The sequence below is a fragment of the Cornus florida genome, unplaced genomic scaffold (assembly GCF_030987335.1).
Source record: "Cornus florida cultivar Cherokee Brave unplaced genomic scaffold, ASM3098733v1 CherokeeBrave_3.0.0_Hap2_Chr08, whole genome shotgun sequence".
Taxonomy (NCBI): domain Eukaryota; kingdom Viridiplantae; phylum Streptophyta; class Magnoliopsida; order Cornales; family Cornaceae; genus Cornus; species Cornus florida.
In genome coordinates this window covers 37607614-37679702 of record NW_026775578.1, presented here as the reverse complement: position 1 = coordinate 37679702, position 72089 = coordinate 37607614, and the positions used below count along the sequence as shown (strand labels likewise).

General features: G+C 34.1%; 2 protein-coding genes and 2 pseudogenes across 2 annotated transcripts; all 4 read left to right on the top strand.

The window, feature by feature from the left end:
* Positions 1 to 27166: 27166 nt before the first annotated feature.
* LOC132270071 (TMV resistance protein N-like) lies at positions 27167 to 36106 on the top strand. The gene is made up of 4 exons (XM_059771279.1): positions 27167 to 27779; positions 32863 to 33952; positions 34058 to 34333; positions 34451 to 36106. Exons 1-4 carry the CDS (start codon positions 27268 to 27270, stop codon positions 36104 to 36106), a joined length of 3534 nt encoding a protein of 1177 aa, XP_059627262.1. The 5' UTR covers positions 27167 to 27267.
* Positions 36107 to 41517: 5411 nt separating this feature from the next.
* Positions 41518 to 49033, top strand: LOC132270070 (disease resistance protein Roq1-like; annotated as a pseudogene).
* Positions 49034 to 53239: 4206 nt separating this feature from the next.
* LOC132270068 (uncharacterized) lies at positions 53240 to 56313 on the top strand. Its single transcript, XM_059771278.1, has 3 exons — positions 53240 to 53270; positions 55315 to 55585; positions 55830 to 56313. Exons 1-3 carry the CDS (start codon positions 53240 to 53242, stop codon positions 56311 to 56313), a joined length of 786 nt encoding a protein of 261 aa, XP_059627261.1.
* A 5037-nt stretch (positions 56314 to 61350) lies between these two features.
* On the top strand, positions 61351 to 61909 carry LOC132270067 (TMV resistance protein N-like; annotated as a pseudogene).
* Positions 61910 to 72089: the final 10180 nt, after the last annotated feature.

Below are 72089 nucleotides of genomic sequence, written 5' to 3'. Positions count from 1 at the left end.
AAAAAGGGGGTGACGATTCAGTGCGGCGTGGTACATTGAAGTAGGGTGTGCTGTGGATCTTAGCCCTAGATGTGGCTTGATCAAAAGAAGATTGATCTGGTGCGGTGTTGTGTACTGGAGTTACTATAGGCGCGGATTTGGGCCGTTAATGGGGGATCAAATTAGCGGATTGATTCAGTGTGGGCGAGCTCACCGTAGCACATGACCTCAGCCAATACCAGCACACATGGAGGCTTGAATCCAGCACGTGCAAGTGCATGGTAAGCGCAAGGGCGCGTGTGGGAAACTATTGTTGGCCTAATTCGATACTAGAAATTGAAACGGTTATAACTCAATTATCTTAAATCGAAATTGGGTCTTTCTTGAGCTCAAATTTAAGAATTTTTCGTCCTCTTTCCAATGGTATCAATTTCATTCTCAGATTCCCATCATACTAGGTGATATATTTACGTTTCAGTAGACGGTGTTGGAATATTATTTAAACCGAGATAGATGTGATACCTCTGGATTTCCGAATGCGGGTTGGTCAGGCCCACGCTCGAATACCCAAGGATTTCAAAACAAATCGATAATAATCGAATACAGAGTACAAAATAGATAAATAACAATAAATAAATTACGGAAAGAAAACTAAAATGATAATCTATTAATTGAAACCTCAGAATAAAATTTCATCAAATAATAAATTATTCTGATACAAATAATCCTCCAAAGTAATACAACTTGGGAATTCATGCTATGTGGACCCCTAGAAAATCCCAGAGTGAAAAAGTCTGATCCCTAGTCAATCCAACAATAACTAGTAGTCCGTATGTATATATATATATACACACTAAGGGACTCTCACTGGACTACAAGACGGTCTTAACCTGACTAGTAGGCAACATGCAAAACTCATCTGAAGTCGGCATGAGTACCTAGACCTAACAGGGTACACCACTAACCATCATAGCCAGCTTTGCATCCCACTGCATATACGCTCCCTAACCATGATCCTGAGACTCAAGCTCATATTATGGCTCATAAGTATATATATATATACAATTTATCCTAATCCAGAACATAAAATAAACATCTAGTATGTCATCCAACTGATTCAGCTGACCTGACATGAGTATATGTAAAATTTAACATTTTAGTTAATCCATTATGTTATACATGAATAGGTAGGACTTAACGTTTTTAGTTAATCCGTCCCTAATATGCCACTGTCCCATACCGGTGCATATAATGCATATGATTCATATATAATACAACATCTAAAGTAATACATCAAATAAATCCATAGTTGATGCAATAATTTAAATACATCAAAAAAAAAAAAAAAAAAAAAACCCAGAATTAAGCTTAATAAGTCCAACAAAATACTTGACCATATAATTCTGCCAATGTATGATTAAAATCATATAACATCTATATTACTTGCCAAGTTATTTCTAAGCAATTAATTCCTCCCATCCATCCAAGAATTGATGAATAAATAAACTAATATATCAATTAAATCCAGAACTCAGCACACTCAACGTTAGACAAATACATGACTAAATTATACTGACAATCCATGATTTAAATCATTTAACATCCATTTAAATTGCTAGATTAATAGTACGAAATTTCATCCTTCGTTAATAATATAAAGATTTATTTAAAACATTATATTGTTCATATCCATGACAAATTAACATAAATTATACTTTCAAGAAAATAATTATGCCAATTTAAATCATTCCAACCATCCATTATAGCGTAGGTATGTTTTAAACCCTTCTGAAATCCAAAAAACTAAGCCGGAACACGCCCTAACCAACAATCCAGCAAATGAGCCGCCTCACTCACAAAGGGAGCCGCCTCCCTTATGCATGGGGCCGGCTCCCTCCTAAGGGAGCCACCTTCCCTAACCAAATAGAGCCGGCTCCCTCCTAAGGGAGCCGCCTCCCTCCAAGATGGAGCCGGTTCTCCCCCTGTTCTACACTGTTATCTCTATCTCCGACAATTGTGGAACATTCCGTTCTCCTCTATTATGGTCTCTAAAGTCCTGAACTAAGTCCTAGACAGTCCCAAATAATTGTATGAAGGTAATATGCATCATTAACATGAATCAAAATAGGTTTATAAGCAAGAAATTCAAGATTTAATCAAGAACACCACCAACAATAAAAATCAATTTTAATTCCATTCAAGCATGCATATATAGTTAATTTAATTTCTAATAAATCCTGGAGTTAACCTAGGCATGTATAGAACATGAATCTAAGGGAGAGAGTTAGAAGAAGAACTTGCCTCTAGGTTTTGAATTGAAACCTTAACTTCTTCTTCCTAGTTTTTTCGATGATCCTTGGCTGCTGTTAAAGCCTCCTACTGCTCTGGTTCTAACCCTCAAATAGCCTTCAACCTTCCTCTTTGGTCCGACCTAATTCTTTGGACAAAACCCTCTCTCTTGTCTCTCGGTTTCTCTTGTCTCCTCTCTGTTACTTTTTTTTCTCTTCTCTAGGTATAATACCACTTATGTATAAACCTAGCCTCCTCCTCTACAGACTTAAATATATATATATATATATGCAATACGATTTAACCCTAATCCTATACATACAACAAGTCGGCTTATAAAGAAAAAGAGAAATAAATAATACTACTGTATTGTTATACTAATACTACCTGTAATATTACGTATTTACATATAAATATAACCATTTATAAATTTAATATAATTATATATATTTATATAAATATATATATAACTGAATCCTCCTTATCATTATTAATTAAAATAATAATAATAATAACCACCAATATCCATGGGTCATAACCCCTACCCATGTAGGTCCATCCAAGTAGTCCATGTGACCCATGTAACTATCCAAATCCAACTCTTTTTTAAATTAAATTTAAAATTAAAATAAAACAATTAATCATTTAAAACTAACCAATAATTTACAAGAAACTTCACACCATTAAACAAGCAATTGTCACACTATCAATCAATTAAAACGCACAATTAAATCACATATTTCGCACATATTTCAAATAAATAATTAATCAAATAAACTCATAGCCACATAATCAAATAAAAACGTACAAGAAATAAATAATTAAATTCCAACTATATCCTTTTGAAAATTAGGAGATTACATTCTTCCCCCCTAACAAAAGGAATTTCGTCCTCGGAATTCACGAAACTCTAAATTATTTTCTTGTAAAATTTATTTCTGTTTTCATGTGGACTCAACTGCTATGTATAGACTCCACTGAATTCCAATGCATCCAACAATAAACAAGGTTTCTCTATTTAATAAATACAATAACCGTACTACAAAGTGGTTGTATATAACAACAACTTAATCTTAACCAATATTTATTCAAGGGTAACGATCAATATCTTCCAAGTTCCATAGAATATACGCACAAAATTCCTATGCATCCAGCGCTAACAAATTAGTAACGCTAATCTATAGGCTATTGCCTCCATTGATAAATATAATCCGTGAAAAAGTCAATTGAATACGTAAAAACCGACCTTCTGCCAAAAAGCACATTGCTTCCTATATGGAAGACATCCTAAGTAACCGTTTCCTGATAGAAACTTCTAGTGTACGAGTTTAACTATTTACAAAATCCTACTACCACCTCCAAACCGCGCGCAATCCATTACAAAGGAGTGTATTTCTCTCCGATGTATCCTTTAATGAAGTCAAGGTCAGATTGTACAACCCTTACTTTCATTTCAAACCAGTAGGTGAGAGGTCTGCACTATATAATTTACAAAACCCCAAACGTTGTCACACTAACCTCCTTGTGCCAACAATCTGACAGACAAAAATTGAAAAAGCAAAGTAAACACTTCCAATTATCTATGAAAACCTAGGATAGATGCCTCAAGCATATTATCCACGATCAAATAAAATGTCCTGATCAAATCCTCCGTCTAAAGATATGAAGCAAAGTTGTTGCTCCTATATCTTCAGAAAATTCCTTCGAAATAACATATTTAATCCACAATAATAGATATCCACATGCTATAACTCCATTATCAGTGCAATGTAGAACTAATATGAAACTCCAAAGTGAACACTACTCGAACAATGTCAAGAGAACCTTGTTAATCCACGACTCTTTAACCTATATGGAATCAAAATTGTAATTCAATGTCGATAATTTCTACCGACCATCCAGTCCTGATTAATCCTACTCCCATTGTGATATAGGAAGTGGCAAAAATCACCAATGATATCCGATTATCGATTTTCCACTTATCTAATAGGTGATACTCTTAGAGACAACTTACTTCTATACTTGGCTCATAACAGTCTCGGTGTCCACAATTTTGAAGTCAAGAAATCATCTAACCACAAATTTCTTCAGACCAGCATCCTCAGTTTTTTTCTTTTTGTCTAATGTTTCCCATAGCTCTTTAGCAATACTAATCGGACTATACATGCTATATAACATGTTGTCCAATCCATTGAAGATGTAGTTCTTCCATATGAAATCTCCTTATTTCCATGCATTAATAGCTCCTACTTTCGTTATGTCAATCTCACCCTCTTGTAGCACTAGGGCAGTCTCATTCAGAAACTTGCTCAAATTCAAAGTTGTAAGGTAAAACATTATTTTTTGTTGCCACCTTTTGAAATCTACCCCATTAAACTTTTCGGACTTCTCCCCATGACTGACAGGAATATTAAGCATAGTTGTATTGATACTTGCCATTCGTATGTTATAAATGAATATACATACCACAATTTAATTCACAGTAATATAATATGACAACAATAATATTTAAATAATAATACTATAGTAAACTAGGAAATAAAATGAAGATTTTGTCTAAAGATTGTTGTATAAATATATGTGTATGATATACAATAGTATCACTATTTAAATATAATAGAAAATTATAGTATATATAATTATTGTTATTAAACAATATATATATATAAAATATTATGATAATGGTTTAAATATTATACTGAACTAATATAATTATTTAGTAGTACAATAATAAGAATGCAATATATAAAGAACCTGTTAATAGGCTGAGGCTAGAATTTGATTCTGTATCCTTAAGACAGATTCGATTCGCTATGGTACTGATAGACTCTATAACGTCTGTCTCATAGGATACAACGACTTTTCTTTCTTTGGTGAAAACACTACAAACCGGAGAAATGGTTGAACCATCTCGGTTTAGTACTCTATCTTATAGACCAGACTCAAACCCACACACTAGAACTATGTGTATGCAAAGAAGGGAGAAGAAAGGAAGAGAGAAACACTCAGAACAAGAGAGAAGATTTTTCTGAGTTTTGGTGTGGATTGCAAATGACCCAAGGGGTACTTATAGGCAACGTGGTGTCTTTTCGTCAACATACACAACCATTTCCAATTGGTTGCAATGGTTGGTTAGTGTCTTTTCATCAACATACACAACCACTTCGCTGCATTGGTTGGTTTAAATAAAACGTCTTTTCATCATCATACACAACCACTCCTAATAAGTTGCAATGGTTGGTTTGAATAAAATTTGCACCTATTCAGATTGTAGGTATCTCATCATTTTAACCAACCGCACCTGTTCTGACGTATTCTTTTAAAATATGCATTGTTACTGTAATACTCCTAATTTTAAAAGGATAGTATCGGTATTTATTTATTTGTTTTAATTACATTTTAATTATTTAATTGCATTTTTTTATTATTTAATTGATTATTTAGCTAATTGCTTATATGTTTTATTGATTATTTGGCTAATTGTTTATGTGTTTAATTGATTTAAGTGTTACTTAATTTATTGGCTATTTATCTATGTATTATTTGTATTATTTATTTAATTAAATTGTGTGCGTAAATGATATGAATTAATTGTAATTTTATTTGGTAGATTAAATGTTTATTTTATTCTATTTTTAGTTTAAAAGGATGGATATGGATTGTAGTAATGGACTAACTAATTGGGTCACATGGACTACTTGGATAGGAGGTGTAATGGGTACGGATATTTACCTACGGATAGTTGTACATATATATATATATTAATAACTATAGCCAGTTCTTATATATATAGTTATAAAATATATAGTATATTTATATACGTATATCACGTACTGATTTAAATATTATATATATATTTTCTATTATGCTTTTAATTTTCCTTATTGTCAGACTTGTATTACAATTGGGATTATGGTTAAATTTCATAGCCTATATATATTCATTATAAGTCTGAGGAGGGGGCTGTGATATACTATATATACATGATATGTTATATACATAGAGAGAGTTTTACAGAGAGTTTTGAGAGGAAAACGTGAGGAGAGAAAGGAAGGCTCGGCCAAGGATTAAGGCTGGACCAAGGAGGAAGGAAGAGAGGCTGGCTTTTGGGTTGAACTAAGAGTGGCAGAGGGGTCTTGACGGTAGCCACAGAGTCGTCAAAATAAGACGAAGAAGAAGGTTTAAGATTTCAATTCAAAATCCTTAAAGGCAAGTTCTTCTCCTACTTTCTCCATTTGATTTGTGTTTTTATACATGCCTAGGAGATTCCAGGATACTTAAATAATATAATTAAACAATTAAGAATGTTTGAATCGGATTAGAACAGATGATTTTCTAGTTTTATTCACCTGTTCTTGTTTTGTTTATTATTGGATTTATGTTACATGATTTATTGTTTAAGTTTAATCTTTACATGTTAGGACATCTAAAATAAATTATTATGGGAGTATTGGACTTAGATCGAAGGTTGGAATTCTTATTAATGGAGGTTGGACGGAAAAACAGAGGAGTTATAGGAAGAAGTAGTCGCCTATATTGAAGGGCATAGTAGACTACGCATATTCAACTATATTGAAGGGCACGTTGAAGTACCAGTCGACTATGTATAGTAGACTATCTTGAAGGCATAAAAGACTACGTATAGTTGACTATGTTGAGGGCACAGTCGACTATGTTAAGGGTGGTTTTAGCTGTGATTTGGGTTTCTTGGTTATTTTGCCCAAAATGTTCATTGTTCCATTTATTTGCTTTAAATGATTTAAATGGACATATTAAATACCAAAATGCATAATTCACATTAATATGCTAAGGATTGGAACAATATAAAATTTTAATTAAATTTTCATGTTGTTAATGGTTAAGGAGGTTTTAATTGCTGATTAATTTAGCAATTTATATAGTAGTATATGATTTTAATCATGCATTGGCAGTATAATATAATCATGTACTATTTCTGATTTTATTATGCTAGGGATTAATCAGTATGAAATTCTAATTGAATTTGCATGTTGATAATGGAGGATTTAATTACTTAAAATTATTCTAGCAATTTAGGTGGAGGTTAAATGATTTTAATCATGTATTGGCTGCATAATGTGATCATAGATATAGCTGATTTTTATTATGCTTGTTCTGGAATTAATTGATGTTTTATTTTAATTATTTCATCAATTATTAGATTGTGTGGATGTGATGCACTAGTATGGAATGGTGACATCTTAGGGATGGATTAACTAATAAAAGTTTAGTCCTACCTACTTAGATATATAAGGGAATGGATTAATCATAGAGTTAAGTCCTCCGTATTTATGTCAGGCCACTGCATCAGATGGATGACATTTTTATCTTATACTTATACAGACTTTATATATATATATATGATTATGTTGCTATGATATGAGCTTGAGTCTCAGGATCATGGTTAGAGTGCGTATATTGCCTAGGATGGATAACTAGATATAGTAGACATCTGGGTGCCCTGGTAGGTCTAGGTACACATGCCCACTTTATGTGCAATTTTTATATTGCCTTCTATTCAAGTTGAGATAGACCTATAGTCCAGTGAGCGTCCTATAGTGTGTATATATATATATGGACTACTTAGCTATTGTTGAGTTGATAAGGATGTATACGTGTATCGGATCTCTGCTTGGACTGTAATAGAGTAGAACTTATTTGTGGGTCTGACCCACCATTATTTTTCAGGTGTTCGTTAAGAGTAAAAGTTGTTTGTGCTGAGCAGGGATCAGTTTACTTCATTCTTCCGATTCTACATGAGAGATTTATTTATTTTTCAGTTTTCTGTTATAGACAGTTATCGCTGTCACTTATTCAGTTGGGATTTTCAAGGGGTGCACATAGTATGGATTCCCGAGTTGTATTTATTTAGAGGATTGGATGTATCAAAATATTTTTATTATATAATGAAAATTTATTTTGAGAATTTTATTAATGGATCATCATTTTAGTTTCTTTCGGCAATTTATCTATTCTTAGTTATCATATTTGTATTCTGTGTTCGATTATTACCGATTTATTTTTGATATCCTCGGGTGTTCGGGTGTAGGCCTGGCCAACCCGCATTCGAAAATCCGGAGGTATCACCAACAGTCATGACCCAATGTTATAATCGAATAAGTTAAAAACACGTGGAAAACTCTGTATGTAACGTAATACCACCATATCAGTGCCTATGTAACAGTTGACATTCACGTTGCTGCAACTTGATATACATAGTTGTTAGACTAATGTGACTGTATTTTTTTTTTTTTTACCAACCTGTAATACCCCTAATTCTCAAAAGGATATAACTGGAATTTATTTTATATGCATTTTAATTGATTAATTGATTATTTGATTTGTGTGCATTGAAATTGTTATTTATTTTATTATTTGCGTAATTGATTAATTTTGAATTATTTATTTGTTTTACTTTAAATATTTAATTGTAATGGGTTATGTGTTTTAATTTAAATTAGTGTATTTGTGATTTAATTATTTCATTATTAGTGACTTAATTGACGTGTATTTTTGATAGCTTAGAGTATTTATGTGTGTTGTATTTATAATTATGTTTAGGGTTTAATTTATGTATAATGGGGTAGCCGACATATTAATGGACTGGGATTAGGATTAGGGTTTAGAAGGAACCTATATATATATAAGACAGTAGGGTCTACTAGGTTACAAACCCTATTTATGACATAGTATCTTGAGAGGAAAAACAGAGGAAAACTAGAGAAAAGAGAAACAGAGAGGTTTGGGGGGAAAATACAGAGAGCTTTTAGCTATAGACTGAAGGTGTGCCACAGAGGAAGGAAGAGGTTGATGGTGGAATAGAACTGGAGCAGTAGGAAGGTTGCCGGTAGTCGTCCGTTCGTCGGAAACTCCATAGACGGCGGTGAAGATTTCAAACCGGAATCTAAAGGCAAGTTTCATTCTATCTCTTTCCTGTAAACTTATGTTCTGTGCATGCTAAATAGTCTCCAGGAACCTAATTAACTTTTAAAATAGACTTGTATGCATATTAGATTAGGTTATAATCTGTGTTATGCTTATAAAACTGGAACTGTATTTTCTTACATAAACTGTTTTTGTTTTCAGTTTAGATTTTTGTCAATTAATTCATAATGGAATTGGAGAAGTTTCTAGGAGTATTTGGGCTTAAATTGAACCTTTAAAATCCTTAAGAAACTTAGAACAGACAGTTGGAATTTCCGCCGGAAGCGAAGACGAAGAACAGAGGAAGCAGAGAGTGGAAAAACGAAGGCTGGGAAAGTGGAGGTGGCTTCACACTTCAATGGAGGTGGCTCCATTGAAGTAGAGCCGGCTCCACAAGATGTTGAGGTGGCTCCAATATGGGTGGAGCCGGCTCAACCTAAAATTGGAGGCGGCTCCAATTTTATAAAGTGCCCAGAACGTGGATTTTTGTGATTTCAGGGCCCCAGGGTGTATTTAAACTTGGTTGGATGGATTTGAATGATGTAATTAAATAGGATTATACCCAAGAATGATTAATTATACCCAGGAATGATTAATTCATATTAGGAACTTGATCAACATGGGATTTAAAATTAAATTCACATGCGATTTACGGCTTGGAAGAAATTAAATTGCTTGTCGAGATGTTTAAGCAAATTTAATGGAGAGGTTTTAAAATGATGTATTTAATTTATTAAAAGACCTAGAATTATTGGTTGAGGCTATGGGAGTGGATGTCATGACTTTTAATTATTAATTAAGTATGCAGTCAAGGAGGGTGGAAGGGTTAATTTCTAGTGTGGTACTAGTAAATTAAACGGACTAAAATAAAAGTTGTTTTTGTGAGGTTATATAAATGAAATATATAATGTATGGAAATCCCATGGATGTTGTTTTCTGCTGTAGTCCTAGATATCATGAAACATGGATACTAAAGTGAATGCCGTCAGGGAGTATGGAAGTGGTAACTGCTAATTATTATGTTAGCAAACTAAATGCTTTTGAAATTTCATTTATTATGCGTAGCTTATACTTCTGAGTTTTTATTATACAATGCTTTGGATTTATAATGGAGGATCAGAGGGACATCATGAAATTTACATAATAGATTGCATGCTGTCAGGGATGGTAAAAGCTTAAATTGCTAAATATGTTTGAGCAGACTAAATGGAAGAGGATGAAAGAAGTTTAGGGATTTGGTATAATGTGTTCAATTTATATATTATGATTTTCATTATATTATTGGATGGATTTTAATTGATAAACGATTATAATTTCGGCTTTGTCAATTATATGGATACGGATGGTTTAAATTGTTCATTATTACTTTAACAATTTAAAAAGGAGGACTTATGATTATACTAGATGTGTAATAGAACCTTACATATATCAGATTTCTATTATATTTATTTCTAGATGGATTTGATGTCCAAATGTGTGTTCATCATTTATTGGATCATTTGCATTATATGTACCGGTATGGGACGGTGATATACGGAGAGACGGATTAAATCAAAACGCTAATTCCAACCCAATCATACATGCGGAATGGATTAACTAAAACAGTTAACTCCTACATGGATGCATGTCCTGTTAACTAAAATAGTTGAATGACATAATAAATGGTTACTTTATTTTTCAATCTTAGGAAGGAATTTATATATATATTTATGGTACCGTGGTACGAGCTTGAGTCTCCTGATCACAGTTAGGGTGCGTATATCACCTAGGATGGATAACTAGACATAGGTGTTGTTCCATGGTAGGTCTAGGTAGACATGACCACATTATATGTGATTTGCATGGTATCTCTACTCAGGCTGAGACAGACCTATTGGACTAGCGAACGTCCTATAGTGTGTACTTATATTTATATGGACTACTTTATCTATTGTTGAGCTATTTAGGATGTATCTGCTTATCGGGTTTATGTGCGGATTGTAGTAGATTGGAACTTGTATGTGGGCCTGACCCACTCCTATTTTTTAGGTGTTCGCCAGTACGAGGCTTAGAGCTTGATCGTGTTGATGCGGATACAGACACCCACTCTTCCGCTTACATAGGACTTCCTTTCTATTTTGGTTTTGGATTTTTAATTCTATAAATTTATTTAAGGATTTGGGATTAGGGGTCCACTAGGTGGATTCCCGAGTTGTACGGATGTTAATTATATTAATTTATTATTTAAGGTTGGAGGATTTTTATTTCAGTTTTCTTTCAGCGCATTATTCTTTTATTCTTAATTCAATTTTATTCTTGCTTGTTTACATATTAATTGTTTGGTATCTCACGGATCTGTGCCCGGACTTGATCGCCCGTGGCTCTAGAATCGAGGGGTATCACAGTTGGTATCAGAGCACTCCAGGTTCTAGTGTCCTTAGGAGTGTCTTTCGTTAGAAATCTTCCGCGTTGTGTCTCTTAAACAAACTTAGAGCCATATTAGGATTCATAGTACTCTTTTACGGTTCGTTAGGAGGAGGAACTGATGTCAATTATATTCTATAATTATGGAATGGTTGACACTAGAAGAAGGATGGGGTTCGAGGCGACAGCGAATCAGACCCGACGGAGTAGAGGAGTACGTTATCGAGTTCTTTATCAGAAGTAGAACTTGGAATTGAAGGTTTAGTTTCGGTTGGCGCTACTTTTAGAAGTATAAGCCAAGGAGGAATTTAGGAGTGTGTTTTATGTCACCGTATAAAGGGACCAACACGATTTCAGTTGTTCTCCTAAAGGAAACAACCGAGGAATAGGAGTCCGAAGAGGATTCTAGTGGAGGAGTTTTCAGCATACCCAAGAAAAAGGGTATTGAATTTTGATAATCAGGGATCGCATATTGATCACTCGTGTTCACTAACAGAAAAGTGACTGATGTTGGTGGAGTTGTTAGGGATCGACCTACATATAGTTAACCTTCCGTATTACCTTTAAACGAGGTAGTGAAAGAGAACTCTTCAGGAGTTTAGGATCAGATGGAGTTCTTATCAGAACGCAGCAAAGATTATATAGCATGTTCCAGGGAGTAGGGGGATTAGGTTGTGACGATCTAAGTTGCTTTATACAGATACATTAACGGGTTGCATTCCGTGTATAAGGAGGTTGACGCTTAAGCCTTTGGAATTTTCTGAGGCAAATGGATGTTGTTTTGAGCTATGGTTTGAGCTTGGATTTCGAGGTTGGATGATTACCTCTGGAACTGGAAAAGGAGATTGTGAACCAATAGCGTAAAGTTGATTTCTAAAAGAGATTTTCTTTGCTAGGAGGAACAATGTTTTACGTAGGGTTCTATTGTGTTTTATTGTATGTGCATTATGTGTTTCATTTTTCGTAAATTATTCAGGATTGGGAATGCGGTTTAGTTGGGGACATAAGTGTGTGATCAGCCAATTACCGTTTTGGAGGAATAGCGTTAGTTACGCTAGGATTTTGAGCTTGTGGTTATAGGAGTTGGTAAGTATACCTACCTTAAGCCAATCTAATAAACCTAGACATGCGTGGTTATGGTATGTTTTTAGGATGGGGTAAGTAGGCCAGTAGTTCGAGTCAAATGATATAAATTCATTTGATAAACTATAAAGCCACGATGATTTATCGGAGGAACTGACTTAGCTGAATATCTTTTCGGAAGTTTTATACAGGTGTTCCCAAGTCAGCAGGAGGATTTTGTACTGGTTTAAGTACTAATTAGAACGACATCGACTGAGGATAGTAGACGGATTAACTATTCATCGGTCTATCCTTAATCAAGAATTTGGCTCATAAGGGTGTGTCGTTAGGAAGAGTTACCGGAGTTGCATATTGAGGATGAAGCAAAGTCTCTTCATTGGCATAAACTGTTGACTAATTGGAGGCTGAAAAGATTCCAGATGCATTTGAAGTTAGACAAAATCGAAGGAGGATGTAAGGACTGAGGTTCATAACTCTTAGTTCTTAATAGGTCTTGGAGGAAACATGATGCTTCGTAAAAGGAAGCAGATGTTGGGACGGCAAGTAGGAAGAGGGACATAGTGAATTGTCTCACTGTCTGATATCTAGTAGGTAATCTAGAGGGACTGTCAGAAAACATTAGATCCTTGGGGCAATTCTCAGGCTAGAGCAGGACTAACAGAGTAGTTTCCACAGATCTAGATGAGAGATTACTGATTCTACGCAAGGGTTGGGATTCTGGTTAGGACATAGGTTGACTAATAAAATTATATCAGTTTCTTTTTGTTTATTTGGAATTGGTAAGATATCAGTTCATACAAATAGCATGGCTCACGAGACGGCTTAGATGGATAGATGTAGTGATTCACTCTTTGCATTAAGTTTCGTCTGGTGGAAGTTATTGGGAGGATGCTAATCTTATCAACCGATTTGGTAATTGAACCTTCGGTGATTAGTGCGAAATTAATTGAGTTTTAACATATGTGAACATAACACTTGCTATTACTAAGGAAATTGGAAGGGTCAACTTGGAGTGTTGGAGCTGACCCTGGTTAGCAAGATGGAAGATTGATACTTGGATGTCATTGGAGGTTTTAGCCACTTCCTATGTCAAAATGGGAGTAGGACTCGGAAGGAGTGGATGGTTGGTCGAAATTACCAACATTGGTTGGAATTTTAGTCCTTTATGGATTAAGTGTGGTGGATAGAGCAAGTTCGCTGGTGGATATTACTTATAGTACTATTTTACTTGAAAGTTTCTTATCAGTTCTACATTGCACTGATAACGGAGTCATAGCATGTGGTTACTCATTATAGTAGATAAAAGGTGCTATGTTACAGTAATTTTCTGAAGATGTTGGAGCAACAACTATGCTTCGCATTTCTAGACGGGAACTTTGATCAAACTATTATCGTTGATCATGGAGGATATGTTTCAGATATTTCTCTTAAGTGTGAATGGGAAATTGAAAGTGTTACTTCACTTTTTGGTTATTATCTGTGCTAGTATTGGCACAAGGAGGTTAGTGTGACCACGTTTGGGGTTTTGGATGCTATGTAGTGCAATTCTCTCACTTGTTGGTCTGAAATGGAAGCAAGGTTATATAATAAGACCTTGACTTTATTTAAAGGATACATCGGAGAGAAATGCTCTCTTTTATAAAGGACTGCGCGCGGTTTGGAGGCGGTAGTCGGATTTTATAAATAGTTGAACTCGTACAGTAGAGTTTTATCAGGAAATGGTTGGTTGGAATGTCTTCCGTGTAAGAAGCAATGTGCTGTTTGGAGGAAGGTCAGTTTTAAATATTAAATTGACTTTTCACAGTTTTGTTTCTCAGATTAGGCAGTAGCCTATAGTTTAGCGTTACTGATTTGTTAGGCGCTGTATGCCTAAGAATTTTGTGTGTATATTCTATGGCACTTGGAGGACTATGGATTGGTATCCAGGTATAAATATTGGGTAAGGATAATTTGTTGTGCAAAACAACCTATGTGTAGTTTGTGGTATTTCTTAACTAATGGAACCATAAATTTTTTTTAAAGGAATGAGAATTCAGTAGAGCCCATAAACAGAGGCAAAAGTCCACAACGGAATGGAAAGAAATTTAAAATAAAAGAATTCTGAATTTCGTGAATTCCGAGGATGGAATTCCTTTTGTTAGGGGGGAAGAATGTAATACCCCTAATTCTCAAAAGGATATAACTGGAATTTATTTATTTATTTTATATGCATTTTAATTGATTAATTGATTATTTGATTTGTGTGCATTTAAAATTGTTATTTATTTTACTATTTGCGTAATTGATTAATTGTGAATTATTTATTTGTTTTACTTTAATTATTTAATTGTAATGGGCTATGTGTTTTAATTTAAATTGGTGTATTTGTGATTTAATTATTTGATTATTAGTAACTTAATTGACGTGTATTTTTGGTAGCTTAGAGTATTTATGTGTGTTGTACTTATAATTATGTTTAGGGTTTAATTTATGTATAATGGGGTAGCCGACATTTTAATGGACTGGGATTAGGATTAGGGTTTAGAAGGAACCTATATATATATAAGACAGTAGGGTCTGCTAGGTTACAAACCCTATTCACGACATAGTATCTTGAGAGGAAAAACAGAGGAAAACTAGAGAAGAGAGAAACAGAGAGGTTTAGGGGGAAAATATAGAGAGCTTTTAGCTATAGACTGAAGGTGTGCCACAGAGGAAGGAAGAGGTTGATGGTGGAATAGAACTGGAGCAGTAGGAAGGTTGCCGGTAGTCGTCCGTTCGTCGGAAACTCTATAGACGGCGGTGAAGATTTCAAATCGGAATCTAAAGGCAAGTTTCATTCTATCTCTTTCCTATAAACTTGTGTTCTGTGCATGCTAAATAGTCTCCAGGAACCTAATTACCTTTTAAAACAGACTTGTATGCATATTAGATTAGGTTGTAATCTGTGTTATGCTTATAAAACTGGAACTGTATTTTCTTGCATAAACTGTTTTTGTTTTCAGTTTAGATTTTTGTCAATTAATTCATAATGGAATTGGAGAAGTTTCTAGGAGTATTTGGGCTTAAATTGAAGCTTAAAAATCCTTAAGAAGCTTAGAAGAGACAGTTGGAATTTCTGCCGGAAGCGAAGATGAAGAACAGAGGAAGCAGAGAGTGAAAAAACGGAGGCTGGGGAAGTGGAGGCGGCTCCACACTTCAATGGAGGCGGTTCCATTGAAGTGGAGCCGGCTCCACAAGATGTTGAGGTGGCTCCAATATGGGTGGAGCTGGCTCAACCTAAAATTGGAGGCGGCTCCAATTTTATAAAGTGCCCAGTATGTGGATTTTTGTGATTTCAGGGCCCCAAGGTGTGTTTAAACTTGGTTGGATGGATTTGAATGATGTAATTAAATAGGATTATATCCAAGAATGATTAATTATACCCAAGAATGATTAATTCATGTTAGAAACTTGATCAACATGGGATTTAAAATTAAATTCACATGCGATTTACGGCTTGGAAGAAATTAAATTGCTTGTCGAGATGTTTAAGCAAATTTGATGGAGAGGTTTTAAAATGATGTATTTAATTTATTAAAAGACCTAGAATTATTGGTTGAGGCTATGGGAGTGGATGTCATGACTTTTAATTATTAATTAAGTATGCAGTCAAGGAGGGTGGAAGGGTTAATTTCTAGTGTGGTACTAGTAAATTAAATGGACTAAAATAAATATTGTTTTTGTGAGGTTATATAAATGAAATATATAATGTATGGAAATCCCATGGATGTTGTTTTCTGCTGTAGTCCTAGATATCATGAAACATGGATACTAAAGTGAATGTTGTCAGGGAATATGGAAGTGATAACTGCTAATTACTATGTTAGCAAACTAAATGCTTTTGAAATTTCATTTATTATGCGTAGCTTATACTTCTGAGTATTCATTATACAATGCTCTGGATTTATAATGGAGGATCAGAGGGACATCATGAAATTTACATAATAGATTGCATGCTTTCAAGGATGGTAAAAGCTTAAATTGCTAAATATGTTTGAGCAGACTAAATGGAAGAGGATGAAAGAAGTTTGGGGATTTGGTATAATGTGTTCAATTTATATATTATGATTTTCATTATATTATTGGATGGATTTTAATTGATAAACGATTATAATTTCGGCTTTGTCAATTATATGGATACGGATGGTTTAAATTATTCATTATTACTTTAACAATTTAAAAAGGAGGACTTATGATTATACTAGATGTGTAATAGAACCTTACATATTTCAGATTTCTATTATATTTATTTCTGGTTGGATTTGATGTCCAAATGTGTGTTCATCATTTATTGGATCATTTGCATTATATGTACCGGTATGGGACGGTGACATACGGAGGGACGGATTAGATCAAAACGCTAATTCCAACCCAATCATACATACGGAATGGATTAACTAAAACAGTTAACTCCTACATGGATGCATGTCCTGTCAACTAAAACAGTTGAATGACATAATGGATGGTTACTTTATTTTTCAATCTTAGGAAGGAATTTATATATATATTTATGGTACCGTGGTACGAGCTTGAATCTCCTGATCACGATTAGGGTGCGTATATCGCCTAGGATGGATAACTAGACATAGGTGTTGTTCCCTGGTAGGTCTAGGTACACATGACCACATTATATGTGATTTGCATGGTATCTCTACTCATGCTGAGATAGACCTACTGGACTAGCGAACGTCCTATAGTGTGTACTTATATCTATATGGACTACTTTAGCTATTGTTGAGCTATTTAGGATGTATCTGTGTATCGAGTTTATGTACGGATTGTAGTAGATTGGAACTTGCATGTGGGCCTGACCCACTCCTATTTTTCAGGTGTTCGCCAATACGAGGCTTAGAGCTTGATCGCGTTGATGTAGATATAAACACTCACTCTTCTGCTTACATAGAACTTCCTTTCTATTTTGGTTTTGGATTTTTAATTCTATAAATTTATTTAAGGATTTAGGATTAGGGGTCACTAGGTGGATTCCCGAGTTGTACGAATTTTAATTTTATTAATTTATTATTTAAGGTTGGAGGATTTTTATTTCAGTTTTCTTTCAGCGCATTATTCTTTTATTCTTAATTCAGTTTTATTCTTCCTTTTTTACATATTAATTGTTTGGTATTTCTCGGATCTGTGCCCGGACTTGATCACCCGTGGCTTTAGAATCGAGGGGTATCACACAACCTACGTTGTAGACAATGTTCATTCATATTTTCCAACAATACTATGATATTATTGTTGTAAAAGTTACATTTTAATATTAAATTTTTTTAAAAATAAATTACAAAATATATTTCAATACATCTTTTTTAACTAAAATTTGAACTTTTCTTACAATCATACTAGGATATTAATGTTGTAAAAGCTACATTTTAATATAAAAAATTTATTAAAAATGTATTTTGAAGTATCCGATACATGGATGAAGTTACTAAGTATCCAAAAAGTATATGATACATGTTAGAAATAAAATATATATATATAAAGGAATTGTTTACTTTATCAATTTTAAATTGTGATTTTATCTTGAATTAGGTGGCTATTTATTTGTCACCTTATTTGACTGTTTTGTGTGTTTTAAACATATATTTTTTAATATAGGAATACATCTTAATATAGGAAAGAGAGAAAAAAAATAGCAAAACTTATGATTATGGAATCCAAATCCTAATATAAGTTAATTACTTCAATTCAATCTTGTCAGTATATATTTTCGTTTAGGAGACTTTTTCTATTAAATCTTCAAAAAATTAAAACCATAGGCTATAAAATTTTACAATGAATGAGTGAACATTTTTTGGTGTATAAGAACCATAATTTATGTAATTCACTTAAAGCTTTTATAATTATATTTTGATTTTGTATTTTCTGATTATGATTAAATTTTATAGACATACCCAACAAAGATATATAATAGTTGAAAAACATAGAGAGTGCAAAAGAGAATATACACACACACACACACACACTTGTATATTGAAAAAGATTAGTAGAGGAAAGAAAATTCCAGATAGAGAGAGAAAACCTGTTTGATTGTTCATTTTTTCAATTTCCTTCAATTAACAATTTATTTAGTTGAGTTTGCTAAAATAGGAAACATAAATGTATAAAAGAATACATTGTAATATGTATTAAATTAGTGGACATTAATGTCTTTTTAACTATCAACACATATTCAAGATCAAATCTCAAATTTTAATTCGAGATGTGTAGTAATGCTCATATTAAAATTATGTATCTGACACATATGAGCGAGTATCTGAGGCATGTTGGTAACATGATCGGGTACATCACTCATGTAAAAGTATCCATGCTTACTAGGAAATTGTATATGGGGGCAATAGTGTAATTTTTTAATAATTGCTACTTGTACATGCATACATCCACCACTTACTCACTCCGTCCCATTTTAGATTTCCAATTTTAGTTTTTGAAATTGGTAAGGGAACATGGAATTAATATATCATCCCCTATTAAGGATAGGAATCCTCTCATGAGGACATCTCTCTCCAAAATTAATCTGAGGGCTAATATTAAGACACGCCATTCATTAAGACACGTAATTTGCCATATTTCCATCTCCCTCTTTCTCTCTCTCCAAAATTTTCTCTTCCTTTTTTAATAACTTCCCCATGTACCACCAAGGGCCAGTAACCTAGCGGTATCATTCTCTTACCCCCAAAGGGAGGTCAGGGGTTCAACCCTCAGTAGAAACATGTGTGTGTGTGTGTATCAACTATGAAAAACACATTACAAGAAATGGTGCTATTAGGGACCAAAAAAACTGTCTCTATAGGTGCCCAAACTGTCCCTAATACCTTTTTGGGACGACAGATGCAACCGTCTCTATATGCAGCGTCCTAAAAGGGTTTTAGGGACGGACTAATTGGGACGGAATAAAACTCCGTCCCAATTGAGTATTAGGGACTAAATTTGATTATTCGTCCCAATTGAGCATTAGGGACGGAATTAAATTCCATCCCAATTGAGCATTAGGGACAAAATTTAATTCCGTCCCAATTGAGCATTTAGGACGGAGTTTTATTCTATCCCAATTGAGCATCAGGGACGGAATTTAATTCCATCCCAATTAAGCATTAGGGACGAAAATTTATTCTGTCCCAATCGAGTATTTAGGATAGATGTTTATGCCATCTCAAACTGATATTTGGGACGGATAATGTATTTTTTTTTTGGCATATGCTATATTATTTGAATCATATCCTGCTGCTTCATCGATTCATAATCTACCTGCTATATCCATTCATAATCTACTTCTACACAAACTAAATTTAATATCAACCATTAATTAAAATATATATGGGTTGTTCAAATTACACTTCTAGCAATTCTCAAAACAGTACCAAAAAACATCATATGTAATCCTAAAAAATTAGTTTATAATAAAAAACTTTCTTGGCCTTGCACTTAACTTTCTTATACCGCCTTTGGAAGAGGTGCAACAGCTGCCACCTATTTGTGTGCCTAGCTATTAGGAAATGCTATCAAAAACTTAGTTTCTAAACTTCAATGTCTGAAATCATTGATCATGTATTGCAAGCCCAGATTGAAATGGTTGGTACGGATGACCAAATGCCCCAAACATAGGTGGCTGAGGACTATTCAATAGACAGCCAAATGGTCCATAAGTTGACGGTTGTTGCTGTTGCTGTGGGCTACCAAACGGAGGTCGATGCGCGCCAAATTGAGTGAACATAAGCTGAGAAGACATTCTGTTTGATTCTCCACAAGACTAGCCACAGTTGCCTTCAAATCATTTATGGACTCCATCATTCCATCACATTTTTCTTCAGCTATATCAGCCCTCCTCCTCTCAGCTTCTAATTCTGCCACCAATTCTGCAATATTGGCATGCATCCCTCTTACGTCCTCGTGGAGCCTTCTTTCCATAACCAAACCCGTGGAAATAAGTACCCTTTCCTTTTCCAAGACAATTCTCTAATATTTGTTCATCCACTGGAATTGGACTACTAGCATCCACATTAATAGATTCCTTTGATTGGGCAACCATATTATCCTGCATTTTGAAATGTCAATGAAGTAATTTAATAGAGAAATTGATGCAACCTAGATAAGTAATAATTTCTAGCTTTCATCAGGAACACCAATTTTATTTAGAATTAAGGCAAACTGAAGAACTCTTAATTAACTTTAAGGATGATGAGAATTTTAGTTCAAATAATTGAAAAGAGTGATAAGTTTGCTATGCAGTGGTAAAAATTCCTCCAGTAACATCATCACTAACACACAAAAACAGAGTTACACAAACACAGAGGTCAATTATGGCAAAAAAAATTAAAGGCCCAAGTCACTATGTTTATTTGATTCATGGGTTGTGTCTTTAGTCAACCTAGAATGACACCTACTTCCAGTATTCAAATCTGAAGTCCAGAATTCATATCAACACTAATAATTAGATTGAAATCTTAAAAACTGAAATCAAGTTAAATATATTTCAACTATAAGGGGATTTTTTTATTTGTATGCATTAACTGCAGTTCAGAGGCGATATTGTTTCTTAAATATATTTAAAATTAGAAGGGATTTCATGTTATACACCACCACCAGAAGTACATGACATAATGCAAACTTAAAACCTATTGAGCTGATGAAGGTATATTGCAAAGGGGGAAGTTCACTAAAAGCTATCTGCTGCTTAGTTATTGAATGTCCTCTGTAACATCATGGAGGCCATAGTTAGTTAATCACAGAGAGAGAAAGAGCAGTTGACTAAAAGAGAATGCGGGGGTATTGCTGGATGGTAGAACTGATACAAATCCATGCACCTAAAAAAGTGAGGTTAGTACCTTAAGTTTGATAGAAGTGCGTTGAAACCAAAATTGCTGGGATGGTTTGATCCAGCCATAACCAAAGATGGATGGAACTGTGGAGTAATCCCCACTATCAAGGAAGTAAAGATTGAGAAGGGATTTGTTTACAAAATTGGAACCGTGAACCCCGTGAATTTCCAGATTGCAGTTTCCAAAACCATCAATGATGTGGGCATCAGGAGGATTGAACTGAGACAAGGTGTGGTTCATGCCAACAAATATATTTCATGACACCTTCCCTTGAGAGGGTGGATTCTTGGTTATGGTTTCCCAGAACAGCAGCCCATGGGATTTTAGACAATGTTGCGCAAGCAAATGCAGCAACCACTTCTAAAACAATATGAAATGTCCATCCTTCCAACACACTTGATTAAAAAATATCACGAATAATGTTTGAACTTAACCCTTCAAAATCTAGATCAGGATGCATTATATATGAAGAATACAATATGCAGTCATAACATAACCACAGTATGTTCTTTGGGGAAAAAGTCAATGCAATTTTAATCTAAGCCAATGTTCAAATTATATAACCAGTCCAGTGATTCTATACACAACTTTAAAGTTGTACACTAAACACCTACTAAACTAGAAGCTTTGGTTCTTTAGCATTTTCTGAAGTAAGTTAGTCGCTGGCTAAAAAAAGCAAAATCACATTTTGAATCTAGTAAAGGATTGCTAGGTTAATCTTCTAGATATGAATGACATGGCTTACACAAGATCCGCTATATGCCAATTAATTTAATAGAGATAAAAGTGTAGAAATTGCACTATATAGCAAATAGGCTTATGCATTACGCATTTGTCACCAGACCAATGTTTTTCAAATGAAGCAAGTACCCTTGTTTGTTGATCATATTGGATCACTTACCCAAAAAAAAATATATTTGTAGAAAAACAGAAATCGTTCCTATATTTCCCAACCACTTATAAGTTTTAACAACAGAGAAGATTTCTGGGGATAAGGGGTGACACGGAACTTAATATTAAAATGTCAAACCTAGATTTATGAAATGCCATTGCTTTAACAAATAGAATTTTTTTGAAATATATTTATGTTAAGAGAGTAACAGCTTCACACAATGCAGCTAACTTAGCTTAGTCCAAATTCCCATCTTTTTCTCACAATCCAAACCATAAACTCCATTAACCACAATTCAAATTCAAAAATCAATTTCAAATTGCAATCTGAAAAAAAAAAAAAAAAAATCAAAACTCCTAATCATTATTATATATATGTGTATGCAGAGAGACAGAGACATAGAGAAGACCATGAAAAGTGGCACATCTTCATGTTAAGTTAGATGATTTAAGTTCTATGAAAAAAAAAAAAAAAAAAAAAAAAAGATTTCATAACTTACATATGCTTTGCGAGCATCATTATTAATCCATCTAGTCCCTTCCTTGAAATGTACATTCTTGTACATTTTGATGGCAGGTCCTACGATACGATCCTCATTCTCTTCATCACTATCTTCATCATTTAAAGTAGCTTCCTTTTGTTTCTTCATTAATTATTTTTATATATTATAAGGTATGGTTGTTGAATGAAAAGAAAATAAAGAAATCTAACTATAGTGTTAGATATTACATACCTCCTCATAATGCATTTTGGTAAAGGACTTTGACCCAGCATAATGTATCACATCATTCTTTGACCTGTTTTCTTTGTTCTAGGCACTAATTTCCTACAAAGTAATTGAAAAATGACACAACAAATGAAAGAAAGAATGAAACGTTGAAATCTTTGGAAAACGATATAAATAGAAAAAATGTACTAAACTTAACTTGAATTTTTTTTGACATCCACCTATTACACAAGATCTGCCAGTCCTCGTAAGATACTTCAGGATATGTGTTGCGGCGTGCACTTTCTTCTGTTTCGAATTGGTTAAAATGTTCTTTCAAATGGTACCTATACTTCCTATGAGCAACGGCTAATGAGTTATCTGCACATTCCTTAGCTTTTGAATCGTTTTCACAATCAACTCTGAATTCTTCATATAGTTTTTCACATGAATAAGCCATAAATAAATATCATTTTAAAGAAGTATAAGTAGTAAGTTTCATAAAAATAATAGAATCCTGATTTTGGAAAATTAAAAAGGAAAAATTACAAATTATTTTTCATATCATCTAAATATACAAAGAAATCCCACACAAAGATATGCATTAATTAAGACAAACCTTTATTTTACAATATAAGAACTGTTTATGAGATTTCGGAATCTTCAACCAATTGTTATAGCATAGTGGAATGTAATCACGAGCAATGATCCCAATTAACGTGGTGATTACCCAAAACAAACCAAAGGATTTTTTGGTTATAGAGGTTGAACCGATGTTACTAGGAAAGTTTCTTAGTTTCAATGTCTATGTTAGTGATAGAGAGACTGTTTTTTATGTGTTGATTTTACATTTATGTTTCGATTGAGGGAGAAACAGTGTGAGGTATTTCAAAGAGCCGCAGTAGCCGCAGTACCACGTGTGTCTACACTATCCATATATGTTTATATACATAAGCATATTAGTTTGAAAAAGCTAAAACACCCCCTACTATACCTTCAAATGTTCTGGTTTTTCATATACGTTTCGGAAGCAACAAATGTTCTGGTTTTTTAAATTTCCTTCACATGCTTTATTCTCATTTGGATGTACTTATAAAGACACACAAATCCTTCAAAGGTTTTACACATAAAATAGAAGAAAAATACACAAACAGAGGCATATAAATAAAAATACACCCCACAAATCCTTCAATTTATTGGAAAAATTACCTTCAAAAAGTTGGGAACAGGCCGATTACCTTCAATCAAAAGCGTTAAGGAAAGAAACAGAGGGGTTTTGCAATTTCTCTAAATGAAATTTTTCTCTCTTTTTTTTTTTTTTGTTATTTGAGTGTCGATCTATTAGGAAAAAACTATAGAATACAAAAAATATATAAATATATATTGAGTGAAAGAGCTAGAGTTAAAAAAAAATACCTATTTGTAATGCCTGATCGCTGAGTTCCGAATCAGCATATCCTCGTCGGACCTAGTTGTAGTTCAGAATGAGATCGAGGAGAGAAGCAAATCGCTGTAACTTTTGACGTTTGGGTTTCAGAGAGGAGAGAGGCAGATCATGTGGGGTTCCATTGTTCCAAGAGAAAAGAGATCAGTAATGAATGAGGGCAAAGAGGGGTAAGGATCTAGAGGGTTGTTTTAATGTACAAAACGACGTAGTAGGTTTTACTTTTCCGTAATTTGGGGACACAAGAGGAATTTTCTTATATTGTCAAATTGATGTAGAGAGTGACACGTGGAAATAAGATTATGGGGACAGACAAAAGTCCATCCCTAAAAGAATTTGGGACAGTCCTACCAAAATTTCCTTGAATTCTTCCCTCCAAAAAAATTCCCCCGTGTATTTTTTTGGGTTAATTGGGACAGAGGCATTTTGCTGTCCCAAATAACACTAGCTTTTGGGACGGATTCTAAACTGTCTCAATTAACCTTAGCTTTTGAGACAGGTTTTAAACTGTCCTTAATAGTTCGTCCCTACTATCCCCATTTCTTGTAGTGACACTTCCACATGTACCCAAAATTCGCTTGCGGAATCGGCCGTGGGGTTCTTCTTGTGCTTCTTCACCGCTGGTTTAAGATTATATATTTATAAAAATAATATATACACACACATATATAAAAGAAAAAAAAAATGATTAATTCTCGTAGGAGGAAGATGATGATCTTATATCATTCTCTGCACGAGGAAGACAATCTTCAGTTTGTTCCAGTCCCAACTCCAAGTGGCTTTCTTCATTTAGGAACACCGTTAATGACATTAACAGTAAGGAGATACATTTCAGAGGCTATTTCGTCGGACACATCATTGCTAACTCCATTCATTTATTTCATTATTTTTTTTATTATTTTTTGTTTCCATAATTATTTTTTTTTCTTTTATATATATATGTGTATATATTATTTTTATAAATATATCATCTTAAACCAGCGGTAAGAACTAAGAAGCACAAGAAGAATCGGTTGCGGATTCCCGCAAGCGAAATTTGGTTACGAATGGAAGTTGTTAAAAAGGAAAGAGAAAAATTTGGTCTGTATCAAAGATTTAGAGAGAGAGAGATTGAGGGAGATGTGACAAATGACTTGTCTTAATATTGGTCCTCAGATTAATTTAATTTTGTAGAGAGCATGAGAGAGATGTCATGAGAGAATATCCATCTATTAAAGCTATCATTTTGTCTTTTTTTTAGTTTAATTATATATATTACCAAGTTTCGTACTTAAAAAATAATAATAATAATAAAAGATGATAATGAAAAAATAAAAAATAGACTACTAAAACTGTGACAGTGATAGTAATATAAATTTAGGATATCAAAAAATAAAAAATAGACTACTAAAACTATGACAATGATAGTAATATAAATTGCCTTTCTTTTGGGGCAATCATGTGCGAGTACGCAAAAAACCCTCCTGTATTATTGAACATTTGTGGTTCTCAGGCGGAAACTATTGAACATTTGCTTTTTCAGTGTTCCCATTCAGTTCAGGTTTGAAGCTTTCTCCTCTGCGATTTGATTTTGCTATGGATCCTCCGTCTTCCTTTAAGGTTTGGTGGTTGAGTTTGGCTCGTAGCTGGGGATCCTAGGAAGGGGGGGGCTGATGTGTTGGGGATGGCTGCTACTTGTTGCTGGTTTATTTGGAAAACCCGTAATAAATTATTTTTTTCTGTGGAATATTGGGATGCTTATCGGGTGGTTGGATTAGCCGAGTCTTTTTTTGGGAGTTTAAAGAGGCTTCCCTTTTCTCTCGGTCGATTTTGGCACTGGGTCGGCTTGCTGAGGCCTCGTCTTCGTCGCATTCTGTTTCTTTGCCTTGTTGGGTGCCTCCATCTCCAGGGGTGGTTAAATGTAATGTCGATGCTTCTTTCTCACTTTCTTCTCAAGTGGGGGGAGGTGGAGGTGTTTTTCGTGATTCATCAGGAAATATTTTGGAGGCTGTGATTTTTGACCTGTTTTAGGCTTCTAATGCGACTTTGGCTGAGGCCGTCTGCCTTCGTAAAGTTGTCCTTTGGGCGCGCTCTTTAAATTTTTCTCAGGTTTGGTTTGAATCTGACTCGTTGGTGGTCGTTAATGCTGTTTTGAATGTTGAATCTGGGCCAATGGATTCAAGCTGTTGCTTTTGATGTGAAAGCAGCGCTACGGCGTTTCTCTTCATCTTCTCTTAGCCATGTTCAGAGGCATGGCATGCTCTTGCAAAGCTGTCGAGAAGTCATCTATTGTAGGATATTGCCCTTCTCCATATCCCTCTTCATATTAGTTTTTTAGTAGCTAAAGATTGTTCTTGTTGATGTTGTGCTGTTTCTGTTGGCTTGTTTGTTAGGTTAAAAACACAAAAAACAAAAAAAAAAAAAAAATGTGCGAGTACGCGAGTAGGGTTGACTTTTCGTTAGATAGTGACAGAGAACCTAAAATGGACTGATTAAACTAGCACAAAGTTAGTAAAAAAACAAACCAAAATAAACGAGCACAAAGTTGACTTGAATCAGCGGTTTTACATTTTTTTTGTTTTTTGTTTGTTTTTTGTCACGAAATTCACGTACTAAATACAAATACCAATCAATCCCTCACAGAAAGTGAAGAGCATTGAGTCCCTTCAAATCCTTCACTCAATCACAAGCTTTTTGGTTCGCAATGGCTTCCACGAGCACACACACAGTGTCTTCCTCTTCTACTTCTACCCCTAAATGGAATTATGAAGTGTTCTTGAGCTTCAAAGTTGAAGACACTCGCAAGAACTTTGTAGACCACCTGTTCACTGCTTTGTCTCAGAGAGGGATCTATACCTTCAAAGACGACAAACAACCCAAAAGAGGGAAAGATATTTCACCATTACTACTGAAAGCAATCGAAGAATCGAGGTTCGCTCTCATCGTCTTCTCCAAAAACTATGCTTCCTCCAAGTGGTGTTTGGATGAAGTCGTGAAAATCATGGAATGCAAGAAGACGATGGGGCAGACGGTGGTGCCAGTGTTCTATGATGTGGATCCTTCGGAAGTGCGGAAACAAACAGGGAGCTTTGCATCAGCCTTTGAGATTCATGAGAAAGCTTTCAGTGGGAACATGGAGAAAGTACAGAGGTGGAAGACTGCTCTGGTTGAAGCAGCAAATCTTTGCGGATATAGCGTTCCGGATACAGCGAACGGGTAATTACCGCAAATTTGGTGCATTCTAATAATATCGTGTTCTGAATAATTGAAAAAAAATTGAATATATATATTTTTTATATTTAAGTGGGTATATATATTTTTTTATATTTAAGTGGTTATATATATTTGGATTACCTGGATCACAAGCAACACGATGATGTCTTTGACAAGGAAAAAGAATTTTCTGGCAAATAACCACGTCACCCATAACCTAGGAATTTTTTTTGCAAATAACCACATCTGCCAGAAATTTTTTTTGTTTGTCAAAGATATCGTCAAAAGAGAATAAGAATTTTCTGGCAAATAAGCACGTCACCCATAATCTAGAGAGAGAATAAACTGAGTAGATCTGTCAATGAATGTTTGAATTGCATCCGAGTATTTGGATATGGAGTTGAGAAAAAAAATTTAATAATTTAATAATAATTCGAATCCGATAATTTGTTTTCTTAACAAATTGAATATGAATTATAGATAATTTAATACAATAATAATTGGAGTTTGGATCTCATCAAAATTATATATATATATAGATATATATATATATATATATATATATATATATATCTATATTAATTATTTATTATTGCATTAAAGTTAGGGCTAAAATCATAAAACATGAGCTACTTTTATTTTTGGGAGGTGATATTCGTACTCTATTTTTGTACAATTTCACTTCATTTTATTTTATTTTATTTTTTTTAAGAAAATGACAAGAAGGTTCATAAACTCATCAATACATCCTCTCTCACTTTATAATACAACATCTATCCCTTTTAACTATAAATTTTTTTTTTTCTTTTCTTATTCTTTTTTCCTTTTTTCACAAAATTCATTATCTTTTAATTTTATTGTCAGAATAACTAGGAATTCCTTTATCAACAAGTATAACATAAAACTAAATATTCAAATAAATTCTAAATTAATTTTTAAAAATCACATCAAGGGGAAAAAATTAAACTAAACTCAAAGCATAAAATAGAAAGTTAATTTTTTTTTTTTTAAAAAAAAAAATACCATTCCCATCACCATCCAAATTAATTCTTAAAAATCACATTAGGAAAAAAAAAATCTATACGTAAACTCAAAGCATAAAACATAAAACAAAAATAAAACAAAAAACAAATTACCATTCCCATCAAAGGAGTTTAATGGTTCATGAAATTTTAATAGTTATTCAATATTTTTTTATGCTACAAGACTAATTACATTATCTAACTCTTTTATTTTTTCATTTGTGAAATATTTTATTATTACTTATAAAGATCAATATCAAACCCTAATGAGAAAGATAACAGAAAGTTAATACAAAATATAGAAAGAGTTTAGCAAAGGTAGGATACAAGAGAAAAAGAGAGATTAACAAAAAAAACACAAAAAAAACGTAAAATACCAAAAACGTTAATGGGAAAGAGTGGGGAGACAAAAAAATCTTACCATAATTGAAAAGGGTAATTGTGATATATGAGAAAAATAATTATTAATTTTTAAAGTTAAGATTAGAGTTGTCATTTCCTTTAAGATTGGAGTGCAATAGTATAAAAGTGGAGTGCCTCCCTTATTATTATTATTTTTTTATCATAAAACTCTATTGCCCCCAATTATGTCAATAAATTGTTAAGAACTTGTTAAATGACTAAGTTACCTTTTTGATATATCACTTTATTTAAAAAAATAAAAATTAATATTTTCAAATTATAAAATTATCCTCAGGCACAAAGTTATCTCTTTTCTTTTACCGAAAACGTGAAGACCATTTTTGTTATGGTCTCCGTCTTTCTTACTAAAACTAATTTAGTTTCTTACAAAATAATAATAATAATCTTTTAATAATTGGTAAAGAAAGCAACGGCCAGCAAAGAAAGGGAAAAAACCAATCCTCTCTTGGATTGGTCTAGTGAGGAGTAAAAAAACTGACTTGGAAACAAAGTTAAATTCATATTTAACAATCCCAAAGAAAGGACGAAAATTCAAAAAAGAAAAAAAATCCAGATGCATAATAGAAAAAGAACTACAGGAAAACATGCAGATTAGAAGAAGAACAATTAAAAAAAGAATTCTTATTTCAATCAAAAGTAAATTTGTGAATCTCTCTCTTTGATACTGACAATCCTTCAACTTTTGATAAGATTTGGAGCTGAAGAAGAACAAATGATATACCAGTTAGAGGGAAGAACAAAATAATAAAGAAGACATTAGAACAAAATAATAAAGAAGACTTACCAATTCTTTCCTGATGCAAAAAAGAAGAAGTAAAAATGTTATTTTAATATTATTCAAATGTTAAAGTTGAATGGTATAATAATATACGATGTATAATATATTGTATAGATTATATGGGAAAACAAAATGTAGTTGAGTAAATTTATACCAAATGTAGTTGAGTAAATTTATTTCTTCATTTGCTGACTTTTGTTCGACGACAAGAATATGTTGGAGAGGTGGGGTTAGATGCTCACTTCGTCAAGTGAGAGGGCAACTAGAGAAGATTTTTTCCCGAAAGAAAGACGGAAGTTCCTTTATTTAATTTTCCTATTAACTTTGATCAACACATTGGAAAGTGTTCAATTGATAAAGAAATCAATAATTTTTTTTAGGGAATTAAATGGCTAAGTAGAGCTTGGGTATAGATTGGTCCTCCTTTATTAATTACAAAAAAAAAAAAAAAAAAAAAAAAAAAAAAAAAAAAAAAGAAAAAAAGAAAAAGAAAAATCACATAACGGGTTTAAATCTCAAAACAATTATATTTTTTCAAATCTCAAAGAAATTTCTTGAAATACTTAAATAAATTTAGTTTGAGTAAGAGATTTCAATTAGGGCTATGAATTACATTCAATTAGGACAGCAAATTACTTTCAATTAGGGCTTCAAAATCACTTCAATTGATTCCTAAAATGGAGGACAGAACGACCAAAACCTTTGACCCATGGAGGAGAAACAAGCTAATAGAGAATGGCGACTTCTATTATTTAATATGTTTTGGGGCATTTTTGGAATAATAAAAAGTGTAACAGTATATGGTTGACACATGTTTTTTCAGGGATAATTTTGTTACTAAAAATATTTTGTCAATGCAAGTGAGTGCTATTTTAACGTCCCAAACTAACAAAATTGGGGGGTTTTATAATTTTAACCCTTATATATATATATATATATATATATATATATATATATATATTAATTTTCTATTATTACATTTGCATATAGTAATTATTTATCATATATTATATTTATTTGGTTGTACATCATTCTATATATTAACAAATTTTCATTCCATCTAACCTTAAAAATTATATATGTTAGTGGATATATTTATAATTCGAATCCGATGTGATCCGAATTCAAACTAAATAGGATATGGATTGATATATTCAATCCGGTAACCCTTTAGCGATTCGAATCCGATAATTCATTAGCTTAACAAATCAGATATGAATTTAGTTGATCCAAACAAACCCAAAATAAAAGGGATGGTTGCCACGGAGAGAGAAGGATAGAGAGCGGGTGGTGGTTAGTGACAACCGTGGTGGTGGGTGGGGAGTGGCGGTGGTGGCACAATGGCAGTCCACAAGGTGAAGAGTGGTACCCCCAAAATTCATATATATATATATATATATATATATATATATATATATATATATATATTCAATTGGGCCCCCAAAATTTTGTGAAATTTTTTGTTATACCCTCAGAAGATGTTTTACAAATAAGCCCAACTTTTTGTCTCAAAATTCCTAAAAAAATCAGTTGGCCACCCTAAATTTTTTCAAACTTTTATTTATTGCCTAAAAAATAATGAGCGTCAAAATAAATATAACTTGTACTTTGTATAGCTCAGAAAATTTTACTTGAGCCCTTTTATCCATTATTTTTGAAGTCCTGAAACAAAAATTTATCTTTTTTATTATGGTAGGTCACGCTACAACATATCGTTAATTCAAGTAAAAAAAATATATATTTACACTAATGTGTGTCTTCATGTTTAATAAAGATATATTTTTGTTAGATGGTATTGAGAGGAAAAAAATTGTCTTAAATTATATATTAATCTCTATCTGCGAGTCTTTAAAGCTCTCGGAAGAAGAGAAAACAAAAGTATTATGATACAAAAACGACAAAAATGTCAAAATATAGTTTTCATTTATTAAATGAAATATTCTTTAGCAACTCCTTGTATGAGAACTTTTTTAGCAACTAAAAACTCCTTGTATGAGTTAATAAACTTCTCTATTTTGTTTCTAATGGCCGTATTTCATTAGAACGTGCAGGGTTTTTTTAGTTAAACTGTACCTTTTATCATTAATTTTTTATCAAGCTAATAATTATATATATCTTTCTCACAGTGGAATCAAAGTATTCATAAAAATAAATAAATGAATTTCTAGAAAATTAAAACAATTAATTGTTGGTTGAAATTTAATTTCTTAACAATGGTTTTGCATTACCACTTCTCTTATTACATGCAACTTATTGTCAATTTTTTATTTCTATTTATTTTGAATCTATTTTTCTAATTTTTTGAATTATATTTTCCTAGATATGCCAAGATGACAAAAAAGTCAAAATATAATTGTCATTTATTAAATGAAAAATTCTATAACTTGTATGAGTTAATAAACTCATCTATTTTCTTTCTAATATTCGTATGTTATTAGAACATGCGGGATTTTGTAGTTAAAGTGAACTATTTTATCATTAATTTTTTTATCAAGCTAGTAATTATATATATGTTTTTTTTAAAGCGGAATCAAAGTACTCAAAAAAATAAATAAACGAATTTTTAGAAAATTCAAACAATTGTTGAAAGAAAATTAATTTCTTAAAAAAGTTGAGACTATTTCTTATAATGACACCCTAGAATCCTAAGTAAAATATCGTAGGTTATAAACCAAGGCAACTTGCCTCGAATGTCATTAATATTTGTCAATATGCTTAGATGTTTGTTTTAGTTTCTCTCATTACAGTTATTTCTATTGGGGAAGTTCAACAAAAAAATTAACCAACATTGCATTTATTAATGTTTCTTCGTTTCATTATTATTAATTTCAAGTTTTCAACTTACCACATTCTAATTCTACAGGCATGAGTCAAAAGGTATCGTACAAATAGTTGAAGAGATTTTCAATAAGCTGAATAATACATCTCCACTTGTTGCGCAAGATTTAGTTGGAACAGAATCTCGTGTGGAGAAAATGGAATCATTGTTGTGTGAAGGGTCGGATGAGGTTCGTTTTATAGGAATATGGGGAATGGGCGGAATAGGAAAGACAACCATTGTCAAAGCTGTTTATGACCGGAACTATCATCAGTTTGAAGGTAGCTGCTTTCTCGCAAATGTTAGAGATGTCTCAGAAAGACAAGGTCTGGAAGCTTTACAAAAACAACTCCTTTCTGAAATCCTCACGGGGAGTGATATAAATATACCTGACACTGTTAGAGGAGCAAATATAATAATGTCCAGACTACGTTTTAAAAGGGTTCTTGTCGTTCTTGATGATGTGGATAAACGGGAGCAACTAGATGCAGTAGCTGAAAAGCATGGTTGGTTTGGTACTGGGAGTAGAATCATCGTAACGACAAGAGATAAACATTTGCTGACTTCTCATGGAGTGAATGAATGTCACTCAGTTGAGGCATTAAATGAAGATGAAGCTACCCAGCTCCTTTCTTTGAAAGCCTTCAAACAAAGCTTTCCTTCTGAAGGTTATTTGGAGATCTCAAAACAGATAGTAGATTATGCTGGTGGACTTCCATTAGCTCTTACAATTTTGGGTTCTTTTCTACATGGTAGAACAACGGATGAATGGAAAAGCACATTGATTAAGCTGCACAAAATTCCCAACAAAGAAATTCTCCAAGTGCTTAAAATCAGTTTCGACGAACTGGATGAAATGGAGAAGGAAATTTTCCTTGATATTGCATGCTTCTTCAAAGGAAACCACGAATGTTATGTAACAAGAATACTTGACAGTTGTGGCTTCTGCCCCGGGATTGGAATACCTGTTCTTGTTGAAAAGTCTCTCCTAACTATTGCAAACAATCATTTTTGCATGCATGATTTGATACAAGAAATGGGTTGGTATATTGTTCGTCAAGAATCTCAAGAGTGTAGGAAACGTAGCAGGTTGTGGCTTCGAGAGGATGTTTGTTCTGTGTTGAAGGAAAATGCGGTAAGATAGCTTGTGAAAAAATCATCCTTTTAACTAACATACAATTTAATGAAAAAGCGACATTTTGTATTGTATCATTTACTTCTTTGTGGTCTCGGTTGTTAGGGGACAGGAAAAGTTGAAGGCATAGGCTTGGAACTGCCTGAACTAGAAGTTGTTGACCTTAATTATGAAGCCTTTGCAAAGATGAAGAAACTAAGGGTATTCAAAGTCCACAATGTGGTGTTCAGTAAAGGCCCTTCACATCTTCCAAATGAGTTGCGGTTGCTTGATTGGCATGCATACCCTTCAGCCTATCTGCCGGCAAGTTTTCAGGCAGAGAATCTTGTTGAACTTAGCATGTGTTATAGCAGCATTAAACAACTTTGGAAGAAAATAAAGGTACAATTAATATTATATATATATATATATATATATATATATATATTTAATTTTATTGATTATACTGTCGCGTTCATGAGAACTAGTTATTCTTATTTTTACCATTTGTTTCGACAGCCTATGCCCAAGTTGAAAGTTATCAACCTTAGTTACTCCCATAGGCTATCTAGGACCCCAGACTTCACAGTTATTCCAAATCTGGAGACACTGATTCTTGAAGATTGTACAAGTTTGGTAGAGGTTCACCCTTCCATTGGAGTTCTCAAAAGGCTTGTTTATCTAAGTTTGAAAGACTGCAAAAATCTGAGGAGATTTCCAAATGGTATTCACTTGGAATCTCTTGAGACTTTTATTCTATCAGGCTGCTTGAAATTAGAAAAGTGTCCAGAAATATTGGGGGATATGGTATGTCTATCAGAACTTAATTTGGATAGGACATCCATAAAAGAACTGCCCTCGTCAATTGAACATCTCACTAGCCTTACTTTGATGGATTTGAGTGAATGCAAATACCTTACGAGTCTTCCAAGAACCATTTGTAGGTTGAGTTGTCTAAAAACACTCTCTCTCTGTGGCTGCTCAAAACTTGAGGAATTGCCAGACGACTTGGGAAATATAAAATGTTTAGAGGAGCTTCATGCAAATAAAACTGCCATCAGACGACTACCGTCCTCCATTAATCTTTTGGAAGACCTCAAAGTCTTATCCCTCAGTGGATGCAAGCGAACAATATCTGTGTCATTTTTTTCATCTTGGTTTTTACCAAGGAAATGTGAAGATTCTCTGTGTTTGGTGCTTCCTTCATTAACAGGTTTGAATTCCTTAACAAAACTTGATCTTAGTGATTGCAGTCTGTCTCAAGGAGGGATCCCCAGTGACCTTGGCAGCTTATCCTCTTTGAAAGTGTTGAATTTAAGCAGAAACAATTTTGTTAGTTTACCTGCAACCATCTCCGGGCTTTCTCAACTTGAATTCCTCGACCTAGTAGGATGCAAGAGGCTAAAAGCATTACCAAAGCTTCCATCGTATATCAGTTGTTTATATGCAGACGATTGCCATTCATTAACAAGCGTCGGAGATCTGTCTACAACAAATAAATCACTGCGGAGGGTCACATTCACTAATTGCTTAAAGCTGTTAGAGAATAAATGGAGTGAAAATGTGATGGAGGTGTTGCTGAGATTCGTTCTAAATTCAGAATTCATTATTATTTTACCGGGAAGAGAGATTCCGGAGTGGTTCAGTCATCAGAAATTGGGTACTTCAACATATCTGCAACGGCCTCCAGATTGGGATATTGGGATTGTTTTGTGTGCTGTATGTGAGTATTGTATTTCAAACTTATATATTCAACTGTGTTGCCATTTCCTAGATCATGATAATAATCCATGTGCTCCTGGGCTGTCTTGGTCTTATTTATATATACATGGTACAAAAGTTGATTCCCAACATATGATCCTGAGCTATATTCCAACCCTATTCTCTTCGAGTGAGGTTCGGAATTCAAACAAATGGCGCCAAGTTGAGGTTTACTTCGAATTTGTTGATCCGAAAAATCGGTCATGGAGGTTGCCAGTTACGAAATGGGGAGTCCATCTAGTGAAGAAGGATGGGTGTGGGAATTTGGGATTCATTGACGGTTCAGATGAAGCAGCAAAAAGAAACACTCTCAAGAGAAAGCGTGATGACTATGACCGTGTTGAAGCAAAAGGGAATGGAAGTGCCGCCTCTGATGATGAAAGCCCACCCGCTAAGAGAGAGTCTGCATTTTGAGATCACGAAATCTCGTTGATCCACGCTGCTTACGTTAATGTTGTTTATGGTTGGTTGTTGCTACAACTATTTCAAATTTTTATTTGGAAAAGTTTTTTATATAATGTGATGTATAGTGATTTTTTTTTGTTTTTTTCTAAAAAATATATATAGAGCGTGGGATCAATTTTTCAGTCAATGATTCAGTGAAAGTTTCTCTGATTTGCATTGGTACATCATTTATGTTGTGTTTGGTACGAAAAAATGGAATGAAATTAATACAATTAGTTGAAATAGAATGAGAATAGAAATGAAATGGAATGTCTATTTTCATTCTATTGTTCGGTTGTAAAAATGAAACAAGTAGCAATAGAATGATAATAACCATTCTATTTTTTAGTTGGACCAATTTAAAATTTAAAATGTAGCGAATTTCAAATTGAATTATCCAAAATACCCTATTACTGACAAATAAATTAAATTAACAAAATAACATTATTTTATAATTTTTTAAAAGAAATTACGGTGGTGACGATGGTAGTGGAGGTAGAAAGTGGTATTGATGTTGGTGGTGGTGTTGGTAGGAGACAGTGGTGGAAAGCGGTGGTGATGGAGGTGGCCATAGTGGAAGACGGTGGCGATGGTAGAGGTCGGTGGTGGTGGTCGTAGCGGCGGCGGAGGTGTGGTGGAGGTGGAAGGAGACGATAGTGGTGGCAGTGGCAGTGGTAGAAGGCGGTAGTGATGTAAGTGGAAGGTGGTGGTGGTGGAATGCGGTGGTAGTGACGGCGGAGGTAATATTATGGTGACAGGTGGTGGAAGGCAATAAAGTTAGTCGGTGGTGGTGGTGGAATTTGGTGGTGGCGGCGGCAGTGTGGTGGTTGAAGGTGGCAACAATGGTGGCGATGGTAATGGTAGTGGCAGTGGTGGAAGGCAATGGAGGTGGCAGTGGTGCTTGTGGTGGAAGGTGGTGGAAAGCAGCTGTGGCAACGACAGCAGTAGTACTGGTATTAGAAGGCAGTGGTGATGGTGGAAGGCAGTGGTAGTGTTGGTGGATTTTATATTTGAAACATGAGGATTTTTTTGAGAATTTGATTTTTAAAAAAAAAATTACTTAGGAATGAAAAGATCATTTCATAGGTTTAGTTGTGTAATAGATTTTCATTCATGTGAAATGTTCATTCTCACTTTAAATTGCATACCAAATAAATAAATAGTTGAAATAAGCATTCCATTTCATTCTATTCCTACACACTAAACACAACATTGGTGTATTAATATATTTTTTAGCATAATTAGGAAGTAATTTCCTGATACACCAAATGCTGGAAAAGGCACGAATGTTCCTTGTTCTCTTCATAATCTTTGCTGTTGGTATTTCTCTTGTGCTATTTTGGTTCTATTTATCTCCTGCACATTTAAATCGATAAATTAACAATTTTACATAGTTAACAGAACAATTTTAATTCAACAATTTAACAACCACGTAAAGATATTAAAATTTTGATTTCATGATGTTGTAGCGTCATAACATGACTTAATATACTATAGAGGTATTGCATCTTCTGAAGGGCTAGTAGCTTAGTGAAGTCATGCCTTACATATTCACTTACTAGTATGGCTCTTTCGATACACGAGTATAAAGTCATCCTCTACCAACCTTATATATATATATTCAAAATTTTAGGTGTAAAACAGAAATTTTGAGTGTTAGGGACCATTTAAAAGATTGATCTCAGTGTGTATATAATAGCATATTAATATAGTACATCCTCATTCTTGCCTTGGTCCATACAAACGGGGTAGGCATTAATTTAGAGTAGATGGACGCTCGATATGGATGATTGTAAGTTGTAACTCACATGAAGAAAGAATATATTAGTATCTTATGGCAAGAAATTGGAAAGTTATATAGATGTTTTTGGGACAAGGAGTTTAAAATGAAAGAAATTTCACATTTTCAAGTCAAATTGAAGAAATAATGGTTCAATTAGCCCAGTTGAAGGGTCAATCTAAGATATAAAATCTTAAATTTCAAGTCCAACTCATTCCGAGCTTTCCAACATTACTCAACTCGTACTCGGATTTTTAAAAATGATTTTGTGCTCAAGTTTGAAATGTTAGGTTGAAAATCTGATTATCTCAAATTAGTCTCGAGTTGGATTACCACGTTATAAAAGGGCTAGGATCTTCTAAGTTAAAATCACTTTAAATTATTTTAAGTTGAATTCACATAAAAATGACTCTAAATTATTTTAAGTTGAATTCACATAAAAATGACACGTGCACTTTCTAATAGATCAAAGGTTTAAAAGGTGCCACATTACTTCCTTAAAGGAAAAATTATAAAACCAATGTCGTTCCAAAAAGAATTTTAGAAGACGTCGTTAGAGACCTCTTGCAGCCGTTTCCTGCTACAGCTCCGCCTCTGTTTCTCTCTCTATCAGTCTGGCTCCTCCATGCAGCCATGCCACTTGTCTCTCTCTCTCTCCATTTTCAAGTCCTACACTTCTTATACTTGAATTCTCAATTTATCCAAATAGAGGGAGTGAGGTGGAAAATTGCCGCCATTGCAGGTGGCAGTGGAACTTGTAAGGGTCCACTTCTTTTTAAATGATATTAATGGGATTACAAATTCTATTAAAAAAAGAAGTAGACCCATTTATTTGATAATGCCAATTTGATAACAAATTCTATCAATGGTAGCAGTCTACGAATTAAGAATTATAGAGAGAAAAATATATTTTAAAAATATATAAACGGTAGTAAAATCGATCGAATGGGTGAGTTTGGATTGATTTGAAGAGAAATATAGGGAGAGGGGAAGAAGAAATATATCTGGTAGATGATCCAAAGACTTCTACGGCTGTGATGGCCATGTGGCATTGAGAAAGAAAATCAGACCGCACTTGATGGTGTTGCAGGGGTGTGGTACCGGTGGTAGATCTTAGTGCATGCCTATTCATTCTGATTTCAAGAGTGAAAAGCCTTCCCACTCACTCTTTTTTCACATACGGATGCACTGGTTATTGCGGGAGAGTTTTAACACTATCAAACTGCGTTGATGACAATGTTAATTATTAATGATATTATTTTTAAATATTTTGTAATTTTGTATTATTATGATGATGTGGCAAAACATACATCATAGAGTACAATTAAAATTTGTCATTGTATGATGAATTCAAGGATAACTTAGAAAATTCTAGTAAAATATGAATATATATAAATATTTATATCATATAAACAAGTATTCAAGAGTTAATTATCCACATGTTTAAATACAAAAAATCAAATATTAAAAAAATTGAGAAAAATAAATTACTACTATTAATATATATAAATTCATATTAGGTTTAGGTTATTCAATTCTTAATTTGAACCTAATCCAAATTCAGCTCGGATTGATATTCTTTAATTCACGTTCAATCTTACTTATAAAGGTTAAGTGCAAAAAATCCTACGATATATAGGATTTGTGCAGAACTAATTCCTATTTTTTTTTTAAAATGTGTATGTTAATCCATAAAATTAAAAAAAAAAAAAAAAAGTGCAAATAAGCCCCTCTTACCACTTTTTGACAAAAACTAAATAAGAAAATCCTATTTTATCCTTTTGATTCCCATTTTGCCCCTCACCCATGTCTACATATAATCCATACTCATTTCTTTGCCCCCCTCCCTCTATATATATATGTGTGTGTGAAATAGAAATAGAAATTTACGGCGTATAATATACCATAATCTACAAGCAAAATAGACCATTATTTGGTTTAATGATAAAAAAAGTTCGGGCTTATTTAGCCAAAATAAATAAATGTTCACACTGACAAACAGAGAATTCAATTTGAAATAAAATAAAATAAAAAGGTAAATGGACCATAAAGCTAAGATGAACCAAAATATTTCATATAAAATTTATAATATTACGAAACTTAAACATGACTTACAATTTCTAATTTCTAGGAAATCATTTTCTTGACAGACAATCGTTAACTTAAGAAATATCTCTCAATTCTTGCCCCCATGCGCTCCCTATTCCCTCAGAGTCGGAGATCTTTTGACAAGCACTGATGAGGACATTAGCCATGCAGGGGCGAGACGAGAAGAGGACTGACGCCTCAGAGGCTCAGACATGAACTTCCCACTCAATTCATTGTTATCACACGTCAATTGCTGAATAACATAAGCGATGACTCTGGTTAAGATCAAATATCGAGCCAGCATAACCTGTGGTTAAGATCACAAAGATCACTTGAGCTCTCCTAAGCAGAATAAATGCTTATGTAAGTGGGAATCAGATACTAACCAGAACATCTATCAACAACGCCCATTTTCTTTGAAGTAGAGTCACTGAAGGATTCTGAAGCTTGTAATTCAGTACAGACCATCAGCAAGGGTGGATTTAGGAATTGTCAATGGGGGCTAGTATTGAATATAAATTTAATTACACAATTTCATAAGCAAATTTTTTTTGAATGGGTTAAAAAGGGGGCTAATACTACTATTAAAAAAAAAAATTTTAAAATTAAGCTGAAAATACAATACTAAATTTTTTTTTTGGGGGGGGGGGGGGGGGTGGAAGCCAAGCCTGTGACCATCAGTGCTAGAGAATCAATACACCCATGCTGTGCTTTGGAAACTGAAAAGAGAGATCTTGCAGGAAATTATTATAGAAAGGAAGGAACACCAAGTCACCATTATTATTTTTTTCTTTTTCTTTTTTTAATAATAATAATTTACACAAATTGAAAAAAAATGATCATTTTACATTACCTGTATTTATAATAATTAATTTATTCAACTAAAGTGAGGGTATTATCGTCATTTTATACTACACATGACCTATTTATACCAAATTGATAATATATGGAGTTTTATATCACTCCAAATCTGAAAACACTGAATCTTGAGGATTGTATGAGTTTGGTAGAGGTTCACCCATCCATTAGAGTTCTCAATAGGCTTGTTTTTCTAAGTTTCAAAGACAGTAAAGTTTGGTATTTTTTTGGGATTTTTTCTTTTATTTTATTTCTTTAATTCTGACGTGACTCAATTTACTATAACAGATAAAAGAGTTTTTTTTATTGCTATAAATTTTTTTAATGTAAATTTCATTTTTTTAGAGTGAAAATTTGTAGTAGCAGATAAATCAACATTCTTCACTTTTGCAATTGCGACATCCAACCAAACGCGATCTCGTGCAAAGCAAAGACTTACTTGATCAAATGCTAGCCAAATAAAACAGAACTGTATAGCAATTGCACATATGCTCCCATTTAAATTATTGATTCACATTCTTTGCATTAATGTCACACATAAAGCACCGAATATAATTTTTGTTGACAACTCTTTCAGTATCTCATGAGTCGTCATGACGCACTCGGTTTATATTCCCAGTTCCACATCATTGCTTTCACACCCCGAAAATCAAAAATAAAAAATAAAAAAAGAAACCGAAATTGCTTATATCTAAAGCACAAAGCCCAATATATAGATACCAAACACTCAGAGTTCACCAGATTTTTGGTTACCAATGGCTTCCACGAGCACACACAGAGTGTTTTCATCTTCAAATCCTAACCCTAAATGGAATTACGAGGTATTCTTGAGCTTCAGAGGTGAAGACACTCGCAAGAACTTTGTAGACCATCTGTTCACTGCTTTGTCTCATAAAGGAATCTACACCTTCAAAGACGACGAGCAACTCAAAAGAGGAGAAGAAATTTCACCAGCCCTACTGAAAGCGATCGAAGAATCTAGATTCGCTCTCGTCGTTTTCTCCAAAAACTATGGATTCTCCAAGTGGTGTTTGGATGAACTTGTGAAAATCATTGAACGCAAGAAAAGGATGGGGCAGACAGTGGTACAAGTGTTCGATGATGTGGATCCTTCGGAAGTGCGGAAACAAAGAGGGAGCTTTGGATCAGCCTTTGAGATTCATGAGAAAGATTTCAGTGGGAACATGGAGAAAGTGTTGAGGTGGAAGACAGCTCTGGTGGAAGCAGCAAATATAAGCGGATATAGTGTTCGGGATACAGCAAATGGGTAATTATCACAAATTCAGCGCATTCTTAGTTCACTTATCTAGTAGTAATTATATGGTGTTTTGGATCATTGAAAAAAATGAAAAAACAAATTTCACTGTTTTTTTAATATTAAAAGTGGGTATTCCGATTACCAGGAGAGAAATGATGGATTTTGTATATAAACATGTATATGCTCATTACTATATCATTTTTTTTTTTTTTTTTTTTTTTTTTGTATATAAAAAAAAAATTTATAAACACCATGCCAAATGAGTTATTTGTATTAATTTTAATATTATATATATATATATATATATATATATATATACATATATTTTCCTTAAAGCACGTATATTGGCCTCACAATATACGTACAATTCAAGCCAGGAATGCAGTTCGACAGCGAGACCTCAAGGACTTATTTCCCGAATCCCTACCAACACCGCTATGCCCCTGGGGACAGTTTAGTTGTATATTAAGAGAATTTTCTTAAATTTATATTAAGGGGTATTTTCGTCATAAATACATCATTTTGCAACAACTTGGATAGTTAGGGTGGTTTTATGTCAACTTTTTCCGGCAGAGGGATTTCTTGCCATGAATTGAAATTTGAGATGGTTTTATGCAATTTGCCCTATAATTTAAAGAGAGAAAATAGAGGTGGTGGCGGCAATGGAGAGGTGAAGAAGAGAGAACATAGGAGGGGTGGTGGTTGAGTGCAAGAAATGGTGTAAGTGGGAAGAAGAGAGAAAATAGAGGTGGTGGCGGCAAGAAATGCCCACTCCCTTAATATTTTAAGTTGCTTATGCCAGCATGACACATAGAATAGTCGTATTAGAGATGGGGTAGTTTGCTGATTTTACCACTGCCATTCACAAATTTGATGACTTGTAGCTTTGACGGGTGTGTCGCAGTTTTATTTTAGAAAGTTTAAGCCAAGTAATAAAGACAAGCCTCATGAGATAGGTATTCACCCTTAATTTCAATATACTTTACATACATATTTCTTGGGCAACGTTAGCGCTTGGGTTTGAGAAAGAGATGTAGTAAGGGAGTGGGCATCTTCCGATATCACTTGTAACAGGTTTGTTGTTATAATCCAATCCAAAAGTTTAAAATGTTAGGCGGTGCTTCCTACCGAGCATAGCTTCGGCAAATCGTTTAGCCTAATTTGTCTTTAGGGTAAAAGCGCTTGATGAGTTAGCTATCACGCACTCTTCTAGGGTGACTGTTTCTAGGCACCCCCTTATAAGCCCCAAACCCTCCCCATCCATATCCAATGTGAGACAAGATCCTTGTGACGATTAGCCAGTTTGTGATATAATTGGTTAATGTCCTCAATGTTAATTTGGCTTACACAAAACACCAAAGTCATAAAGAGAAAAAAAAATTATTTTGTCCTCCCTTGAGGTTTGGAATAATATCCCATAGATGAAACTTTTGCAAAAATAACTTTTACATCCCTTGTCAGATTTTATTGGAAAAATGTTGTTAACTTATTAATGTGATTGACATTTTTGCTCTTAATATCTTAATAGTTCTTGAATAAAAAAAATATAACAAGAATAAGGAAAATTAAAATACTATTGCTCCCTTTCAAAACCCTTATATTTCTCTAATACCCATCTGACCATTTTATTTTCTCTCTCTCCACCGCCACTCCTTTGTCTCTGTCTAAACCCGGCCTCCACCATTCCCCATCACCTATGTCACGACTCCTTTGCACACCCTCCTCTCGGTGCCCACTGTTTACTCAAAACCCGTCTACATGGTTAAGGGGTGTTTACATATGTAAGTCCTAGCAACTTATCTCTCCTAGGCGATGTGGGACATCACAATCACCCCCTCTTGGGACCTAGTGTCCTCACTTGCCTGACCCGCATGGGCTTGCGTACGCCCCCATTTTTGGCTGGGGATTGGCTCTGATACCATTTGTCACGACCCGCCCACATTGTATTGATATTATCTGCTTTGCATACTCTCTTCTCGGAGCTCACAGTTTTTCTCAAAACGCATCTACATGGTTAAGGGGTGTCCACACATACAAGTCTCAACAACTTCCCCCGCCCTGCCCCCAGGTGATGTGGGACGTCACAGCCTCCTAATCACTGAAACACCTGCCCATCGACGAACCCTAACCCCCTTCCACCACTATGACCAAAATATATCTCTTCACATCCCATATTTTAACATCAACATGGAAACTAATCCATAAAACCTCAAAGAAAATAATCTAAAGAGGATAGGATTAATAAGTCTTTCACCTGACATCTTAGAAGGAGTTCGAAATTCCTTGGGACCATCTTCAGGGAGTTTCTCGGTAATTGTCCATTGCATGTACTTGTACTTGGTAGTTGACTATGAGGTGCTATACGGGGCCTGACACCAGCAGTATTGATCAAACTATATAAAAATAAATAAATAAATTGATAAAAACTAGTTGAGACTACTTTAATAATGATACCTTAGAATCCTAAGTAAAACATCATGTGTCAAAAACCAAGGCAACTTGCCTAGAATGTCATAAAAATGTGTCAATATGCTTAGATGTTTAGTTGTTTCAGTTTCTCATTAAAGTTCTTTTATATTCCTATTGGGGAAGTTGAGTAAAAAATTAACCAACATTGCATTTATTACTATTTCTTATTAATTTCAAGTTTTCAACTTACCACATGATTAAGATTCTAATTCTACAGGCATGAGTCAAAATGTATCGTACAAATAGTTGAAGAGATTTTCAATGAACTGAATAATACATCTCCGCTAGTTTCCCAAGATCTGGTTGGAACAGAGTCTCGTGTGGAGAAAATTGAATCATTGTTGTGTGAAGGGTTGAATGAGGTTCATTTTATAGGAATATGGGGAATGGGGGGAATCGGAAAGACTAACATTGCAAAAGCTGTTTATGACCGGATCTATCATCAGTTTGAGGGTAGCTGCTTTCTCTCAAATGTTAGAGAATTCTCAGAAAAACAAGGTCTGGAAGCTTTACAAAAACAACTCCTTTCTGAAATCCTTTAAGGGAGTAATATAAATATAACTGATACGGTGAGAGGAGCAAACATAATAACATCCAGACTACGTTTTAAAAGGGTTCTTGTCGTTCTTGATGATGTGGATAAATGGGAGCAATTAGATGCAGTAGCTGGAGAGCATGGTTGGTTTGGCGTTGGGAGTATAATCATCATAACGACAAGAGATAAACATTTGCTAATTGCTCATGGAGTGGATGGAAGTCACACAGTTAATGCACTGAATAAAGATGAAGCTATCCAGCTCCTTTCTAGGAAAGCCTTCAAACAAAGTTCTCCTTCTGAAGGTTATTCGGAGCTGTCAAACCAGATAGTAGATTATGCCGGTGGTCTTCCATTAGCTCTTAAAATTTTGGGTTCTTTTCTATATGGTAGAACAACGGATGAATGGAAAAGTACATTGATTAAGTTGCACAAAATTCCTAACAAAGAAATTCTTCAAGTGCTTAAAATCAGTTTCGACGGACTAGATGAAATGGAGAAAGAAATTTTCCTTGACATTGCATGTTTCTTCAAAGGGAAAGACATGGGTTATGTAACAAGAATACTCAACAGCTGCGGCTTCTGCCCAGGGATTGGAATACCTGTTCTAATTGAAAAGTCTCTCATAACTATTCCAAAAGATCACGTTTGGTTGCATGATCTAATACAAGAAATGGGCTGGTATATTGTTCATCAAGAATCTCAAGAGTTTTGGAAACGTAGCAGGTTGTGGCTTCAAGAAGATGTTTGTTATGTGTTGACAGAAAATACTGTAAGATAGCTTGTGAAAAATTAGTCATTTTACCAACAGACATTTTATTAAAGAAGCCACATTTTGTAATCCTAATAGACATTGTATATTTACCTTTTTACTTGTGCTCTCTGTTGTTAGGGGACAGAAAAAATTGAAGCCATATGCTTGGAACTGCCTGAACCAAAAGTTTTTGACCTTGATTCTGAAGCCTTCACAAAGATGAAGAAACTAAGGCTATTCAAAGTCCACAATGTGGTGTTCAGTAAAGGCCCTTCATATCTTCCAAATGAGTTACGGTTGCTTAATTGGCATGCATACCCCTCAGACTGTCTGCCAGCAAGTTTTCAGGCAGAGAATCTTATTGAACTGAGCATGTGTTATAGCAGCATTAAACAACTTTGGAAGAAAATAAAGGTACGTTTAATATTATTATTTTTTTTAACTTTATTGAATATACTTTTCGTGTTCATGGGAGCCAGTTATTCTAATACTTTCCATTTGTTTCAACAGCCTATGGCCAAGTTGAAAGTCATCAATCTTAGTCACTTCCATAGGCTATCCAGGACCCCGGACTTCACTGTTATTCCGAATCTGGAAACACTAATTCTTGAGGATTGTACGAGTTTGGTAGAGGTTCACCCATCCGTTGGAGTTCCCGATAGGTTGCTTGTTCTAAGTTTGAAAGACTGCAAAAATCTGAAGAGATTTCCAAATGGTATTCACTTGAAATCTCTTGAGACTTTTATTCTATCAGGCTGCTTGAAATTAGAAAAGTGTCCCAAAGTCTTGGGGGATATGGTATGTTTATCAGAACTTCCATAAATGAACTGTCATCGCCAATTGAACGTCTCACTAGCCTTACTTTGATGGATTTGAGGGAATGCAACAATCTTTCAACTCTTCCACGAACCATTCGTAGGTTGAGATGTCTAAAAACTCTCATCCTCTCTGGATGTTCAAAACTAGAAAAGTTTCTGGAAATATTGGTGAATATGGAATATCTATCAGAACTTTATTTGGATAGGACAACCATAAAAGAACTGCCCTCATCAATTGAACAACTCACTAGCCTTACTTTGATGGATTTGAGTGATTGCAAATACCTTACGAGTCTTCCAAGAACCATTTGTAGGTTGAGTTGTCTAAAAACACTCTCTGTGTCTGGCTGCTCAAAACTTGAGGAATTGCAAGAGGACCTAGGAAATATAAAATGTTTGGAGGAGCTTCTATGAGTCGTACGTAGCGGAATGTAAACCGGAAAGTTTTAGGTTTTGTAAAACAGATCTGTGTCCTTAACTACTTTACTTATTTTATATTTTAGCAATTAAACAGTTAATCACATACGGATAAAATAAAGCAAAGTATAAAGTTAGAGATGACACCAGGATTTTAGCGAGGAAACCCTAGTTGATAAAATACGTCAACTGTTATGGGAAAAACCTCGTGGACTTGTGCAGTCCAAAGTAAACCAGTCCACTATGCTTGGAACAAAGTATACTGAACTTTGACTCTGGCTCACACCCTATCGTTCTACACCACACCAACCGCTGACGATCCTCTAGCTTTGCGACTCCCCGTCCAACAGCAACTTGATCTCAGACTTACACTTGATATTTGTAGAAGAGTAGCAAGTAGATCAGACAGCACTCCGTGAATGCTCCAATCCTTCCAAAGTGTGACTGCGTTTACTTTTGTTCTTCAATTGTCTGAATGATGTAGAAGAAGATCTGCTTTGTCTGATCGATGTTAATACAACTGTATGATCACGATCAGGATTCAAACACGACAACTCTAGACTCACTAGGTGAATATATGTGGGTTATAGGAAGACAACAGAAAAATCAATTTTGATTTTCTGAGAGAAATAAACTTCCTAAGGCTTTGAATAATATCCGAATTATAATGTAAAAGCCGTGAATAAACCAATGTATATGACATGGTTTATATAGATTATAGAATGACCTAATCCCTCTGAAAATAAGGTAAATTTCGTGCATAGGATTTGGTACAATTCTAGACTAACTGGGAAATTAATTAGAAAAAGGAAACTAAAGTTTTATTGCAAACAGGAGGTCTTGAACTGGTTCAAGGAAAGCTGAACCAGTTCAAGTTTAGCAGTGTGTCAAACTTGAACATCTTGAACCAGTTCAAGGAAGCTGAACCGGTTCAAGGTTGGCAGACTCGCATTTCGAATTCCTTCAACCTTGGTTCATTCTACGGAAATTGTATACTAACATGGAAAGTGTAGAATGCCCAACCTTGTTCATATTCCTTCCTAATGTAGTGTCATTACCCTTTTCATCACAAACTCTTCAAGTAAGGTAAGTTTGAACTCCTTCCCAGTTGTGGAATCCCTGTTGAACTTGATGACTTGTAGAACAAGTAATTTAAATTACAACTCAACTTGGACTTGTTATGTCTACGATAATTGCCAAAAAATAAATAATATTTCATAATCTCCCCCTTTGGCAATTTCGTGACAAAACCCTAAAAACAATATTTGTAATCTACCAAAAACAGAAAAGTAAATTACATGATTTGCTTAAAGGTAATAGGAACACTGTTCTTCTTGGATTCAAAACTTGACCTGTTTCCTGCACACTATCAAGCAACAACTACCAGTGAAGTTTAATAAATAAAAACTTAAAAACTCCCCCTGAAGTAAATATCCAATTAGTTCTTCCCCCCATTTTAGATATTGATAGGTGGACTCCCCCTTTTTGTAACAAATTGACAAATGAGTGAAAATAATACTAGAACAGTAAATTCCAATTCAAAAAAGTCAATTAAAGCACAATTCAGAGAAGCATAATAAATTCTAAGAAAGCATATTCTCATAATATCCAAAACCATAGACAAGTGGTGCAATAATTAAACAAAACATAATGTCTGGATGCATGATAAATAACCAAATAAAAGCAGCACCATGTCTCCTCAACTACTCAGAGATAAGAAATATTATCTCTAGTCTTCATTACTCTCTTCTGCATCCTCTTCACCACTCTCTTCTGCATCCTCATCTTCCGCATCCTCATCTGTATACTCAGCCTCATCTTCATCATCTCCCTCATCTTCAACTTGCAGAGACAGATCTGGAGGCACAGGCCTGTAGACATCCTCATCTGGAACCCTAGATGGCTGTCCTCTTAACTGAGCAACCTATAATTTGAGATCTCGGATCTCAACCATCATCTTCTCAAATAATGAATTCTGATGCTGAAGTAGATGGGAATACATGAGGTTGGCATCAGTTTTCATGAAAATTCCTTTCGGAGAAAATAGCTGAGAAATATCTAAAACTTGTGATGGCCCCTCATTAACAGATCTACTTGCCTTTCTAGCATTCTCCCTAGCAGTCTTTGATTTGTTCAAAGCTCGAGGATCCAATTCAGTCATGATAGGCTTATGATTAGCCCTTGGAGGAATTGGCACATTCTTCTTTTTCAGAATTTCTATGATAATCATCAAAAAGGGAAAAGAGTACTTGCGTGAGTTTTTCCTATAATGAGCTATCATAAGCTGCACAATAGACTATCCAAGCATAATATACTCATTATTAGCAAGAAAATAAAGCACTTGTGCACGCTCAAGAGAGAGTTCATCCTTCTTCCCAAAGTAGCCCAGATTTGCCATAGTAAACAGATTGAAGAAAACAACTTCATCTGTCAGAAATCGAGCTAGAATACTATCTCGATTCAGTAAAGAGTTCGGCACACATATCTTTGGAACAATCCAGGAAAAATCAGGACCCGAGACTATCAAAGGCAGAGTATGTCCACTAAATAGATGACTGTCCTGAAGACCAAGGATAGTTTCAATATCCTCCTTTTCAACAGTATGATCAACTCCAAACAGAGAAACAATGAAGTAAGTGTCATGAACTTCACGAATATTAGCATAGAAATAGCTAATCATATCCGGACAATAATTACTTTTGCCAAGCTTAGTGAAGTAAAGCCAATTGTTAGATTTGATGTAATTCACTAGCTTGTATCCTGCGGTGTCTTAAAAGTTTCTGAAGATTCACATTCCTTTTTGTCTTTATTGGACCATCCTTGTAAAAAGAGTTATACACTTTCCAAGCCTCTTCATTATAAAAATGTGATGCTGTAAATTCAATCATTCCAGTACTAGAAACTGAAGAATATCGAATAAAAGCCATGTTTGGAGCTTGAGAACCGCCTTGAGGTTCTTGAATGGTGATGCCAGTTCTAGACCTTTTTGGTGGTCTAGATGACTCAATTCCTTTTCCTTTAGCTTCTCTAGACAATTTAGGAGGCATGTTTTTTAGAAAATTTCTCACTTTAAAGCTTGTAATTCTTTCAGGAATTTTATCAAACACTTGGTGTGCAACCCCAAAAGTGTTTATAGAAAACCTTGTTTTGATCTTCAAATCACCCCAAAATCAATCAACACAATGCAAATATACTTTCCCCAAGTATAATCAAGCTTTAATCTTTTCATTCAACTCAAAAGATTAACCAATCCTCTAAGTTTTACACCAAAACTCCACAAACTTCATTAAACCCATTTTTGAATTTTCAACTTTCACACAACTTCTTCAATCTTTGTTATCAATCTCAAAGTATTATGTACTGATCAATGTTATAGCATGGAATGATGACAAAGATGTAATATATATGATGTATATATATGTGTATGTATGAAGGAGTGAGAGAGTGCAAGAGAGATGAAGTGATGTAGCAAACAAAAGAGGCCAAAAGCTTGTTTAAAAAAAGCAAATCCCATGCTCTTGAACCGGTTCAGCCCTCTTGAACCGGTTCAAAAAGGGCAGTGCACTATGGTGCACAAGACTTGAACCGGTTCTACAATTTCGAACCGGTTCAAGATGGACAGTCACTTGATCGTGGCCAAATGACATGCTTGAACCGGTTCATCCCTTATTGAACCGGTTCAAGACCTCCAGTCTTGAAACTACAGTGTTTTTATGAAAAACTTTTCAATTCCAGAAACTTTTAACACATTGGTAATAACTAGCAACAAAAACAAACTAAAAACCTAAAAACCAAAATCTTTTTGAATTTTTCAAAATTTTTCAATTTTTCAATTTTTTTCTTTTTTATTTTTATTTTTTATAAATCAACTAAAAATAAAATCACCAATCATTAAAATCATCCAGTTAGCACACGATTCAAAACCCTTTCAGAGAATTTTAAGATTATCTCAGAGAACAAATATTTGACTCCACAGACTTTTCAAATAATTTCAAATCTCAGAAAGTAATCACAACACGAAATCAAACATGCAAAATTTACTAAAAAGTTTAGAAATTAATCTAGCAAGTTCATGTGTGTGTGTGAAATCCAATCTAATCTTCAGTTAAATTTCAACAAATTATTGTCTAAACCTTATTGATAAAAAAGTATCAAGATAAAATCGTTTTAAGCAATTTTTTAAAGCAAGGCGGCTTTCACTCTAAAGAGTAGTCAGCAATTTCCCAACTTAACTTATCTCCACTTTTTGCTTCAATTCACAGTTTAATGGGAGCTTTCGATCAAATCTCAATAGGTAGCCTTTTCCTTAGCAATTTATTCAGCATTTTTTTTTCCTTCTTTTTCTTTCAAGCTGAATAATTTTTTCAATCTTTTTATTTTTGTTTTTAGCTCCTATTTTTTAAAAACAATAACCTTTATAGCTTTTGTGAACAATAAACCCTAGTCAACAAATCAAAAGATTTTCAACCAAATTTGTCAAAGATGGACTAGTGCACAAAAGTTTATGAACTTAAGATTCAAATCTAAAAATCCCCTAAACAATGCAAATCATCTTTCATTGTATAGATTACAAACCAAGAATCTATTTTTATTCAAATTATTATGTGTCTCTATTTGCATTCAAAGATAGATTATAAATTCTTCAAAAGAACTTTCACATATATACAAAGAAGATCATAATCAGAAAATCAAACCCTAACCAAACCCTAACAAATGATCCAATGGCAACAAAATTTTTGTTTTAAACACATGCCATGATCTTTGAATTTTGTAGAACTCAGTTTGAGGGTAAAGTCCTCTTGGAAACTTGTTCCAAAGACTCAATAGGCACATAATTGATCAAATCAGACTTTTTGATCCACACAGTTTTCACTCTCACTTCCTGAAATTCTTTTTCTCTCTTTACCTCTTTCTTAGGCAAAATTTCAGTTCTAAAAACCTTAGGTGACAATTTCTTTTTCCCTTTAGAACGCACCTCGTTCTTAGCATGAAAATTTTGAGACCCAATTTTAGAAAAATCTTTTTTTTCCTATGAAGGCATGAGTTATACTTATGTCCATTTTTCCCACAAAAAGTGCAATACAACAATTTAGGCACATAAGACATAGCAAAATGTGATGCATCAGGCAAACATGGTTTAGGCATAATAGCAGGTTTAACAAACATTGTTTTACCTTGATTACTAAGAGAAACTTTAACAAATCCTAACCCTGTTTTATCATTCACATCCTTACCCATGTTGATTATCTTATTCAAACTGTTTTAACTCATATTGAACCTTTTCAGTTTATCTCTTTCAGATTTCAACTCAATTTCAAGATAATCATTTTTCAAAGCAAGACATTCCTTTAATGAGTTAGAAACACTTACCTTATCCTCAAGAATGATGATTTATTTCTCAAGCTCAGTGATGACTGACTCTCTTTCAATAACCTTCTGTTTGCCTTCAGTAATCTGTTTCTTTAGATCTTCATTCTTTCATTTTGCTTGGATAAGCTCCTTTGCTAGCTTATTGATTGCCTGTTTGGTCTCAATAGTTTCTTTGACCATCTTTTTCAATCTTTCATCGTCCTTTTCAGCCTCTTCAACCTGTTCATCATGAACTTTAGTTTCTTCGTTATCTGAACTGTCAGAGTCAGATAAATGAACGACATGAGGACCCCTATCAAGAAAAGCGACATAAGAAAAATCATTAGAATCATTTTGAGGAGAATCACTATCACTTAAAGTAGAATTTTCAACCATAGAAACTTTCATTGCTTTTCCTTTATTCCTATCCTTTTGTTCTTTCCTAGGACTAGGACAAACATTGGCTGCATGACCTTTGCCACCACAATTCCAGCAAGTAAATTCTATTTCTTTTGATTCTTCTACTTTCTTTTTATTAAATCTAAACTTTGACGTTTTGTCAAAATTTTGAGGATTAGCCTTGTTGCTATTCCTTCTCCTCTGTTGCCTAATGCAATGTCATCATCAGAGTCATCATTCACAGAATTCTCAACCTGTGTAGATTTTAAAACAAGGTTTTTCTCTTTCTGATTTAAATCAAAATTCTGCATCTCAAAAGTTTTTAGTGAACCTACCATCTCATCAACTTGACAAGTAGTCAAATCCTAATGTTCAGAGATGGTTTCAACGCTAATCTGGAATCTTTTAGGTAAAAACCTTAAGATTTTTTCACAAATTTTTTTATCACTAACTTTTTTCCCTAAATGACGCAATTCAGAAATTATTTCAAGAAGACTAGAATAATAATCAGAAAAGGATTCATCTTCTTTCATCACAATGTTGCCAAATTTATGAGAGAGCAACTGAATTTTGGACAACTTCACTTTTGAAGTTCCTTCACGAGTAACCTGTAAAATATCCCAAGCTTCTTTAGTAGTTTACAATAAGAAATTCTAGCATATTTAGATGGAACAACAGAATTAATAATTGAATATAAAGCTTTGCCATTAGCATCATTACGCTTAGTTTCAATAGCAGTAAAAGTAAAAGTATCTTTTAACTCTTTGACTATTTTACCATCCACAATTGTATCTATTGTTGGAGGTGTATAGCCAGACTCAACTATTACCCAAGTTTTACCACCAGAATTTTGCAAATAGGCTCTCATCTTTGATTTCCAAAAATTGTAATTATCTCATTCAAATAAAGGACCACGTTGATTAGAACCACCTTCTTTTAACGCATAAGACATGATGTTGAAAACAATTTTCGAAAAACATAACAAAACTAAACTTTCCAACAAGGATCAGCTCAGTGTATAGAGATCAGCTCTGATACCAAATTGTGAGTCGTACGCAGCGGAATGTAAACCGGAAAGTTTTAGGTTTTGTAAAATAGATCTGTGTCCTTAACTACTTTACTTATTTTATGTTTTAGCAATTAAACAGTTAATCACATGCAGATAAAATAAAGCAAAGTACAAAGTTAGAGATGACACTATGATTTTAGCGAGGAAACCCCAATTGATAAAATACGTCAACTGTTATGGGAAAAATCTAGTGGACTTGTGCAGTCCAAAGTAAACCAATTCACTATGGTTGGAACAAAGTATACTGAACTTTGACTCTGGCTCACACCCTATCGTTCTACACCACACCAACCGCTGATGATCCTCTAGCTTTGCGACTCCCCGTCTAACAGAAACTTGATCTCAGGCTTACACTTGATATTTATAGAAGAGTAGCAGGTAGATCAGACAGCACTCCGCGAATGCTCCAATCCTTCCAAAGTGTGACTGCGTTTACTTCTATTCTTCAATTGTCTGAATGATGTAGAAGAAGATCTGCTTTGTCTGATCGATGTTAATACAACTGTATGATCACGATCAGGATTCAAACACCACAACTCTAGACTCACTAGGTGAATATATGTGGGTTCTAGGAAGACAACAGAAAAATCAATTTTGATTTTCTGAGAGAAATAAACTTCCTAAGGCTTTGAATAATATCTGAATTATAATGTAAAAGCCGTGAATAAACCAATGTATATGACATGGTTTATATAGATTATAGAATGACCTAATCCCTCTGAAAATAAGGTAAATTTCGTGCATAGGATTTGGTACAATTCTAGACCAACTGAGAAATTAATTAGAAAAAGGAAACTAAAGTTGTATTGCAAACAGAAGGTCTTGAACCTGTTCAAGGAAAGCTGAACCGGTTCAAGTTTGGCAGTGTGTCAAACTTGAACATCTTGAACCGGTTCAAGGAAGCTGAATTGGTTCAAGGTTGGCAGACTCGCATTTCGAATTCCTTCAGCCTTGGTTCATTCTACGGAAATTGTATACTAACATGGAAAGTGTAGAATGTCCAACCTTGTTCATATTCCTTCCTAATATAGTGTTCTTACCCTTTTCATCACAAACTCTTCAAGTAAGGTAAGTTTGAACTCCTTCCCAGCTGTGGAATCCCTGTTGAACTTGATGACTTGTAGAACAAGTAATTTAAATTACAACTCAACTTGGACTTGTTATGTCTATGATAATTGCCAAAAAATAAATAATATCTCACAGCTTCGTGCAAATAATACTGCTATCAAATGACTACCATCCTCCATTAATCATTTGGAAGGCCTCAAAGTCTTATCCCTTGGTGGATGCAAGGGTACAATAATATCTCAATCATTTTTTTCATCTTGGTTTTTACCAAGGAAATGTGAAGATTCTCTGTGTTTGGTGCTTCCTTCGTTAGCAGGTTTGAATTCCTTAACAGAACTTGATCTTAGTGATTGCAATTTGTCTGAACGAGGGATCCCCAGTGACCTTGGCAGCTTATCCTCTTTGAAAATGTTGAATTTAAGCAGAAACAGTTTTGTTAGTTTACCTGCAACCATCTCCCATCTTTCTCAACTTGTATCCCTTAGGTTAGCTGGGTGCAAGAGGCTAGAAGCATTACCAGAGCTTCCATCTTCTATTAATTTGTTATATGCAGATGATTGCCCATCATTAATAAGCTCCAGAGATCTGTTTACAAATAATAGAATACTGGCTAGGGTCACGTTCTCTAATTGCTTTTAATGGAGTGAAAATGTGGTTGATATGTTGCTGAGATTTCTGTTTCAGGTAACTCTCTCTCCCTCTTTCTATATATATATATATATATATTTATATATGTGCACATGTATGTAGTATGAATATGAATTACATGTTGTTTTCTTGGTACAGAAATCCCGTGTATATTTTACTTTTGCTATTATTTTAATGGTTCAGCCAACAGAATTTGGGTACTTCAACATATCTGCAACTGCCTCCAGATTGTTGTGAGGAGAGATATATTGGGATTGCTGTGTGTGGTGTTTTTAACTTCTCAACTCCACACTCATGTTTGAAAATGCGTTTCCATTTAGTAGACCATAATGATAAACAGTGTAGTGAAGACGAGGATTACTTTTGGATCCCCAGAAGTGAGAACCTTGGGTCCAAACATATCATGCTGTGCTATATTCCAACTCAGGAGGTGCATTGGAATAAAAACGAATGGCGCCAACTTGGGGTTTCCTTTGAATTTGTTGATGCGGCAAATGGTTTTAGGAGGTTGCCTCCGAGGAAGTGGGGAGTCCGTATAGTGTGTGAGAAAGATGTGAAAAGTTGGAAGGATGGGTATGGGAATTTGGGAATCATGGACGGGACAGATGAAGCAGTAGCAGTGGAAGACAAAAATAATGGTGTCAACAGAAAGCGTGACAGATTCTGATGATCAAAGCCCCTGCACTAAGAGAGAGCATGTATTTTGAGATGGCACCACAATTGTCAATAAATCTCTTTCAAGGCATTTTCACATTTTGAGTGTCCCATAATATAATTTTTCTCTTTTTAGAATATACTTTGGCCGCATGTGATTTAATGTGAATTGTAACGTCAATGTTGACTATCATTAATATTTCTTCTTCTATCTATATATATTTTCTTCTAACAAAATTAAGTAACTGTAATCTTCATCTCTCTTTATGATTTATTCTAACTCACACCATTGTTGAACTTTCTAATCCTACAGCTGTTTTCTTGATAATGGTAGAGAAATCTAGTAAAAAAGAAAAAGAAAAAAGGGGTATAGAAGGTTTAAAAAACAACTCAGGTCTCCTATCTTATTAGAAAGTTGACATTCAGTCAAGAGGTTTTGAATTGACCTTCTTAGTCAAATTAACATTTTTTCCTAAAAATCAAAATTATACTATTTTTCAGCGACTAACATTTGATTTTTGGAACAAATTTGCACCGAAAAAGTATTGAATTGGTATTTGAGTCATAAATTCATCCCATATTCTCAATTTGCAATATCGTTTCATAAACAAAATGTATGCAATCAATTTTTGAGTCAATGATTCTTCAAAAGCTTTTTTTAGTGTGTACTCCTTCGGTTCTATAATTTAATTTTTTTAAAAGAATTATAATTAATGCATTGTTTCTTTTTAAAATTACTATGTTGTCTTTTTAAATTTAAAAGTGGATGTAATTAAGTTGTTAGATATCTGAAAATTTAAAGGGTAATTATGAAAAATTAGTATTTTCTTTTGCTGTGCATACATAATACATGAGTGCACACCACGAATGGCTTGTCAGGGTACTTCTTCACTTTATATTAGTGTATCGTAGTAATTAGGAAGTAGTTTTCTGTTATACCAAATGATATAATAATTATTAAACATAAAATAAAGGTTAAAGTGCAAAAAAATCCTAAACTATGTTTAAATTTGCGAATAACCTCCTAAAGTATATTTTGTGTATAATAGGGCAAAAAATCCCTAAACTATGTTTGAATTTGTGAATAACCCCCTAAACTATATTTTTGTGCATAATATTTTCTAAACTATCGCATTTTGTTACAAAACACCCTAATACTTATACCATATTTTAATAAATGACCATAATATCCATTCTTATTGAATTACACTTAATCTATTTTTCTTATTGAAATAAATTATGAAAAAAAAAAAAGAAAACATACTAATTTGATGACATATTCTCCATTAATTTTTAAAATTTTTCACGAATATATTAAATGAAAAAGAAGATATTTTTTATTTAGGTAATTTATTAATTTTTCATCAATTTAATATATATTGTATGAAAAAAGAATATATTTTCCTATGGTAAAAAAAATTAAATTGGTTATCATAAGTTTTATTATAAATAATAAAATTTTAATATTAAGTTAATCATTTTAAAAAATGCTACTTACAAATTTACTTACTACTTCGTATCTTTCTTTCTTTTTTCATTTTTATGATAAACTGATACTAATAATAAAATTAAGTTAAATAATATAATTATAATTTAGATAAGAGAAAAGATAATAAAAATTTAAGTGCATCTATAATAGGTATAGACATTTAGGTATATATATATATATATATATATATATATATATATATATATATATATATTCGTCTTATTGATATTTAATTTTAGGGTAAAGTACAGTCACACCCCATAAGGTTTGGCAAAAGGACACTTAGAGAAAACCTATCTATTTTTTGGACAAAAGCATCCCCTGAAGGTTCAAAAATGTACAAAGACACCTCTTTACATGAGAAATTAACCAAATTACCCTTTGACTGTTTAAAAGACTTTTTTAACTTTACAATTTAATAAATTGGACCAATCTACCTTAATGAACAATTTATGCATTAAAAAAAAAACTTTGTATTGTTAACTTCTTCTTCTTTTTTTGTTATTTACTTTATAAAATATCCTAACTTCTTAAAAATTTAGACATCTAAAATTATTTTTTGATCCAATACATATATTTCAAATAAATTATTTTTTGTTTTTATTTCTTTTCTTTTTCTTTTTTATTTTCTAAATTAAGATGCTTAATTCTTTCATCTAAAAAAATTAAACCAATCTCTTTTCCTTAAAAATAAAAAATGTGGTACCAGTATAACTTTATGCATCTTAAATTATATATCAAATATTATGCATTTTCCAACATAAAAGGGAAAAAAAAAATAGTAAAACAAAGGGAAAAAAAAAAAAAAAACAAAGGTATGCATAAAGTTAAGATGTATAAAGTTATACTGGTGCCTATTTTCTTTTATGTTGGGAAATGCATAAAATTTGATATATAATTTAAGATGCATAAAGTTATACTGGTACTATATTTTTTATTTTTAAGGAAAAGAGATTGGTTTAATTTTTTTAGATGAAAGAATTAAGCATCTTAATTTAAAAATAAAAAAGAAAAAGAAAAGAAGTAATAACAAAATATAATTTATTTGAAATATATGTATTAGATCAAAAAATCATTTTATACGTCTACATTTTTAAGAAGTTAAGACATTAATAAAGTAATAACCAAAAAAATAATAATAATAAGAACAATATAAAGTTTTTTTTTTACTTTTTTTTTATGCATAAATTGTTCATGCGGGTAGATTGGTCCAATTTATTAAATTGTAAAGTTAAAAAAGTCTCCTAAACGGTCAAAGGGTAATTTGGTCAATTTCTCATGTAAATGGGTGGCTTGTCCATTTTTGAACCTTCAGGCGGTGACTTTGTTCAAAAAATAGGTAAATTTTCTCTGAGTGTCCTTTTGCTAAATCTCAAAGGGTGTGGCTGTATTTTACCCTTAATTTTATTCTTTTTTTTTTTTTTTGTAAATTAATATTTAATTTTTAATCATGTGAATATGGAAAAATAAATTACTAACATAATATGTAAATCACTTTTATGTTTTAGAAAATATTATTATTTTTATAAAAAATATTATTGTATATATATACACGTCACAACATCTCACACATGGGACATACAGAGAGTTTCTGTTACATACTAAAATATAAGTAGAAATTTTGAAGAAAGATAATTTAATTAATTAATTATTATTATTTATTATTATTATTATTATTATTATGTGGGAGAGAGCTGTTAGAGAGAGACAACAATTGAGAAGAAAAGAATATAATTATAGAAAGAGAAATAAAATAAAATCCCATAAAGCATTTATGGAAAGAAAAATAATAAAATTGAGGTATTATATATAAAAATGAGGGAGAAATGAATGAGGTAGGGTTGCAAGTTGAGCTGGCCCAACCCAACCCAACTCAATCCTAACCCAACTTCAACCCGAATTGGCCTGAATTGTACCCAATATGGGTTATGGTTAAAACCTAGCCCGAATATTTTTGGGCCGGTCAGGTCAAGTTGATGGGTTGAGTTTTTTTTAAAAAAATAATATATATATTTTTTCGGAAATTTGTATATATTTTATATATTTGATTATATTGTTATTAAAAAACAAAAAAAAAAAAAATTTAAGGCAAATCATTTCAGCCTCCCCAATCGCCTCCAGGTTTGATTCTCAACTTTCTCTCTTTCTCTGCAACGATAAACTACAAAATCACTGTATGGACATGTATACAGATATATTTTTTTTCCTTTGATTCACGAAAAGTGAGTACTGATGAGGCATCTTTATTTTTTAACCTTTAAAATTTTGTTTTTGTTCTTTGTTAGTGGGAGAGCGACGTGTAACACTGTGTGAGTGTGTGTGTAACACTGTGTGTGTGTGTGTGTTAAATATATATATAACACTGTGTGAGTGTGTGTGTGTCTGCAAGAATCAAAATTTCAAAACCAATATATTTCAGATCTCTGCGTATTTATTTTGTTGTTGGTAACTAGGGTTTTGTGTGAGATATATCATATATGTGTATATATATGTATAGTATCATCTCTGCGTATTTATTTTGTTGTTGAGGGCGAGGGACGACGGCGGCGGCGGTGGATCAACGGCGGCAATAACAGGGATGGTGGCTGAGAGAGAAAGAGAAAGAAGAGAGAGAGAGGGGGAAATTTTTTTTTTTTTTTTATTTTTAATTTTGGGTTTTGGGTGGGTTCGGGTTGAGCACAAGCCCAACCCGAATATATCCGGGTTTCACAAAACCCAACCCAAGCATGAGCCCGATTTGTGAATTGTATGCCCCAATTTCAAAATTTTTGGGTTGGGGTTGGGCTGGGCTGTGTTAACCTGCCCAAGTTGTAGCCCAAGAATGAGTCAGGAAAGTCCAAATTTAACCTAAGTATCTTATGAGTCCGGTTCCACACCACTTTCATGACTGGGGAGCCATATCACTTTCCACCGACTTTTCATTAAAAAAAAAAAGGGCGAAATTGCTAATATGTCAAGCACAAAGCCAATGTATAGATACCAAATCCTCACACAGGGCCGGCCCTGGCGCAAGGCGACCAAGGCAGTGGCCTAAGGCCTCAACATTTAGAGGACCTCAAAATTTTTAGCCCCATAAGTGATAGGTTCAAAAAAAAAAAAAAAAAAAAAAAAAAAAAAAAAAAAAAAAAAAAAAAAACACACACAACTAACTTAAGCCTCTTACCATGAGTGATAGGCCCAAATAAAAAGAAAAAAAAACTTAGCCCCTTACTATGAGTGATAGGCCCAAATAAAAATAAAAAATATTTAGGCTCCTTTCCATGAGTGAGAGGTCACTTAGGCTCCTTTCCATGAGTGATAGGTCCAAATAAAAAGAACAAAAAAAAAAAAAAACTTAGAGCCCTTCCATTAAATGAATTCACAGCCCATTGCCCTTTTATTACTTTATGCGTATGTTAGTGTGCATTTCAATAATTAAAAGGCCTCACATTTAAATTTTCCAGGACCTCTCAAGATTTTGTCAACCTCAGGGTCAGCCCTGTCCTCATAGAAAGTGAAGCATAGTGTTCCTTCTAGCTACCCTTCAAATCCTTCACACATTCACCAGATTTTTGGTTACCAATGGCTTCCACGAGCGCACACACAGTGTCTTCATCTTCAAATCCTAAACCTAAATGGAATTACAAGGTATTCTTAAGCTTCAGAGGTGAAGACACTCGCAAGAACTTTGTAGGCCATCTGTTCACTGCTTTGTCTTATAAAGGAATCTTATACCTTCAAAGACGACAAACAACTCAAAAGAGGAGAAGATATTTCACCAGCACTACTCAAAGCAATTGAAGAATCTAGATTCGCTTTCATCGTCTTCTCCAAAAACTATGCTTCCTCCAAGTGGTGTTTGGATGAACTCGTGAAAATCGTGGAATGCAAAAAGACGATGGGGCAGACAGTGGTACCAGTGTTCTACAATGCGGATCCTTCAGAAGTAAGGAAACAAACAGGGAGCTATGGATTAGCCTTTGAAATTCATGAGAAAGTTTTCAGTGGGAACATGGAGAAAGTGCAGCGATGGAAGACTACTATAGGGATGCAGCAAATATATGTGGATATAGCGTTCCGGATACAGCAAACGGGTAATTACCGCAAAACTCACATTTTGAATATATCAGGTTTTGCATGATTGAAAAAAAAAAAAAAAAAAAAAAATTTTAAAAAAAAAGGCAATTTTGAATATTTATTTTTTAAATGAAGTTCAGAAAAGAGACATTTTTGGATAGCAGTCTTTAATAATCCTATCAGAACTCAAAGGAAGTCATAATATAAATGCCAGTTAATGCAAATTAATAAAATTTAGTTTTCTTTTTCTTTTTAATTTTTTTTTTAAATTAAGAAAATTTTAAAAAAATTTCCAAGGTATTTTCATTTTCTTACAGACACACCATTAAGAAAAATTTAGGAAAAAATTTGTAACCACTATTGAGGAAAAAAAAATTATAACCACTATACCAAATGAGTTATTTGTATTAATTTTAATTTTATATTAAGAGAACCCATTTTTTTAAATTTATATTAAGGGACATTTTTGTCATAAATATATCATTTTGCAACAACTTCGAGAGTTATGGGGGTTTTATGTCAACTTTTTCATGCAGAAGGGTTTCTTGCTATAAATTGAAATTTGAGATGGTTTAATGCAATTTGCCCTATAATTAAAAGAGAGAAAACAGAGGTGGTGGCGGCAGTGGAGAGGTGAAGAAGAGAGAACATAGGATGGGTGGTGGTTGAGTGCAAGAAATGGTGTAAGTGGGCAAAGGCAATTTTATCTTTTTAATATTTTGAGTTGCTTATGCCAACATGACACATAGAATAGTCGTAGTTTGTTGATTTTACCGCTACCATTCACAAATTTGATGACTTGTAGCTTTGACAGGTGTGTTGCAGTTTTATTTTAAAAAGTTTAAGCCAAGTAATAAAGGCAAACCTCATGAGTGGTTATAGGTATTCGCCCTTAATTTCAATATACTTTACATACATATTTCTTGGGCAACATTGACACTTAGGTTTGAGAAAGAGATATAATAAGGGAGTGGGCACGTTCTGATATCACTTGTAACAGGTTTCTTGTTACCATCCAATCTAAAAGTTTAAAATGTTAGGTGGTGCTTCCTACTGAGCATAGCTTCGGCAAATCACTTAGCCTAATTCGTCTTTAGGGTAAGAGCACTTGATTAGTTAGCTATTGTGCACTCTTTCTAGGGTGATTGTTTTTAGGCACCCCTTATAAGCCCCAAACCCTCCCCATCCGTATCCAATGTGAGTCAAGATCCTTGTGATGAGTAGCCAATTTGTAATATAATTGGTTAACGTCCTTAATGTTAATTTGGCTTACACAAAACACCAAAGTCATAAAGAGAAAAAAAAAAATTACTCTGTCCACCCTTAAGGTTTGGAATAATATCCTATAGATGAAACTTTTGCAAAAATAACTCTTACATTGTCAAAGTTTATTGGAAAAATGTTGTTAACTTATTAATGTGATTGACATTTTTGCTCTTAATATCTTAATTGTTCTTAAATAAAAAATATATAACAAGAATAAGGAAAATTAAAATACTATTGCTCCCTTTCAAAACCTTTATATTTCTCTAATACCCATCTGACCATTTTCTTTTCTCTCTCTCCACTGCCACTCCTCTGTCTCTGTCTAAACTCGGCCTCCACCACTCCCCTTCACCAATGTCATAACTCCCTATTTGTCACGACCTACCCACACTGTGTAGATATTATCTGCTTTGCATACCCTCCTCTCGGTGCCCACGGTTTGCTCAAAACCCATCTACATGGTTAAGGGGTGTTTACACATGTAAGTCCTAGCAACTTATCCCTCTTAGGCGATGTGAGATGTCACAATCATCCCCTCTTGGGTCCCAGTGTCCTTGCTGGTGTGACTCGCATAGGCTTGTATACGCCCCCATTTTTGGTTTGGGATTAGCTCTGATACCATTTGTCACGACCCGCCCACATTGTATTGATATTATCCGCTTTGCATACTCTCCTCTCGGAGTTCACAGTTTTTCTCAAAACGCGTCTACATGGTTAAGGGGTGTCCACACATACAAGTCTCGACAACTTCTCCCCCTAGGTGATGTGGGACGTCACAACCTCCTAATCACTGAAACACCTGCCCATCGACGAACCCTAACCCCTTTCCACCACTATAACCAAAATATATCTCCTCACATCCCATATTTTAACATGAACATGGAAACCAACCCATAAAACCTCAAAGAAAATAATTCTAAAAGGATAGGATTAATTAGTCTTTCACCTCATATCTTAGGAGGAGTTCGAAATTCCTTGGGACCAACTTCAGGGAATTTCTCGATAATTGTCCAGTGTATGTGTACTCGATAGTTAACTATGAGGTGCTATACGAGGCTTGACACCAACAGTATTGATCAAAATAAATAAATAAATTGATAAAAACTAGTTGAGACTACTTTAATAATGATACCTGTAATACCCCTAATTTTAAAATGATAGTCTCGGCATGTTAATTATTGTTTATTGCATTTTCTTTGATTATTTGCTTATGTGCCTAGTTGTATTATTTATTGTCTTTAATTGAATTAATTGTTTTATTTAATTGAAATTTTATTTAATTGAATTAATTGTGTTAATTGTTTAAATGGTTTATTTGTATTATGTATTGTATTTAAATAAGTAATTGGTTTATTTGATTAAATTAGTTTTATTAATTATTAAAGCATAGTTAGGGTTTTATATGTCTAGGTAATCACGTTTTGGGGTTTAGCCGATTTAGTTTTAGATTTAATTATTTTTCTTTTCCTTCTCTGAGCGTAAGTAGAATTAGGGTTGTGGTTTTCTTAAGCCTATAAATATATAAGTACGTCTGTCTAGGGTTGGGAATAACTTATTCACGTACATAGTAACTTGAGAGGAAAAACAGAGGGAAGTTTGAGAGGAAAACAGAGAGGGACTTGAGAGATTAACCAGAAAGGCTAAAGGAGGAAGGAAGGGATTACTTCTAGATTGAACCAAGAGCAATGGAGGTGTTGAATGGTAATCTAGAATCTATCGGAAAACTTAGAGACGGTGGTTTAAGGTTTCAAAACTGAAATCGAAGACAAGTTTTTATTCTAACTCCTTCCCTTAAACCTGTGTTCTGTGCATACTTAGGTAAACTCCAGGGTTTAAATTAATGTTAAAACATATCTTTTAAGCATGTTTGAACTGTATTTAATTGCGTTGAATTAAACTGGTTTGGGGTTGATTGAAGTTTATAATTGAATCTTGCTGCCGTTGGTTTTAAGCTTGGGTTTAATTTATGTCGTTGATGCATAATAATGCTTTATAATTAATCTAGAATTGAAATTGAACCCTAGGAACTGTATTAGATATTACAGAGGGTTCTGCAACATTGTCGGAGGCGAAGAAGATGAACATAATCGGAATACAGCTCTTAAAGGGAGAGAGAACCAGCTCCCAAAAGGAGGAAGCCATCTCCCTCATGGCCACAGCTGGCTCCCTCCATGTGGGAGCCGGCTCCCAAGGGTGGGGAGCCAGCTCTCAAGAGGGGAGAGCTTGCTCTCAATTTTTGACAGCCTGCTCTCGCCCTGAAACGCACAGAAATTGTTTTTAGGGCTCTGTTTGGCTGTCTAGGGTATTCCTAGGTTGTTTAAATTGCACTAAATGATTTAAATAACTACTATGGACTTATAAAAATATTGGGAACCATTATTACATTAATGTATTATGGGATGGAGCAACATGAAGTTACGGAAAAGCCTACATGTTGAATATTATTTTCTTGATTTATTTGCTTACTGAAACTTAGCAAATCTTTTGTATATGATTTAATAATGTTTAATCATATTTCAATAGTGTTATAAGTGTAGTGGATTATCTGAAAATAGCTATGCTTTGATTGGATTAAATTGATGTTTTAATTTGTTGTAAACTGCATTAATTTATTGATTGTTTGGAGGATTTAAATGCTTAGCCTTATTTTAGCAATTTAAAGGTTTGGAACATGATTTTTAGGCCTTATAATGAATGCCTAATATGGTCATATATGTATTAGACTTTAGTTATGCATATCTTGGAGTATGGTGGATGAGTTACTTATTATTGTTTTATCAATTATACTATTTGGAGGATTGTATGCACCAGTATGGGACAATGGCATACTAGGGATGGATTAGTTTAATCACTAAGTCCTACCTATTCTGGATTAAGGTATGGATTAACCATAAAGGTTAAGTCGTACTCATATTGGTGTCAGGTTAATAAACAATTGAATGACGTAATTTGGTTTCTGGATGGATTTTTATACATATGTCAAGCCACTATATCAGATGGATGATATTTTGTATTAGGCTTATACGGGCTTTATATATTTATGATTATGGTGCCGTGATATGAGCTTGAGTCTCAGGATCATGGTTAGGGTGTGTAATACTCCTAATTTTAAAAGGATAGTCCTGATATTTTAATTAATTATTTATTTACATTTTTATTGGTTTAATTGTTTACTTGCTTGTTTTATTTGAATTAATTGAATTAATTGTTATTATTTGACTTATTTTTTTATTATTTGAAATAATTGATTAATTATTATTTTTATTTATTATTTGTCTTTAATTGAATTATTGAAATTGTTTAATTATTTAATAAATTAATTGGATTAATTAGGGTTTTATGATTCACGGTGTTGCCGACTTGTGTGTTTTTCATTGCCTACGTAATTAGAATTAGGTTAACTTAAGTGGTCTATAAATATAACAGTTTAATAGTCTGCAAGGGTTTTAGAACTCTACTTACGAATAGTGGAGGCTGAGAAAAAGAACAGGGTGGTTTGAGAGGTAACAGAGAGAGAAAAGTTAGGGTTTTGGTTAGGGTCAAGGGGCTGAATCAAGGAGGAATCGTTGACGCATGCTCGTGGGCTAAACTAGGAGCAGTAGAGGTTAGTAAAAGCAACCAAGGTCACTGAAGTTGCTAGAGACGACGGTTTAAGATTTCTAAACTGAAATCAGAGGCAAGTCTTTATTCTAACTCTTTCCCTTAAACCTGTGTTCTGTGCATGCCTAGATAGACTCTGGGGGTTTAATTGATGCTAAAACATATCTGTGATGTATGTTTAAATTGTAATTTGTTTCGTTGAATTCAACCGTTTTAAAAATTTGTAAAGCGTTTAATTGTATCCTTCTGTATATGCTTTTAAGCCTTGTGTAATTGTTATTGTTAATGCATAATGATGTCTTATAAATAATCTGGGGCATTAATTGGACATTGGAACAAGTATTAAAAGAATTATAGAGGCTTGGGTATCACCGGAGGTGAGGAAGACAAAGGAGAAAATGCAGAACGGATTCAGGGAGTGAGAGAACAGGCTCCCAAAAGGAGGGAGCCAGCTCCCTCATCAATGGAGCTGGCTCCAAGGAGTGTGGAGCTGGCTCCTAGCTCCACAGAGCCTACTCCCAAAGTTAAGGAGCCGGCTCCCATGCCAATGGAGCAGGCTCTCAATTTGTGAGAGCCTGCTCTCGCCCCGAATTACGTATTAACTGTTTTTAAGGCGTTGTTTGGACTATGCAGGGTGTTTCTACTTGGTTTAAACTATTTTAAATGATGTATATGATTGCTATAGACCTACAAAACAATGGGGAAACATTAATTCATAACTGGACTAAGGAATAGAGCAAGGTGAATTTGAGGAAAAACCTGTAGGTTGTGCACTGTTTTGTTAATAAACTTATTTACTGGCACTTGGAGGTTATTTGATTTATGATTTGATATTGTTAATCATATTTAGACAAAGTTATAAGTATAGTGAATTACCTGAATTAACTATACTTGGTTTGGAATAAATTGATATTTGTTTGCTATTTAACTGTATCAATTTCTAGATAATTTAGAAGATGTAAATGCTTAGATTTATTTTAGTAATTTACACAGTTAAAACATGATTTTTAGGTTCTATAATAAATGCCTAATATTGTTATATATGTATTAATTTATATTGATGTATATTTTGGAGAATGGTTGATGTATATATAGTGTTGTTTTATTAACTATGCTATTTGGAGGATTGTATGCACCGGTATAGGACGGTGGCATATTAGGGATGGATTAGTTCAAACACTAAGTCTAACCTATTCTGGATTGAGGTATGGATTAACCATAAAGGTTAAGTTTTACTCATATTTGTGTCATGTCAATAAAATAATTGAATGACCTACTTTGGTTTCCGGATGGATTGTTATACACATATCAGGCCACTATACCAGACGGATGATATTTTGTATTAGGAGTATACAGACTTTATATATTTATGTTATGGTGCCATGGTATGATCTTGAGTCTCAGGACCATGGTTAGGGTGCATATATCGCCTAGGATGGATAACTGGACAATAGCTGTTGTTCCCTGGTAGGTCTAGGTACAAACGACCACCTTATGTGCGATTTGCATGGTATCTCTACTCAGGCTGAGACAAACCTATTGGGCTAGTGAGCGTCCTATAGTGTGTACTTATTCATATACAGACTATTCTAGTTATTGTTGAGCTATCTAGGATGTATCTGCGTATCGGGTTTCTGTTTGGATCGTAGTAGAATAGGACTTGAATGTGGGCCTAACCCACTCTCTTATTTTTCAGGTGCTCGTCAATTCCAGGATTAGAGCTTGGTCGTGCAGAGCAAATACAGTGACTCACTCCTTCAACTACGTAGGATTGCTTTCTATATTTAGCTTTGGATTTTAATTACAGTTATTTTCCTTTTCAGTTTGGGATGTTGATAGGGGTCTACTAGATGGATTCTCAAGTTGTTAGTTTAATGGAGGTTTTGGATTATTGGATTTTAAGTATTTAATTTTAAAGGATTATGTTTTAAAATTCTTTCAGTTTTTAATTATTTATTTCTTAATTAAATTTTGAAATCTGTGTTCATTTAAATATTAATTGTTTGGTATCCCTTAGGTTTGGGCTCGGGCCTGATCAACTCATGTCTCAAATTCGAGGGGTATCACTGGATGCGTATATCGCCTAGGATGGATAACTGGACATAGTTGTTGTTCCCTGGTAGGTCTAGGTACACATAACCACGTTATGTGCGATTTGCATGGTATCTCTACTCAGGCTGAGATAGACCTATGGGCTAGCGAGCGTCATATAGTGTGTATTTATATATATATGGACTACTTTAGTTATTGCTGAGCTATCTAGGATGTATCTGTGTATCGGGTTTCTGTATGGATTGTAATAGGATAGAACTTGCATGTGGGCCTGACCCACTCTTATTGTTTCAGATGTTCGTCAGTTCCAGGGTTAGAGCTTGATCGTGCTGAGTAGATACAGTCACTCACTCCTCCGACTATGTAGGATTTTCTTCTATATTTTAGTTTGGATTTCATTTTTCGTACTTTACTTTCTATTGGGATTTTTAGGGGTCCATTAGATGGATTCCCGAGTTGTACGTTTATTGGAGGTTTTGAAAAGTTTGGGATTATTGGATTTTAATTATTTAAGTTTGGAGGATAATATTTTAGAATTCTTTCAGCTTTTATTATTTTATTTATTAGTTCATTTTTTTGTATTCTGTGTTCATTTACATATTAATTATTTGGTGTCCCACAGATCTGTGCTCGGACTTGATCACCCATGGCTCTAGAATCGAGGGGTATCATAGTTGGTATCAGAGCACTCTAGGTTCAGTGTCTATAGGATTATATTGTTTAAGACTTCCGCGTAGCGTTTTCTCTTGTTTAGAGCTTAAGTTTAAGATTCATTGTATTCCTTTATGGTTCGGTTTAAATCATACTGATGTCTGTCTTTCCATGTTAACAGAATGGTTAACGCTAGAACCAGATAGGACAATCAGCGGCAAAGGGAAGCGGCACTTAGGCAGCAACACCTCCTACGGCATCAACAAATGAAGGAAGAGCAGCAATGGCCTGGGTTTTAGGATGATGATGGTCAGTTTTACTAAGAGCAGGAGGAAGTTTAGCAGACTCAGGATCAAGGAGGAGATCCAGAGTATCTTTCTCATATCAATGACCTCATTACTCGGGTTATAGAAGTAGGGATAACAGCTATACTTCGGAATCAACCACAGGTTTAGCAGGCACCTATACCAGCACCGGTTGTTCCGACTGAGGCCAGGAGTTCTTTCACAAAGGGGAGCCCACTTGAGTTCACAGGCTCCCCCGATACGAAACTAGCTCATCAGTGGAAGAAGGATATTGAGCAACATCTTCGAATGGTTCAGTGCACAGAGGTTCAGAAGTAGATACTTGCTACATTTAAGCTCGTCGGATATGCACTACAGTGGTAGGAGTCATTACCACTACAGAGGAGAGGACTTCATTGACTTATAATCATTTCAATGCTTGCTTCAATGAGAAGTACTTTCGTTATGCAGTTAGGACAACTATGAAGACTGAGTTCCTTAATCTGCAGCAGGGGAACATGACAGTGGTAGAGTATGAGCAGCAGTTCACGCGCTTGTCTATTTTTGCACCAGATGAGGTGGATACAAAGGAAAGAAACGTAATAGTTTCATTAAGGGACTGATGTGGTCTATTAAGTGAGCTATTATAGGTAGCCTAGCTTACACTACTTATGCTTAGGTAGTAAACGCCGCTCTACAGTAGTATCAGTTGATCGTGGACTTCAGACAGGCTAAGGGTGAGAAGCTGGGTGACCGAGACTTTGCTAATCAGTCAGCTGAGAAAGGAAATGGCAATGGACATCGACAGAATGACAAGGGCAAATTCCAAGGACAGCAGTCTTAGAAGAAGCACAAGGGTGGTTTAGATGCTCACAGGGATGGGGCACCTATTCAGAGGCAGCAGAATGGGGGACCACAGGCAAGACAGGGTCAGTTACAGGCTAACCAACAGAGGAGGCCATTTGGCACTTTCCAGGGTAGTTGTTACATTTGTGGAGAGTATAGTCATACTTCCAGGAAGTATCCTAAAGTAGGACGGGGATAGGGACAGTATGTGCAGCATGGACAGAGGACACCGATACCTTTACCCACTCCACAAGTTCTACGAATTCAGGGACAGACATATCAGGCATTACCGGCACCGCCACAGCCTCAGGGACAGGCATCGCAGTAGTTGTATTACAGCAGGGTTTTCAACCCTATACTGTAGGATATTCAAGCACCTCAGGCTATTGAGGGTATGTTTCCTATTCATGGATCATTGGGTCATATTTTATTTGATACAGGTGCTACACACTCATTTGTATCTAGATCTTTTGTTGTTTTCTCTGGCATGACGACACGGGTATCAGTAGACCTCAGGGTATTTCTACACCTTTAGGCAATACAGCTATTTTACATGAGAGTGATGGGCCTGTGACACTAGATTGGTAGAGTCAGATTTCTAGCCAATCTATTGGTCCTGGGCATGCACACTTATGATGTAATACGTGGGATGGATTGGTTATCGCATTACCATGCCCAAGTTAATTGTTATGATAGGTCTATTGTTTTTACCATACCTGGTCAGGATATGTACGTCGTCGCTTTGCCACATTCTAACGGGGTTACCAGCACATATTTGTTCCATATGGAGGAGGAAACGGAGGAGGAGATTACTGTGTCATTGGATAGCATACCAATCATACAGGATTTCGAATGTGTTTCAAGAGATTCCAGGGTTGCCACCTAGTCGCGAGATAGACTTTGTGATTGACTTAGCTCCAGGCACTACGCCTATTGTTAGGGTACCATATAGGATGGCACCAGTGGAGATGCGAGAGCTGAGGGATCAGATTCAGTATTTACTCAGCCAGAGTTTTATTCGTAGGAGTACTTCACCCTGGGGAACACCAGTTCTGTTTGTGAAGAAGAATGATGGTTTGCTTCGCCTGTATATAGATTACAGGGAATTGAACAAGGTTACTATTCGTAATAAGTATCCTTTGCCCAGAATTGATGATCTTTTTGATCAATTGAAGGGACCTATATACTTCTCTAAGATTGATCTGCATTCTGGATATCATCAACTTCGGGTTCGGGAGCAAGATGTTCCGAGGACAGCGTTTCTCACTAGATATGGTTCTTATGAGTTTCGGGTCATACCATTCAGGTTAACTAACGCACCAGCAGTCTTCATAGATTTAATAAACAGAGTCTTCAGGGCTTATTTAGATCAGTTTGTCATTGTCTTCATTGATGACATTTTGATTTATTCAAAGTTAGAGGACGATCATGCTAGACATCTTCGCAAAGTGTTATGACGTTTTGTGAACACTAGTTATATGCCAACTTCGAGAAATGTGAATTTTGGCAGCGGGAAGTGAAGTTTCTAGGTCACGTGATGTCAGA

What these genes read in the sequence shown, in the direction of transcription:
- LOC132270071 (XM_059771279.1), top strand. Translation starts at nt 27,268, where the DNA reads ATGGCTTCCACGAGCACACACACAGTGTCTTCCTCTTCTACTTCTACC. An exon ending in GTTCCGGATACAGCGAACGG is followed by an intron (nt 27,780 to 32,862) that starts GTAATTACCGCA and finishes CTAATTCTACAG; the next exon opens with GCATGAGTCAAAAGGTATCG. An exon ending in CTGTGTTGAAGGAAAATGCG is followed by an intron (nt 33,953 to 34,057) that starts GTAAGATAGCTT and finishes CTCGGTTGTTAG; the next exon opens with GGGACAGGAAAAGTTGAAGG.
- LOC132270068 (XM_059771278.1), top strand. Translation starts at nt 53,240, where the DNA reads ATGGTTTCAACGCTAATCTGGAATCTTTTAG. An exon ending in GCTAATCTGGAATCTTTTAG is followed by an intron (nt 53,271 to 55,314) that starts GTAAAAACCTTA and finishes CTTCGTTAGCAG; the next exon opens with GTTTGAATTCCTTAACAGAA. An exon ending in TTAATAAGCTCCAGAGATCT is followed by an intron (nt 55,586 to 55,829) that starts GTTTACAAATAA and finishes TTAATGGTTCAG; the next exon opens with CCAACAGAATTTGGGTACTT.